Genomic DNA, 72089 nt, shown 5'->3' with positions numbered 1-72089 from the left:
AGTGTTAGGGTGCTGTGTGAGTGTTAGGGTGCTGGGTGAGTGTTAGGGTGCTGGGTGAGTATGTTAGGGTACTGGGTGAGTATGTTAGGGTGCTGGGTGAGTATGTTAGGGTGCTGGATGAGTATGTTAGGGTACTGGGGGCTGGGTGAGTATGTTAGGGTGCTGGGTGAGTATGTTAGGGTGCTGTGTGAGTGATAGGGTGCTGGGTGAGTGATAGGGTGCTGTGTGAGCATGTTAAGGTGCTGTGTAAGTGATAGGGTGCTGTGTGAGCATGTTAGGGTGCTGTGTGAGTGATAGGGTGCTGGGTGAGTGATAGGGTGCTGTGTGAGCATGTTAGGGTGCGGTGTAAGTGATAGGGTGCTGTGTGAGTGATAGGGTGCTGTGTGAGCATGTTAGGGTGCTGTGTAAGTGATAGGGTGCTGGGTGAGTGATAGGGTGCTGGGTGAGTGATAGGGTGCTGGGTGAGTGATAGGGTGCTGGGTGAGCATGTTAGGGTGCTGTGTAAGTGATAGGGTGCTGTGTAAGTGATAGGGTGCTGGGTGAGTGTTAGGGTGCTGGGTGAGTGTGATGTGTGTGATTGCAAGGATTGTGTATTGGGGGGAGGCAGGTAAATGCCAATATTGAGTTTTTTTTTTTTTTTTTATTATTATAAAAATAAATATCCCCCCCCTTCCCTTCTTACCTGTAGCCTGGAAGGGGGGGGGGGGGGCGCTGACATCCATCCCTGGTGGTCCTCGTGGTAAGTGAACTCTAGCCTTCGGGCTAGAGTTCACTCTCGCGAGACCGGGCCGGTTGCCATGGTAACGGCCCGGATCTTGCGAGAGAAACCCGGCGGAGCTGCAAGTTAGAGCTCCGCCGGGTCCGCCTCTCCAGGCTGGCTCCCTCCCTCTCTCTCCCAGCCGGCGGCCGCATTTGATTGCATGTGGGCTGGTGAGGGAGATCTTCTATCTCCCCACCGGCCCTTCATGCAACACAGCGGGGCCGGCGCTCGGATAGCGCCGGCCCTGCATAGACCGGCTGGATCTCCCCGGCCTCGGCCCGTGGCCATCGCGGCCCACCGGGCATTTGCCCGGTTTGCCCGATGGCCAGTCCGGGCCTGCATATTACCTTGGAAAAAAAGACACCAACACATTTAATTAAAATTTAAGATAAAACAATTATTAGGAAATTAACATCAACATCAGTTTTAATTACCGTGTATTATCTTTGTAGCCTGTATTGCCATCTGACAGAGTTTAAAAACAGGACATATCAAAGGAATTATTTGTGTTGTATTTGCACTGCTGAGTGTGATTTACTCAGGTGTAATTTGTTCATATACACCTGTGTTTCCCTTCAATAAAGTTAATAGTTGAAAGCACATTGTTTCAATGTTTGTTTTTATTCTTAAGAGCTGCTGGAGACAAAAAGGTTTAGCTTACTAATCCTTAATACTGTTGCACTCTGAGATCTGCCACTTACTATTGCTTTCACCACATTCAAATGAAGGAATGTATAACGTATGTTAGCACTAAACTAAAATCCATGTTTGAATAGGCTAATGAATAAAAAAAAAATATTTTTCACTAGAAAATCTTGCATATTAATAATGGTATCATTGAAGTCAGAACTTAAATAATAAATGATAAAAACTCTGCATATTTGATCATGAACAGGACCAGATATTGCTATGTAAATGCTTACATATACTTCAATGTATTTTTTCTATTATATGTAGGTACATATATGCATTATCTACATATAAAAACAGAACTATTTTTAATGAGCACCATGTGCTTGTCTTTTGACAGAAAAACTAATTAAATTAAAATATTATTGTTTTATAATGTAAATGAAAACAGAAAAAAAAGCTTGAGCAAATATACAGACATAGTAATTTATACTACCAAATAATTGTAGTCAGTCTACAGTTTGGTACTACTGCCATCTTGTGTTTAGTGTGTGTAAGATACAAAAACAAAAAATCATACTTGCAAATTCCAATAACTGACTGTAGCAAAGTTAGTGTCATCTTCTCTGTCTTCCTGACCTTGTCTTGTCTTGTACTACTCTGTTTGCGTTAATGATTAGTCTACAGTCATCAATTCTAATACTCTTTTATCCCATAACGTATATTTATGATTGTCTATGTAAGTTCTGCATGTCAGGTTATAGTGAACAGTGACAATACCACAGTGACAATATTATACATTTAGTGTGGGAGTCTCCTAGCAGAGTAAGGGTTTACTCTTCCTAATGATTCCCAGATGTTAATTTGAATATTTCTATGCAGTAGGGAGTTTATAGTGTTTAGAAGAATCAAAGAAGAAATTGTTCTGATCCATTCCAGCATTCAAATTAATTGCTGTAACATATATGGAGCAATCTAAATGTATATTCTCTAAATGTGACCAAAGTGGCTCTAAGTGTAGTGAGATAATAAATCTGAAGATCAGGTAAAGCCAGTCCAACTAATTTAGAGGGCAATCATAATGTGTTCTGTGTCATTTTAAGAGTTTTTCTCCCTCATATATTGATGAATCATAACTTGGATCTGAAACTTAACATGGATTTAAAGAGTTAGATAAATATATAGAATATTTGGCAATATATGTATATTGGAATTCATTCTAGTCAGCCATCATTCCTCCAACCTTCTCCATATATATTTTCTTCTTTAGATTACAGGGCCTCCCATTCTTAAAATTAAAAAAAAGGTTAAAACAACATATTTTTATTTTAGAGCTGGGTCAGTCTTCTCACTGCACCCTTATTAGTCTCCAGTCATCAATTCTGATTACTTTGACACATTAAATGCTTTTCATAGAGAAGATTTGCATGGCAGTTACTGTGTTCCATCAATTTAATTGGCATATTCTGCAGGCTACACAATAAAGTGGTAATAGTGCAAATCATAATACAAGATAAAATAACATACCAATCTTACAGCATGACAGAAGGCTTTGTATATTGAATTAACTTTCTTTACTAAACTCCATGGCAGCAAAGAAAACATAAAGAAAACAAAGAACTAATCATGAAAAAGTACAGGGTATAAGAAGTACATGGAACCCAAGCACTTTCTCTTTGTCCTGCAACATCACAAGTCCGTATAGACCAATGTAAACATTCAATAAATAACATGTCCAAATCAGCATCCTGTAGAATTAAGAGCCTCATCAAAACACCAGAAATCCATCTTCCAGGACAGCCATGTTCTGTTGCCCTCGTGTTCCATTGCGCTGCGATCGTGGGAAGGATTCTTCTCCCATATAGCCTGCATTTCATCGTGTTTTGCCTACTGCAGCCTGCCATACGAAGCTGTTATCTCTGGGGGATCAGGTCAGGTTGGTGCTATGCACATTGGGAGGTCATATTCTAGGTTAGGCTTATCTCATCACACTGGTTTTTGTGGGTGAGCTCCCTCTGAAAATATTTGTCTACTAGTGCTACTGAAGTGTGTGCTGACTCCTTGTCCCTGGGTGAGCCCAAATGGGTGAACTGCCATATATATTTTGATTTTGGGCCAATCTTTGCCATTGCACTAATTCCTCCAGGCAGGTTTCACACACCTGGATACTTACTTCACACCTATACACACTGCATTCACTACACACACTACATCCACTACACAAACACACACTCTGCAGTCACTATAACACACTACATCCACTACACAAACACACACTTTGCATCTAATACACACAAACACTACATACATTAAACACTATACACACTGCAACCTCACATGCACACCGTGTCCACTTAGGATGGGACCTGTGGTCGGACTCAGGGGCGGGCACTGGGGGAGCCAGAACTTGAGCTGTGTCAGGGGCCCCACAATTTCTGATGGCAGTCCTGCATGCTAAGATACAGTTAGCACTAGTTTAGTTTTGCTTCCTGCCTCCTCACTTTCTGTTGTATTTTATTTTTCACTTCAAATACTGCTAGAAGTACATGATGTCACTATATTAGTTTCTGGAAGCTCAAATGTTAGTATTCTAAATCAGAAAGCTGACAATTGAACTACAGAGCCTAGAAACATAAAGTGTTGTTGATGGGAATGTCTCTGCATTGCTATACAAAATATAATATTCATCATCTTTATGTTACATATTAACTTTCTTGTCATGCTCTTCCTTCAAAAATCTGTTACCTTGCCAGCTGTTTCAATGTACTGCTCTGAAAATGATTTCTTTTGTTGAAAATACACTATAGAAAGTGCCAAGTTTTAAAATGACTTCCTGATCTTGTTCTATAAAAATATAAAGTAGCTGATTCATCAGACAAATCCTGTACAGTCTGGAATTTGAGTTTGAATATTTGTCCTATTTTTAATTCGTTATTTTTACATATTTGAATGCATTCTCTAGATAATACATTAAGAAAAAATGGTAAGAATCCATCATAAACATATCTTTAATGTATGGAATTATCATAATGTGTCATGTAAATTGCACAATAGAGGCTATTATACTTAAATAAATGTAATAGAAACACAACATTGAGAAATGACATACAGGATAAACATTTTTTATTATTATTATTTTATTTATATAGCGCCAACAAATTCCGCAGCGCTTTACAGTGGGTGGACGAACAAACATGTAGTTGTAACCAGACAAGTTAGACACACAGGAGCAGAGGGCTTGAGGGCCCTGCTCAATGAGCTTACATTGAATAGCACAGGTAAGGACAGAATGGAAAAAAACACTGTGGATGGCAGAGGGATCAGAATTTGTCAAAGGTGTGGACATACAAAGGAGAAAAGGTATGGAAACCAGAGTGGAATCATGTGGTAAGGTTGTTATTGACAATGGGTAATAGCTTGAAACCCTCAGGAGAGTTGTCAATGTAACTAACAGTGAAATACACAGGCACATGAGGGTTATCTGATATGGAAATACATTGAGGGATAAGGCATTGAGATACACAGGAATAGCAAGCATGGAACACAGAGACAAGCATTACATTTAAAATCTAAGTTGTTAGAGAATGCATTAAATGTAAATACAGCGATGAGGCTAGCATGGAAACACATTATACATTGGCAAAGACAATGGTAGATAGCATAGGAATGAATACTATTTATTATATTCACACATGGAATTATACAAGACTACTGCATATCAGTCTCTGTATGTTTGTGCATGGAAGTTTTTAATGAGGCCAGTCTTTATCTCCATTCAGAGCTACAGTCTGTGTGCAGATCAGTTTTGTGAGGACAGATGTTTCTGAAATGCTACAATCACTACATTTGGCAACATGAATCACACCACGCTTAAGATTCTTAAAATCATGTCTTTCTCATATTAACACATGGTTGAACAGTATCTAAGCATGTTGACTATGTTTGCATAGTTTATATTTGGGTTACATCCAGGTGATTAGCTGTTTGACTATTGGCATTAATGGAAAGAAAAACCTTTAGTTTGATTTAAGGTACTGTTGCGCATTTTTCAAATTTCGATGTATAATATTTAGAGTCAGTATACAATCAGTAAAGTTTTCTGAGTTTCCAGTGGAATTACAAGACAATTTACAAAGCCATCACAATTCACAATTTTCTAAAGCTGAAATCGGATCAAATTATTTACTTCTTAATTTCACAAAGTCGAGTCTTTATTAGTGAAAAAATAATAATTTATGGGCTTTTTAGAAGATTGTGTATTTATAGGTTGTTGATCTGAACAGAAATAAACAATCACTTGGTACTTAAAAGAAAAATAACAAAGTAAACCATTAAAAAAAGAGATTTTGTTTTTTGCTGAGACTTGAATTTTACAGTGTAAATTTTTGTATTTTTGTTATGCACTTTGTGTATAATTATTCACCCCTTGTGTAATATGAGTTTTTTTCTGGGCAATGTATCTGTTTAAGTGTATGTCTAGTGGCTGCCCAGTTATAATCCATTGTCTCATACCATTTTGTGATGAATTAAATCAGTCATGGCAGGTATATTCCCAAGCTGACAAAAATACCATCTTCTTAAGAAATGTAATTCAAACTAAAATCCTTGTCCCAAAGAATATGTGATGGTTACTTGACAAGTTGAACGTGCTTGACAATGTGAGGAAGCAAGTCAATATAAACTTTAATGTGTCTTTCAATTAATGCAGTAGTTGAAGCGGACAAATACTTCAAGGTTAGTAAAGATTCAACAAGCAAGCTACTTTTAAAGTGCTTTTTAACTTTACTTCTCTTATGGAAGCACAAGTAGATGTGTATTTAGAACGGGAAAAAAGCATACTACACTTTAGAAGATACGTCATTTTATTTGTTTGATTGAAGGAGCATGTTATATTAGGATGTTTGCTAACCTTAACCTTTTTACAAGATAAAATATTTATATAAAGTTGTAATAAACTAAAAACAAATGAAAATACTCCCTCAAATAGATTTAAGTAAATTCGCATATACACTACTATATATTTAAACAGCAATAAAAAAAAAAGTTGCATCAGTGAATGTTTGCAATGCACACTATGCACATGCTAGACATGTGCAATTGCTTTCTGATTGAATCAAATTTCATCAAAATTTAGCTGGATTCAGCAATTTGAACATGTCTGAATTTCTGAATTGCTACAACAATAAAATGGAATGAAACCAAATGGACCCATAATAAATTGAGCAGAATAATTTCAGATTCATTCTTTTTCATTCTGATGGTTGAAAGTAGTAAACAATTGGGTGGAAGGGTAAGGGAATGAATAATGGATGGTTGCCTGGGCCAATCAGCTCATTATTTTTGTGTGATGTAATACTTGCTTGCTAATCAGGTTTCTCTATTCCTTGTCCAATAAGATGAGCTCATTCTTAGATTGATGTTTGAAGACAGCCAATAACTAGTGATTTTGTCACAGACACATGGGCAATGGAGGCAAGCAGAGGTGAGGGGTGGGTTTGTATAAATTAGGCTGACAGGGTGTTTGCTGTTCACTATAGATACATTTGATTTCTGCCTTGTGGTTGCCATCTTTGGAATCTTTGCCTGCCTTTATCTTCTAATATTTTAGTGTGTGTGCTCTAGGGAAAGAGATAGAGTTTTACCTTTGTTTTTTTGGTTTGTTTTCCTGCTGTTTTGTTTTCTTTTTTTGGTGAGAAACAATGGGTTTTACTCTTCGTTTATTTATGCGAATGTGTGCAGGCCAGGCATCCTGAGTAAAAGCAAAAAAAGGGGATGATCTGCTGAACCAATCACAAATAAAGCAACATAGCGTATAACTGTGTATATAAACAGATTACAAGAATTGCGTTCACAAGTGGCCACTCACACGTTTACTGAAGTTTGCAAGCCTTGAATATTTTTCTTTTCAGGATGAGAATTCCAAATCTTCTATCTGGGTTGGAATCTCCATAGATGCATTTAATTATATGTGCTCAAGAAAATATATATTTATTTCATGTTCATTTGTATTTGTTGATCACAAATTTGTATTTGTTGACACACCACACAAGTCCCTGAGGAAGTCCTATTTTGCTGGATGAAACGCGTAGGACCCCTGATGGTGACATAGAGGGACTACACTGATGATTTTATATCTTGATATAAGTTATTAAAAACCCAATTTTGTACTTCACTCTGAATGTGCATCTCATTTTTATTATATTTCCTTTCTTGAGCACATATTTTTAAATGCATCTATGGAGATTCCAACCCAGATAGAAGATTTGGAATTCTCATCCTGAAAAGAAAAATATTCAAGGCTTGCAAACTTCAGTAAAAGTGCGAGTGGCCACTTGTGAACGCAATTCTTATAATCTGTTTATATACACAGTTATACGCTATGTTGCTTTATTTGTGATTGGTTCAGCAGATCATCCCCCTTTTTTGTTTATACTGTGTGGAAGACAAGAGGAAGTCTTTGGGGATATTGTTGGAAACCTTATCCTATACAGGGAAGTTTCTTTCTGCTGATATAAATTGAGCACTTATTACACTCTGGTGGGTGCACACACACATTGTTTCTTTTTGTACTCAGGCATCCTGAGTGTCTGTCACTCTATGCTAGATCTTTTTTTTTTTTTTTTTGTCTGTCATTATTTAATCTGAAACAGGGAACAGAGGAAAGCAAAAATTTAGCACCACTGTCTCAAACAAAATGTAGGGTCTGGGTGGAACTCTGCTTTGGAGATGCACAATATGGAGCAGCAAAAGACAATCCACACAATGACGAATGATCATTTGATTGGGATCCTTAGGCTCAAATTCAGGGATGTCACTGAGAATTTGAGCCATGAATGATACTACAAGAAAATAAAGTAGTGCTATAAAGATGATAAAGGCTTACCTTGGTGAACCTCCTTTGCCCCCTACTACAGATCCTTTGAGCTCTGGGATGACACAAAATGAGTGTTGCCTGCTTTCTCCCTGGTAGTCCAGGAGCTCCTTTACTTTCCCCTAACCACTGTCCAGAGTGAGTGAGTGAGTTGGCGAGCAAGTTTTTTTTGTTACCAGCAATATATTGTGCTCTCAGCACAATTTGTGCTAAGTATTAGGTAATAAAATATATTCATACACACAACGATTAAGCTCTAACTCCCACTACTCTCACAAACAAAGTGTTTTTTGTTTCTCCCCTCTGACTGTACCTGTGGTGCGGTAATCTGCTGGCACAACAATGACAAGATTAATCACTAGTTTACTGCATGATCACTAGAGTTAATCACTAGAGCATTGCATTTGCACTCTGGATGTCCTCTGCCAGCTAAGAACTATAGGAGATCAAAAGATTTTCCCTGTGAGTTGGTCGATTGTCAACTTGCCCTTCCACTTTCATCACCTCACATTTATCTTTATCGTGCTTTCATTTATCTTTTTAACCCCTTGATTTCCAATCGTCCTGCAAACAAAGTAGTTCTGGTTTCTCCCTCTCTGATTGCACCTGCGGTGTGGCCATCTGCAAGAGCAGCCAGTTAGTGGCTAACAATTTACCTTGCTGCTTGCATCTAAGACAGGGATGTGCAAACCTGAACCTCTTGTAATGTACCCCAGTTTCAGTCTATGCTGCCGGGCACTGAGGGAGACCATTACTTTCTGTGCCCTTTCTGCAGTGCTCCCTCACATGCCCTGCTATTAATTGCTGGGTGGACATTTTAATTACTAAATGTGTATGTCAGTAATTATAGGTGTATGTGATTGTGTGTCTGTGATTGTGCTTGTGTGTCTGTGATCATGTGTGAATATGTATGTGTGTATGTCTGTATGTTATTATGTGTTTAGGTCTGTATGTGTGTATGTCTGGATGTGTTTGTGTGTATAGGTCTGTGATTGTATGTGTGTGGGTCTGTGAATGTGTTTGAGTATGTCTGTGATTATGTTTGTGTGTATATATCTGTGTGTATGTATGCAATTGTGTGCATAGGTCTGTGATTGTGGATCTGTTTGTGTATATCTGTGATTCTGTATATAGGTCTGTGATTGTGTGTGTTTGTGTGTGTATGTGGTTGTATGTGTGCATGTATGGGTCTGTGATTGTGCTTGTGAATGTCTGTCATTATGTGTATGTGTTTATATCTGTGATTGTGTGTGTGTGTGTGTGTGTGTGTATATAGGTCTGTGATTATGTGTGTGTGTGTGTGTATATATATATATATATATATATATATATATATATATATGATATGTGTGTGTGTGCATATCTGTGGTTATGTGTATATGTATATACATGTGTATGTGATTAGTAGATAGTTTCTTAATTTGGTATTCTTAAATATGGCAATCCCAGATCAGGATAACAAATAGGGGAATTATCTACTAAACAAATTAAATATCAAAATTAAAAAGAAAGCTTTAGAAGTTTTATCATATCAATGAATTACATTATATATTTCATGTGCAGCCAAAAACAATTCCTGTTCAATAAGGCCTGGGGAAGCAAACGGTTGGACACCCAAGATCTAAAAGGTCAAATCTCTAATGTCACTCACACTGACACTCTGCTAAATTTTATATTAAGTAAAATACTTTTTTTTCTGCAATTTGCAAACATTAAAACATTTATTTATTTCATAATTACATTATTAAGAAGTGGGCATGGGTCATGTTATGTCACACCATGTGTGTAGCATTAGGGGGCAGCAAAATATTATTAAATAAATAATATTAATTTACATGTTTTTTTACTCATATTATATTGAAAAATAAAGTGGAATTTTGAATGAATACCTACCCTAAATACTGGAGATAATCCTTGGTGAGGAGTCCATAATCAGGAGCAGGAGAAATATTGGATAGTCCCCAGCCATCCAAGTGAACAGGGTGGAGGGGGGTGACACAGGGTTGATGCAATTATTATTTGTTGCATTTCTATCTGCACAGTGTATTGTTCAACTTTAACTGTATAACACTAGGTTAGTGTATTTTTTGTTGTACATTAACATCTGTATCCCCTATGTTTTCTATGCCTTGGTTACTTTCACAATGTGTTAGACAGTTTTATATGACTTTGATTATTTTTTATTGATACTATCCATCAATTGAGATTTCAAAGATTATGGTTTTACTGTAACCACCTTTACCTGGTATTTGCACTTTCACAAAGCCCTGGTGTTCATAACACATATTTTTATGGCAAGGCACAGCTATGGACAATTATTTTGGCTCAATGTTAAAAGCTTCCCTGACAGCATGAAGCTAACAGTTGTATCATATATATCTAGTATAATGTGTGTGTGTTAGTTAACACTTATTAAAATTGGTATGGAAACATAAGAACTATTAAATTTTTTTTATAAAAATAACTATATTAAATATTAAATTGCAGTAAAACACCATTAAAACCATCTGCTTAATATTATGTAGGTCCCCCTTGTGCTGCCAAAACCGCTTTGATGCATTGAGGCATGGACTACACACGTCCTCTAAATGTGTCCTGTGGTATCTGGCACAAAGTCATAAGCAGTAGATCCTTTCAGTACTTCAAGTTGCAAGGTGGGGTATCCGTGGATCATACTTTTTGTTTCAGCACATCTCACATATGTTCAATTGGATTGAGAGCTGGGGAATCTAAAAGGGTGGTACTCCACACTCCTTTCATAACATTTGACTCCCCCGGTCCATCTGGAAACCCCACCTCCTAACATATCCTCATCAAATATTTCAGTATTTTATACTTTTGAATGCAGTAGATAGGACCAGCAACTTGCAAAGAAATGTGAGTGGCGCAGCCTGGCATTAAACTGGTTAAAATATATGATTATGTAATAATTAGTGTGCAAGAAATTGCTTAGATTAATGAGTTATGCTATTCCTTCTCTGTCACAGTAAATTATGATATAATATGAAATTATTAAAACTGTCAGCACAGAAAAACTCAATTAAAAAAAAGAAGACTTGCGATAAGGGAAACCTGGTATAGTCTGGCAATATGGTTCAACAGGCTAACGCAGTCAAGTGGGTCTGGAGGAATCATTTCCAGAAGGCACATAGTACTGAGGTTGTGTAATCCATTTTTATTAGGCACACACAGAGTTGACATGAGGTAGACTTATTAGAAGGCCCACAATCCCCCCCTCCCCACCTATAAAAAAAGGAAAACCAAACAGAAAATTCAAATAGCAGGTATTGAACTCACAACCTTTACATTAAAAGCTCAGTGTAATAACTGTTACCTTGTAGATAATAGTTCCTAATTAAATATCACAACTAAAATATCATGCACCCTGCATTAGTTTCAAAACCTGCTGGAGATTAAATTCACCTCTAGAGGCATACTACACATGCCTCAGATGCTCTCTGATTGGACATATTTCAATAAAGGCGTACAGAGTAGTTTGAGTGAGAGAAAAGCTATCACATCAGAAAACCCAGTGGAGCACTATATTTAATGAACTTGCACTTAAAATAAGGGATACAAAATATATAGTATAAAAAATATCTTGAAAAAGAGATAAATAGGGAGATAATGGTGCAGTATATCTAAAACTTGCAAATGGTGAATAGAAAACCAAATGTAGCAAACTCACATGGCTTAGAGCCTGGGAGGATAGGCTCAAGTCACACACGCAGGGGTATTTAAAGACAAAACCAGGCTTCTTCTATAGTAGTGTCCAGGTGCTCAGAAAAAAGAGACAACAATGGAACAGACTCCTATTGTATTACCCTTTCAAATGTATATCTCAAATCAAATAGGTGCAAATAATTGCTCACCTTGTTGAGAGCCAAAGGGAACTGGGCTCTCAGTATAATAGAGGGCACAACTTTTCTTTTAAAGCAGGAAGAAGATGCTGCAGCACATAGGACTCAATTAAAAAAAATAAAGACACTTTATTATAAACAAACATAAAATATAATAAAATACCATCTAGTAATGGTTCTTATCAAAGTCCTTGCTGTCCAAGACGCGTTTCGCCTTATCTCAAAAAAGGCTTTCTCAATCGGTATCCTGCTGCTCGTTTTCTTCCTAACTTATACCCGGAAATCCACTCTGATTGAAGATTGGAGGAACCAATCAGAGTGGATTTCCGGGTATAAGTTAGGAAGATAACGAGCAGCAGGATACCGATTGAGAGCCTTTTGGAGATAAGGCGAAACGCGTCTCGGACAGCAAGGACTTTGATAAGAACCATTACTAGATGGTATTGTATTATATTTTATGTTTGTTTATAATAAAGTGTCTAGATTTTTTTTAAATTGAGTCCTATGTGCTGCAGCATCTTCTTCCTGCTTTAAAAAAAGAGTTGTGCCCTCTTAAAGGCACAGTGTCTATTATACTGAGAGCCCAGTTCCCTTTGGTTTTCAACTTTGATTTGAGATATACATTTGAAAGAGTAATACACTAGGAGTCTGTTCCATTTTTGTCTCTTTTTTCTGAGCACCTGGACACTACTATAGAAGAAGCCTGGTATTGTCTTTAAATACCCCTGCGTGTGTGACTTGAGCCTATCCTCCTTGGCTCTAAGCCATGTGAGTTTGCTACATTTGGTTTTCTATTCACCATTTGCAAGTTTTAGATCTACTGCACCATTATCTCCCCATTTCTCTCTTTTTCCAGATATTTGTTATACTATATATTTTGTATCCCTTATTTTAAGGGTAAGTTCATTTAATATAGTGCTCCACTGGGTTTTCTGATGTGATAGCTTTTCTCTCACTAAAACTACTCTGTACGCCTGCATGTTTTTGTGCTAAATTTAGGAGTATTGGCACGTGGGTTCAGCTGCTTATTTTAATTGGGTTCTGTATTCTATGTCAATTTATAAGCGCCTATTTCTCACAGTCTTTTTGTATTTAAATTTCAATAAAGACCTGAATTCTACACATTCTCATTTGTCCTCAATAGCTTATCCTAACATCCATCATTCATTATTAGTTAGTCAGTTTGTTGCAACTCTTGTCTTTTGTTGCAACTCCATTTAGGTTTTTCGCACAGGATTTGTTCTGTGAAAGAAAGAACTACGATTCATCCAAGCCTATCTGCTTTGAATATTACTTATGTTTAGAATTAGATGTATGGTACAATCACACTAGTCATGACAATTTATCATTGTTCTTAGTGTATAATTCACTAGAGTTATATCATAGTTTATGTTTAAAATTTGAGTCAAGGCATCATGCAGTCATTTCATAGTACTTTATATGTACATTTTGCTCAATTAATCATATGAAATATAGCAATTATTATAATGCTTTGCTTTAGTCTATTAAAACTGGATGTTAATGTGATGACATTAGTTTTTCCAATCTGCAATTAAAAGCACAGTAACATAAGCACAAGTGTGAACATTTGATTTGCTACAAAAATCTGAAAATTTACTTTTTTTTTGTACTTTTCACTATTTTTGATTATCAATAATCTTATCCATTTCTTGGTTTTGCTATTGTAATTATAATATATCCCTTGTATTGTATTTGTTGGATACAATAATAAAAATCTAATCTATAAAAAACCAAAAACAAAACATGTAGTTGTAACTAGACATATTGGACACACAAGAACAGAGGGGTTGAGGGCCCTGCTTAATGAGCTTACATGCTAGAGGGAGCTATTAACAGTTTAATTGATATGCTTTTCTGAAGAAGTGGGTTTTTATAGATTTTTTTGAAGGAGTGGAGACTGGGTGAGCATCTAACGGAGGAGGGAAGTGATGGTGAATTGGTCCAGCCCTCGAGAAAAGGCGAGCATCAGAGGTGGAAATATGGACAGAAGACAGACGTAAGTCTTCAGCAGAGTGTAAGGGTTTAGATGGGACATACTTGTGTATTAGGGAGGATAGATAGGTGAGTGCCGTATTATATAGAGATTTGAAAGCAAGAACCAAAATTTTAAATTGAGCCCTATATCTTACAGGAAGCCAATGTAGGGACTGACAGAAGGGTGAGGCATGGGAGGTGCGGGCGGAGAGGAAGATGTGCCTCGCTGCCGTATTCATTATGGAATGGTAATTGCGCAAGTTGGGAGCACGTAAGACCACTGAGAAGTAGATTACAGTAGTCAAGCCAAGAAAGGACAGTGGAATGGACCAGCACCTTAGTCGCATCTGGCGTTTATGTTTATGTAGATGGAAATGTTTATGGGATGGAAGAGGCAGGATTTGGCGATAGACTGAACATGAGGTGTGAAAGAGAGGTCGGAGTCAAAGAGAACACCCAGGCAGTGAGCCTGCGTGTTGGAGCTGATGGTAGCACCGTTGACTTGGAGGGAGACAGACACAGGAGTAGCAACACTTGAGGGAGGAAGGACCAGAATTTCAGTTTTGGTCAAGTTGAGTTTAAGAAAGCTGGCAGCCATCCAGTTAGAAATAGCAGAGAGGCAGTCAGAGACACTAGTCAAGAGGGACGGGGAGAGATCAGGAGAGGATAAATAGATTTGCGTGTCATCCGCATAGAAATTATGTTGGAAGCCAAAGGAGCTAATGAGTTTACCAAAGGGAGGCAGTATATATAGAGAATAGTAGGGGACCAAGGACTGAACCTTGGGGGACACCAACAGAGAGGAGTTGGGGAGAAGAAGTAGAGCCTGGGAAAGAAACACTGAAAGTGCGCTGGGAGTGGTAGGAGGAGCACCAGGAGAGAGCAATATCTTGTAGACCGATACTGCGGAGGATGAGAAGAAGCTGTCAATGATCAACAGTGTCAAAAGCCGCAGAAAGGTCAAGGTGAATTAGGATAGAGTAGTCACCCCGAGATTTTGCAGCGAGCAGATCATTGGATACTTTGGTCAGTGCCGTTTCCACAGAGTGCTTAGCGCGGAAACCAGACTTAAACGGGTCTAGCAGAGAGTTGGACTCGAGGAAGTCTGTCAATCTTGCATACACAACTCTTTCAAGGATCTTGGATGCAAAAGGCAGTAGCAAGATAGGACAGTAGTTGGACGGGAAGTTAGGGTCAAGGTTGGGGTTCTTTAGAATTGGGGATACAGTTGCATGTTTGAAGGGCGATGGAACTATGCCAGAGGAGAGAAAGAGATTGAGAATTTTTTTGAGAGGTAGAGAAAGAGAAGAAGACCGAAAACGGGTGAGATGCAAGGGAATTGGATCAAGGGAGCAGGTGGTGGAGCGGGAGGACTGGAGCAGAGCATAAACCTCTTCCACTGTAGCACGTGCAAATGAACATAGAACAGACGAGGGAGTGGGGTTAGGGGAAGTCTTGTAAGGGGAAGAAGAAAGATGAGAGATCTCTTTCCTTATTGTAGAGATCTTGTCAGTGAAGTGAGTTGCAAAGCCTGAGGCTGTCAAGTTAGTTGGTGGAGGAGGAACAATAGGGTAAAGAAGAGAGTTAAATGTGTGAAATAGTCATTTGGATTCGTGGGAGAGTGTGGTTATGAGGGTATTGAACTAATTTGCTTTTGCAGAGGAAAGAGTCAAGCTGTATGAGCACAGCATAAATTTATAGTGGAGAAAGTCAGATGCACAGTGAGACTTTCTCCAACAGAGTTCAGCAGTTCAGGAGCATTTTTGGAGGTATTGGGTCAATTTGGTGTGCCAAGGATGTTGTTGGGGCGCTTGCTGCGTTTAAATGTAGGAGGTGCCATGATGTCTAGTTGAGAGGAGAGGGTGGAATTGTAGAAGGAGGTTGCAGAGCTAGAACAGGTGAGGTTTAAGATAGGTAAACGGAGAGTTTGGAGATTAGTGGTGAAATGCTCTAGGTCAAGACATTGGTGGTTGCTGTGAGATTGATGTTCAGATGGTGGTGTCAATTGGGTCTGCCAATGTCAAAAGTCAGCAGATGGTGGTCAGATAGAGGAAAAGGAATATTGTAGAGATTAGAGGTGGTGTTTCTCGCTGTATGGGTTGCTAAATTGGACCATTGCATGAGGCCAAAGGAGGAGGTTACAGAGAGCAGACGAGAGGCATCAGTGCATTATCTTTAGGGACACAGCAGACAAGCAGAGTGTAGCACAATGTGCTATTCTTTTCTGTTGTGTCAAAAGGCTTCTCCATTTTTGCTTTATTTTTGTTAAATAAATCATGACAGAGTAATGACAATTAATAGGGGCACTTTGGAGGTATTCTGATATCAAAAGTGTAAGTGACATTAATGGCAGATACAGTAAATAGAGATTCCTGTTAAAAACATACACCCTCAAAAAGGTGTAAATTCCACATTTATATTTGTTGCTCTTCAACCAGTATGGTGTACATTTACTTTCATATTTTGGGTCATGCTACATAGTCCAGCTTCACTTCAGGACAGCTTGGTAAGTTCCTATGCTTCTCTGACACAAAGATGAGTCAATGGTTCCTTCCAATATATTTCCAATGTGCAAAGTATTAAATTGGAGCTTCGACCCGTTTGTGTCTTTATCAAGTCTTTATCACAGTGTTACATAAAATATGTGAATATATAAGAAAAGAACAAAGAACTTACCAATCCAGTGTTAGGGCAGTACAAAGACTGATTGAACCCGGAAGTGTCGATCACCCACGTGGGTGAGGTGCGTGTGACTTGCTCTGCATGGTTGCTAAGCAAACAACCAGCACTCAGTGGCTGTGGCTGCTAAGCAAGAAAGGAAACAGCGATACTAAGTACCGGGAAATTGACATGGAGGATAAATTGTAAAGTAGTTAGTGTAAAGACACCTATGAGAAATGAGGAGGGGAAGTGAGAAGAGACAGACAAAGAGGTAGTGAATCGTGTGTATGAAAAAACATACTTAAACCGTGACAAAATCTACCTGTGCAGCTAGTGACTATTGTGACAAACTTGGAAAAACACATTAAAGTGAAAGTAACAAGGAGTGACAGGGATAGAAAACCATCCACCTCAATCACAAAGGTGTCAAGAAATAAAATATAACTAGCATATTACATGTATTTAAGAACAACCAAAGCAAAGTAATCTGCACTGTACATGCTTAAAGGGACACTATAGTCACCTGAACAACTTTAGCTTAATGAAGCAGTTTTGGTGTATAGAACATACCCCTGCAGCCTCACTGCTCAATCCTGTGCCATTTAGGAGTTAAATCCCTTTGTTTATGAACCCTAGTTACACCTCCCTGCATGTGACTTGCACAGCCTTCCATAAACACTTCCTGTAAAGAGAGCCCTATTTAGGCTTTCTTTATTGCAAGTTCTGTTTAGACTTTCTTATCCCCTGCTATGTTAATAGCTTGCTAGACCCTGCAAGAGCCTCCTGCATGTGATTAAAGTTCAATTTAGAGATTGAGATACAATTATTTAAGGTAAATTACTTCTGTTTGAAAGTGAAACCAGTTTTTTTTTTCATGCAGGCTCTGTCAATCATAGCCAGGGGAGGTGTGGCTAGGGCTGCATAAACAGAAACAAAGTGATTTAACTCCTAAATGACAGTGAATTGAGCAGTGAAATTGCAGGGTAATGATCTATACACTAAAACTGCTTTATTTAGCTAAAGTAATTTAGGTGACTATAGTGTTCCTTTAATATACAAAGTAACTCAAATATCATACTTGTAATAAACAGATCCAACCATTTTCCTGTCTCGTATGAATAAACTATGATCCCGGTTGATAAAGCAAGGATACAATTCAACAGGCTTCATGTAAAATGCCTATCTGTTGTGCATATATATTTTATATATACGTGTGCAATTAAGTGTATTTTTATATTGATATCTGTATATATTAATTAAAAAAATACACTTAGTATGACATGCTATATAAGATATATATATACATATTGTATATAGATATATGTATATATATATATATATATATAAATCTTAAATATATATAATATATTTATATATATATTTTATTAACATTAATATATTTATTTTAAAACGTTAACTTTTTAAAACTTTTTTAACCAGCAGGGGGACGGCCTGTCAGTTCAGTCAGTCCCCCTGCTGGCAGCACTATTGACACCTATTGCGGCCATGTAACCGCTCTTTTAGACACAGGTCACATGGCCCCTGGGGGTCCTAATTTGCAGAGGGGGGACTGTCTGGGCTGTCCCCAGTCCCCCCATTAAAGAACACCGATCGCCGGCGGGGGAACGGCAGCGATCAGGCAAGTATATATGGAGGCAGAGGAAGGGAGAGAAAGGGAGAGGTTACATTTTTTTTTTCATATAACTTTTTATTATTTTGCAAAATATGGGGTACAGAATAGAAAGGGGGGGTACGGGGGTATCAATCCCAGCATGTCACACAATATATGAACTCGTTATACAGAAGTTTTAATACAATTTATGGATTGTTATACAAGGTGGGTTAACACAGTGGGGTGGTAATAGGTTAAGCCAAGATATAAAAGGGGGAGGAAGGGTAGTGGGGTAAGCAGGGTTAAGCAGTGGCGAGTCATTGCCACTACATCTCTTTGGCAAGGCCATATACATTGGTGATAAGCTGACAAGTTATTTACAGGAACTGTCACTCCCAACATCCTGGACAATACATCGGTTCAATTTTTGTGATGGGGTCATCCCCGTCGACAGTTGGGGTCTGTCGGTATTGTCACATACCTTGCGTCTGAACACTTTGTAGGGGTTTTTGTTTGGTCAGTACTCTAGTATACATTGTCTGCCATGGTTGCCATGTGGTTTTGAACTGTTGTGTTTCTACACTCTGGTGCATTGTCATGCTTTCATAGATCTGATACTGTTGGATCTTGTCCCACAACTGAGACTTGGATGGGCAGGCCTGTGATTTCCAGTTTATTGCCAGAAGGTTCCTAGCAGCTAGTAGTACGAGAGCGCTTATTTGTTTGTGTTCCTTAGGAATCTTGGTGGGGAACATGAGCAGGAGATACATTTGAGGATTCGGTGTTAGGCTGGACTTCGGTCCAGAGGGGCTGAATCACTGGGCATGTCCACCATATGTGGAAAAATGATCCAATCTCCTTGGAGCACCTCCAGCATGTCGGCAGCACAGTAAGGTAAATTTTGTGTAGTCGTAGTGGCATCATATACCATCTATACAGCAGTTTTCTATGTGCTTCAATGTGTGTGTAGCATCTAGTGAGTTTAGAGAGACCATTGAGAGCCTGTACCCAATCCTCGTTGGATAAGTTGAGGGAGCAATCTTCCTCCCATTTCTTTTTACACGGGGGGGGGGGGGGGGGGGGTTTGTTGAGGGACCACTCCTTCCCACATTTTATAGCAGAGGGAGATAGTCTTGGGTTTGCCTGGTGCGGCCCAACATCTTTCTATGATTCCCTCAGCTGAGAGGATTTTCTCTTGGGTATTGTCGTGCTTATGTACATGAGTCAGTATGGTACCTTTGAGTCTGAGGAATGTAAATAATTCCTCCGGTGGCAGGTGCCATTTGGCCTGTATGTCAGTGAACTGCATAACCTCCCCGTCCTCCAACAAATGTTGTATGTTGGTGATACCTGCTTTAACCCACCTAGATAGAGGTAGGTGCAGTGTTGTGGCTCTTAAAGCTGATAGTGGAGCTCTGTTGTGGTACAAGGTTTTACATCCTAGCGAGGACATGAACATGTCCCAGATGTTGAGTGTGAGAGTGGTGGTTGGGAACAGGACTAGTCCAGGGGTCCTCAAGTGTTTGGGTCTCCACAGGGTGTCAATCATGTTCCCTCCCTGAACCTGTTTGTTCTCCATATCCACCCAGCTCAACTCTCCTTTGGGGGAGTGTAGTAGGATCCCGGCTGTTAGCACTGACGCTTTGTAGTATTGGGCAATATTCGGTAACCCCACACCCCCTTGTTTGACTTGTGTGTACAGGAGTTTGTTAGGGATTCTAGGTCTTTTATTGTCCCATATAAAGGCATTACACGTGCTCTGTAGGGTCTTGAGGAGGGGTTGTGCTATCTTTAGGGGGAGCATGCGAAAGATGTATAGGATTTTGGGCAATATGGCCATTTTGAAGGCGTTAATCCTTCCCAGCCAGGAGATGTGTGTATGTTTCCATTTCAGTGTCTCCGTTTTGCACATGTGGGGGAGAGGCGAAAAATTTAAGCGGGCAGTTTTGTCAATAGATGGTGCAATTTTAACCCCTAAATATGTAAGAGAGGATGACCTCCAATCAAATTGGTGCCTATTTTTTAGAGCTGCTATGCAGCCTGAGGACAGGTTAACTGGCAATGCTTGGGTCTTGTCCTGGTTCAATTTATAGTGGGAAACCAGGCCAAAATCTCTAAGGGTATGTACGAGGTGGGGCAGGGATCGCTCCGGGTCTGCCAGTGTTACGAGAACGTCATCGGCGAACAACGCCAATTTATGTTCCTGGCCTAAGACATGTATTCCTTTGATGTTTTGGTGACTGCGGATCTTTTGAGCCAAAGGTTCTAGTGACAGGATATATAGGAGAGGGGACAGAGGGCAGCCCTGACGTGTCCCATTGGTGATATGGAATTCGTCCGAGATGAAGCCTCCATTTGAAACTTTGGCGGCTGGCGTGCTATACAGTGCATTGATACTTGTGATCATTTCTGGTGGGAACCCATATGCCTCCAAGACCCTTGACATATATGTCCAATTAAGGCGATCAAAGGCCTTCTCCGCGTCCAGCGCAAGGAGAAGGCCCTCGGTATTGTTCCTATCCATACATGCCAACGTGTTAAGAATGCGTCGGGTGTTATCCGAGCCTTGCCGGCCGCGGACAAATCCCGATTGGTCATTATGCACCAGTTGTTTGAGGAAGGGAGCTATTCTATTGCTAAGTATCTTGGCGTATATTTTGGCATCGCCATTCAGTAACGATATGGGTCTGAAATTTTCACACTGTGTTGGTGGCTTCCCGGGTTTGGGGAGTGTGGAGATGTGGGCCAGGAGAATTTATGCTGGTAAGGCTCCCCGGCTACTACTCTGCCTATATAGGTGTAGCAGGTGAGGCGAGAGGACAGCTGCAAACAGCTTATAGTATGTATTTGTGAGCCCATCAGGTCCTGGTGATTTGCCCGTGGGCAACGCCTTAATCACTGCCGAGATTTCGTCCAGTGATATAGGCTGTTGCAAGGACTTTATTGCGGTTGGAGTCAGGGAGGGTAGGTTCAGGTCCGCTAGGAAGCTGTCTATGTCCGTTTTTGTCGGGACTATAGTTGTTCCGTCATGTTGAAGGTTATACAGTTTACCATAGTACTTTGCGAAGGCATTTACTATCCCCTCTGGGTCAATGATTTTGTGGCTGTTGCTATCTTGGAGGTAGGCAATCCTGGAGGCGACAGTTTTTTGTTTCAGTTGTGCTGCTAATTTAGCTCCCGCCTTATTCCCTGCTGCGAAGAATTTGTGTTTGGATTTTTGTAAAAGGTAGGTAGTTTTAGCCAGTTCTATATCTCTCAACTGAGATTGGAGAGCTAATAGTTGTCTCTGTAGTGCGCTATTGGGCGATTGTTTGTTCTTGTGAGTGAGAGTTTTAATCTCTTTGACTATAGTCAAGTATTGTGCTTGGTGTGTTCTCTTGGTGTGGCTAGCGTGCTTGATAAAGCTGCCTCTAATGACCGCTTTGTGAGCTAGCCAGACGTAGTCTGGGTTAATGTCTTGCCGATCATTGTCTGCAAAATAGTTCTTTAGGTCTGATGTTACTTGTTCGACTATGTGTGGCTGTGTTAGCAATTTGTTGTCTAGCCTCCAAGACGTTTGACCGGTATTAGGGAATCTCTCTTTGAGTGTTAGTGTGATAGGAGCGTGGTCTGACCACGTAATGTCTCCGATTTCTGTGTCCAGTATTTTTGTAAGGGAGGTGGTCTTAATCAAGAACCTGTCTATCCTGGAGTAACTGTTGTGCACCGCTGTATAGCAGGTGTAATCAGTTTCAGTAGGGTGTGTGATTCGCCAGGGGTCCACAAAATCATGTGATGCTAAGACATCTCGAATGTTACGCGACTGTGTGAGCCGCCTCTTTGAGGTGGCCGTTGCTACTGTTTTCGAGGCAGATGAATCTTTAAAGCTATCTAGAAGAAAATTGGTGTCGCCTCCAAGTATTACCTCCCCAAAACTATACAAATTCAATAATGCAAACACTCTGCACATAAACTCCTCTTGGTTGTCGTTAGGCCCATATATGTTCATTAAGGTGAAGGGGTTGTTGTTTAGGTGGCATTGTATTATCAGGTATCTACCTTTTTTGTCAGTGATTTTTCGGATCAATTCAAAGGTGACTTGTTTGCTAATTAAAATGGACACTCCCCTCTTTTTCGTGGAATAGCAAGAGTGATGGTCTATAGGAAACCAGGGTGAATTAAATCTGGGACGAGATCCCCATTTAAAATGGGTTTCTTGGAAGAAAGCGACTTGCGCCTTCTGGTTTTTGGCCTCTAATAATGCCAGTCTCCTCTTATTGGGTGTGTTTAACCCTTTTACATTAAGAGAAAGTACCTTGAGGGACATGTCACCAGCAGTAACTTGAGTCGGTGTATTAAGCGTGGTCTCGTCTCGTTGTCTACCTTTGTCTTTTGTCAGTGCTGTCGGGATTTGTGGAAGGCACTGGGGCGGGGGGGGGGGATGGGGGAGGGTTAGGTAGCACTATATTACAGAAAGCGTAAACTATATACAAACCCGATAGCCGAGTGGCTTAGTGCAGAAATCTGCTGACGGGTAGTAAAGTGGCTTAGTAACTAAGCCTGTTTGGGTACCGTGGGCGCTGTCGGTGTGTTACCTATGTGGTATGCACATGTGGGGAAATACTATAATAAAGATAACCCAAATTAGTGGATGTGCTCCACTGGTAACACTCTGCACCGGTAATATTAATAACATAAAGAAAGCAAAATATTCAATACTATAACAATAGATAACAAATAGTTGTAACAATCATATATGGTCAGCCGCCTCGTGTGGACTCTCGGCTGTACGACACCATGAAAGTGAAGACAGGTATGAGGGTGCACAGGGGGATTTACGTGTGTAGTCTCTGTTAACATATACATATCTGCGGTTGATCAGCGATGGGCAGGAACGGTTCGGCCCGATGTGTCGTCGGGTTGTGGGTGTGTTTCTGGAATGTTCATGTTGTGCCAAGGAAGCGAGTTGTAGCCCTTTGTTTGCTTTCGGGGTGGCGAAGTTGTCGGGGATCTTGGGTTGCTCGGTGGTGGTACAGGAATGTTCCATTCTTTGAGCAGTCTCGCGCCGTCACGTGGCGTGGAGAATATCTTGTCGACTCCATTCCTCTTAAGTATTAATTTAGTAGGGAATCCCCATTTGTATGGGATATTGGCCGACCGTAATGCAAAGGTTATGGGTGCAAATGCCCTTCTCTTGAACATAGTCGCTGCTGATAGATCAATGAATAACTTGATGTCGGTAAACGGTTTAGGCAGGGGTGGGTGTTTTCTGGAGGCTTGCATGAGCTGGTCCTTCACTGTAAAGTAGTGGACTTTAGTGATTACATCCCTCGGTGTGGAGGGAGGCAGGTGTTTAGGCTTGGGCAATCTGTGCGTGCGTCTAGCCGGAGGTCTGAGGCCTCTAACTCTGGGATGAGTGCCTTAAACATATCCTGTACAAATTTAGTCAGGTCTTGTGGGCCTACCTCTTCAGGGACCCCCCGCAATCTTATGTTGTTTCTTCTGTCTCTATCCTCATTGTCTGCTATTTTCCCTTCCAGGTATTGTACCTTTTGCTGCAGTGCAGTGTGTGCTTCTGCTAATTCGTTGTGGGCTTCCCTTAGCCCTTCTGTCGCCTCCTCTAAGTGCGCTGTCCTATCTCCCAGGGCCTGTATGTCCGCCCTGATGTCCGCCGCCATTTTAGAAAAATCTGAGCGGAGGTTGGACTGCAGTGATTGCAGCATGCAGCTCACGGAGGCATCCGTGGCCGGTTGGGTACAGGGGGGGTCTGGGGATTCTTGACTCTCACCCAGTTCGCGGTCCGAAGCTGTGGGGCTCTGTTCTCCGGCGCCATCTTGGCTATCACTGCGACCCATCGTAAGGTGTGAGTGAAGAGTTTTCTGCTTTAGTTTTTTCGCCGATTTAGTAGCCATGACTTCCCCTGAGCTCTCCTTAGCGTTTCAGTCGTGGTTCTGGTGGTGTAATGCTGCGTTACATGCTGTATAAGTCCACAGAATGGCGGAGCTTCCAGATTATGCATCTGCTTCCATGCGGAGTTAGGCCTAAATTTTTTTTAAGGGGGCAGTAAGGGGGGGTATTGCATGCTAGAAGTGCTCTAATTAGCTGCGGACATATCCGATACGTCCACGGTCCTTTAGGACCGTTTTTGTTTCTTGGACGTACCTGATACGTCCAAGGTCACTAAGGGGTTAAAGAAACATGGAGTAAATAAGCTTTTTTATTCAGTTATTTGCCCCTCCCTCCCCTCCTCTTTTCTCATAGGTGTCTGTACACTATATTCTTTACAATTTATCCTCCATGTCAGATTCCCGGTACTTATTATCGCTGCTTCCTTTGTTGCTTAGCAGCCACGGCCACAGATTGCCAGTTGGTTGCATCAAGCCATGCAGAGCACGTCACATTCATCTTACCCACGTGGGTGATCGACACTTCCGGGTTCAATCGGTCCTCGTACTGCCCTAACACTGGATTGGCAAGTTCTTTAGTATTTTCTTATATATTCACATATTTTATGTAACACTGTGATCTTGACAAAGACCCGAACGGGTCGAAATGTTGATTTATTATTTTGCACAACCATTTGTTGGAAATACAATAAACACCATTATTGCACAGATTTCAGACCTGAAGTGCTCCCTTTACTATATATATATATATATATAGGAAACCAAGGGTCTGGCTGCACTCACCTGAACATGCTTTCATTGTCACTATATATATATATATATGTATATATATATATATATAAATATATAAAAGTGAAAAGCCCTTGCACTCCAGCTAAGAAATTATGGTACCTGGTGCTCTGGTAGCTAAGCAATATATATAGAGGGAATACCGGCACATGGATTTTCAAGTTATTTTCTTCTTTATTCAAAATGACATCAACGTTTCAGCTCCATTATGGAGCTTTCATCAGGACATGGCCTAATATATATTAGTGTAGATTGCATTAGCCGCTTTAGTCCATTTTTTTAATTCTCACTTACGCCGCAACTTTATGTCACTAGCTAGCTACAATACAATGCATATGTTTGCGTGTCTAGTGTAGAGAAATAAATAACAAATCAAGTTTAGAATTTGATAGATTGGGCTATTAACTTTGTCACGTATCTCCTTTGAAGTCTGTCTACTCATATTTCCCAATTCCCTTTCAACTTGGTCTTGATACAAGGAGCTTAAGAGCTGAGAGCTCAACAATAATATTTTAGTTTAAAAAAATTATAGAAATGTCATTGTTTGATCTATCAGCAGTGCTGATGTTTGTCTCTGTAGATTTGATTGAAAAAGACTGGACACATTTTATGTCTCAATATATTTTCTTATCTTATTGTCTAAATAATATTAAAAAAATTTGGAGAAAGATAAATGCAGAATGCTCTTCAAATATGAACTGAATTCTCTCTCAAAGAAAACTATTTTTTTGTAGTTTCAATGTCAATGCTCACCCCACACATAGGTTTACATTTTTAGTTGCCAAGACATTTATCGCATCTAAGAATTGGTAACTTCATAAATAAATCCCTCTGTTTTAGATACCAAGGTATATACTTAAGATGCAGCATGATTTAGGGCTGCTTGGATTTCAACATTAGTGATCTTGACTCATATGTGTAGTGTAGACATATGGTTGGGAACTTTAATTTCAAATGGAAATTTTAAATGTTTGTCCTTCATATATAAGCAATCACTATACTTGGAGATTTTTTTTTAACAATTGGGTTGAATTTGGGCCAATCAGGTGATTGGAACACATTTGAATTTCTGACCTGCCAGGTGGCAGAATCTTAGTGGAACCAAGTCACATTAGCCCAAACATGTTCACTATGGATCTTGATTCTGATAGTCATTCCTGACACTAGAAAAATGGTGGTGTAATGGAGTAGAGGCTTATGTTAGGGGTTGGGGTCAAATAAGTAAATAAGTAGGCAATAGGCCTTTCCAATCATGTGGTCTTAAGCTCCTGTTTAATCAAGCGGTAGCAAAAAAAGATTATTGATGGTTAGTGTACAGCCACTAAATTATGTTTTAGAGTCTGAGATAGTCTACATAATTGATTCTAGTACAAAACTAGGTTTAGCTTTATATAGCTAACAACGGATACTAAGAGCACTGGGAATAACCTTTAGTGGGGGGTAGGAGATTTGTAATTGATCCTAATGTGAGACCTAGCATGGACTATTGATTCTTGTGTGAGACTAGGTTTAGCAGTTTCTGCTGTTTTCTAGCTTGCAGCTACTCAGATACTTGAAACAACCTTGAGTGGGAGATACTAGATTAGCAGGCATTTTGTCATTAATCCTAGTGTAAGAGTACCTTACCAATGTACCATTGATTAAAGTTTGTTTTTAACTGTTTGTAGGAAAGAAAATTATGTTTTAATTTTCTATACAAGTGTTTTCAGTCCATTGTGTGCTGTGCAAATTTGCCACCAGTGTAGCAATGTGTGTTTGTTTTCAAGATAAACATAATAATTGTTCAGGAATAAATCAACCAAGCACCAATCCTTGTTATAACATAACAACCTATTTATCCTGAATAAAGTTATGTTAGCTTATACAATATACAATAATGTATAGTCCAAATTTATTCTAGTAAGAAACACAAAACCACCATCATCAATATTGTGTCCTGTTATGAATACATTTTAACACTATATTTGTCAGGAGACAGGTTGATGGGTTGAAAATAGGCTAGAAAGAGGTACATGCTAATATGGTTATTGGGGAAGCTGTTTTATGAAGGTTTTGACAGTTGTTTTTTGGAGTTCTTTGGGGAAAGAAGCATGTAGCAGACAGGGCACAGAGGCCTTCAGAAATCCTTGCAGACCATTTCATTTTTAGGCTGCTAGTGTATGCTCTAGGAAATGGAGTTTGAACTAGCAAGAGCAGCAGAAACTTGTATCTCCATTTCATCTAAGATCTTGGGACTTTAGATATAAAACTGTATAATATATTTATATTTTTAATACTTGTATTTAGATAAAATTGATGGATCGCCTTTGATATGTTTTAACTGTGAATATTGTGAAATATACAATTAGTACTGCAAGAGATAATTGTGTAGTTAGTATTACAATGGTTTAGCTAGAATATGTTATTCTAATGTTATGTATTAAACATTATCTTTTGCTGCACCCTGAGTGAATGTCATTTGGGCATTAAGTGTTAGGATATACCTCTGCCAAAATACCTTATACAGCTAATAATCTAAGTTATAGCTGCATAAAATAAGGGTTGGTTTTGAATGCTTGCAATATATGTGGGCTTCCATTAACTCTATTGTTGATGTAACTAGGTGATGTCTATTGTTAGTTTGACTAGGTTACCCCAGGACACACCACTGGTGGCCATCTTGATGCTCTTTTTATTATTTTTATTATTGCCATTTATATAGCACCAACAGAATCCATAGCGCTTTACAATATTATTTGAGGGGGGATTCAACTATAAATAGGACAATTACAAAACTTACAGGAACAATAGGTTGAAGAGGACCCTGCTCAAACGAGCTTACATTCTATAGGAGGTGTGATTTAAAACACAATAGGACAGGAATTTGGGGAAAGAAGCATGTAGCAGACAGGGCACATAGGAGTCTTTGATGCAGTCATCTTGGTGCTCATAAAATTTTAACCCAGTAGTTATTGTGAATACATTTGAATTGCACAAACTAATTAATCCAAAATCATGAAACACAACATGTCCTTATCCCAAGCAGAAGCCAAGGAAAGGTAGGGAAAGGGGTTGTGCTCCTCAGTTCACTATCGGCAGCAGTAGTGTCATGACCTCTAAGAGCCTGAATACTTTTTCATTCGCCATGAGGACTGGTGACTTACCACTGCCTCAATTTTCACAATTGCTAACACCACTATTAGTATTATCCAACCTCAAGATAGAGTGATTAGCAATATGAATGTTAACTCTGATTTCCTAGGAGGCAATTGGATCCTTCTCAGTCTTTTAATTCTTTAATAGCTTCAAATATATATATCACATATAAGAGGGATCTACAGCTGGAGATCTACAAGAAAATGAGCAACAATTAGTGCTATATTATTAAGGAAATACCATCAGTGATACTTGTAATACACTCAGAAAAAAAGATGATGAAGTGCTTCAGGATGTCTCCCCCAATATTTATGGGGGCAGAACTACTCATGCCCTTTTTGGTCCATGATATCTGCAGATTGCACCAATTCATCAGGACTCCTGGAAGTTATTAAAGCAAATGTATTAAAATGTTAATATACAATAATAATCATATAAAATTACATTTAATGGGCCAACATGCTTCTTCCAGTTACTGGACTTTCTCAAGGACCAAATTTACTGTAAAAAACATTTTAAAAAAATGTATATGGAGGATGGTGACACACTTCAGACCAATATAACATCAATGTTTAGGAAGCTGATAGATCAGCTCAAAGCTTTCTTTCAGGAACAAATTAATAATTGCCCTAAACTATTACTAGCTTCCCTGTGTGATGCTGGGATTAAGGAAAGTGGCATTCAGATCCAACAGCCTGATATACCGGAGGGACAGATGTATTAAAACAGTCCATTATTTCAGACAAAGAGGGGCATGGTTGAAGAAGATTAGTGATGTCGCGAACACAAAATTTTCGGTTCACGAATGGCGGATGCAAACTTCCGCAAACGTTTGCGAACCGGCAAACAGGGCGAACCGCCATAGACTTCAATGGGCAGGCGAATTTTAAAACCCACAGGGACTCTTTCTGGCCACAATAGTGATGGAAAAGTTGTTTCAAGGGGACTATCACCTGGACTGTGGCATGCCGGAGGGGGATCCATAGCAAAACTCCCATGGAAAATTACACAGTTGATGCAGAGTCTGGTTTTAATCCATAAAGGGCATAAATCACCTAACATTCCTAAATGACAATGGATATGGAATGATACCTGACATATGACATATTGACACCTTGACATATGGATTGACACCTGTCTTCAGAGACCCTGATACACACTGACACAGAGCAGAATAGGGACTGTTCCCCCTACATAGGGTCACTTGGCAGATATGGATTGACACCTGTCCTCAGAGACCCTGATACACACTGACACAGAGCAGAATAGGGACTGTTCCCCCTACATAGGGTCACTTGGCAGATATGGATTGACACCTATCCTAAGGATCCCTGATACACACTGACACAGAGCAGAATATGGACCGTTCCCCCTATATAGGGTCACTTGGCAGATATGGATTGACACCTGTCCTCAGGGACCCTGATACACACTGACACAGAGCAGAATAGGGACTGTTCCCCCTACATAGGGTCACTTGACAGATATGGATTGACACCTGTCCTCAGAGACACTGATACACACTGACACAGAGCAGAATAGGGAATATTCACTAAATGCCAAACATTGTTATACAGGGAAATATTCAGTAAATAAGGATAAGGGGAGGGGACCTACTGTCCTCCCCCCCGGCCCCCACCCCTGCGCGGTGGGTGGGGGCCATAAATCACAATGGGGGGACCTACTGTCCTCCTGCCCGCCCCCACCTGTAAGCGGTGGGTGGGGGCCATAACAATAATGAGGGGGGGACCTACTGTATGATGTTGTATCGATCAGGTAGTGTAAGGGTTACGCCCGCTTCACAGTGACAGACCAAACTCCCCATTTATCGCACCGCAAACAACCGCAAACAGTCCATTTGCACAACCGCAAACTCCCCATTTGCACAAGGTTGGATACCAAGCTAGCCATGTCCGTTTCTTGTCCTCACTGATGTCATTGAAGGTCTCTTCCTCCACCCAGCCACGTACAACACCAAGGGTCCCTGAAAGTATGCTAATAAACTGAAAAAAGAAAAAATCTCCCAAGAAGGAGATCTAAAACTGGCATAGGAAAAGGTTAGACAACTATAATAAAGTGATACCTACAAATCCTAGTGAGCATAGGTGTATAACAGATGGAGAAAGGGAAAGCAGAGTAATGCTTCCTAATACCGTGGTTAGTACCCTTAAATTGAGTAATGGACAAAAGTATTTATTGTATCATTTATAAATAACAAAGGGATACTATACCGATTCCCCTATAGTGGCTAATTGTGTAATAATGGTAATACTATTACCTATTATATAATATTGGCAGGGGCAAGGAAATTCCCTCTAAATAGATGGGTATAGGCAGACAGGGCTGCCATCAGAAATTTTAGGGCCCCTGACACAGCTCAAGATCTGGGCCCCCGGGGCCAGCCCCGAGTCCGCCCACAAGGATGAAGTGTGTGTGTGTGTGTATAGTGGATGCAGTATGTGTGTCATGGATGCAGTGTGTATAGTGGATGTAGAATGCGTATAGTGGAAGGGGTATGTGTGTGATGGATGCAGTGTGTATAGTGGATGCAGTATGTTTGTCATGGATGCAGAGTGTATAGTGGATGCAGATTGTACGTTTTGTGTAATGTATGTAATGTTTGTATGCATGCATTAGATGCAGAGTGTGTGTGTGTGTGTGTGTAGTGAATGTAGGTGTGTGTATAGTGAATGCAGAGTGTGTGTTTTTGTAGTGGATGTAGTGTGTATAGTGAATGTAGTGTGGTAGTAGTGAGTGCAAAGAGTGTTTAGTGAATGTAGTGTGTGTGTGTGTGTAGTGCCGTGCGTGTTTAGTAAATGTAGTGTGTAGTGAGTGAAACGTGTGTATAGTGAATGTAGTGTGTGTGTAGTGCAAAGTGTGTTTAGTGAATGTAGAGTGTGTGTAGTGCAAAGTGTGTTTAGTGAATGTAGTGTGTGTGTAGTGCAGAGTGTGTTTAGTGAATGTAGTGTTTGTAGTGAGTGCAGAGAGTGTATAGTAAATGTAGTGTATGTGTAGTGCAGAGTGTGTTTAGTGAATGTAGTGTGTTTAGTGCAAAATGTGTATAGTGAATGTAGTGTGTGTGTGTGCAGAAAAAATGTGTTTAGTGAATGTAGTGTGTGTGTAGAGCAAAGTGTGTTTAGTGAATGTAGTGTGTGTAGTGCATAGTGTGTTTAGTAAATGTAGTGTATGTGTAGTGCAGAGTGTGTTTAGTGAATGTAGTGCAGAGTGTGTTTAGTGAATGTAGTGTGTGTGTGTGTAGTGCAGAGTGTGTTTAGTGAACGTAGTGTGTGTGTGTGTGTAGTGCAGAGTGTGCTTGTAAGGATTCAGTGTCTGTGTAAAATAGGGGGGAGGGGAGTATTTTTTTTTTTAATTTATTTGTGTATATTTCAATTTTATTCCCCCCTCCCTGGTTCTTACCGTGCCAGGGAGAGGGGAGATCACATTTCCTGTTGATCCAGTGGCATGGTGAGGGAGCCAGCCGTGGTACATTGAAGAGGGGGCCCAGCAGCACACATTGTCTTCCTTTCCAGCTCCTCTCTGACTAAATCTCACGAGACAGGCCTGCATGCTGTGCGGAGCGTTGCCATAGTAACCCGTGGCAACGCTCTGGCGGCCGCAGGGTGCAGGAAAGTTAGACAGAGAGCAGCTGGAAAGGAGGACAGAGTGTGCTGCTGGGCCTCCTCTTCATTGTACAGGTAGCAGGGGGCCCTCTGTGCACATATATATAGCGATTTTCGCTATATATATATATATATATATATATATATATATATATGTGCACATAATGAATGTGGGGCTCGGGGCCCCCCAGGACCGCCGGGCCCATGACAACCGTTATGGTTGTCATGCCCTGATGGCGGCCCTGTAGGCAGAGAGTATGGAGACCGGAGTGATAAAGTGTCAATAAGGTGATATAAAGTTAAATGTATCACAGACACACAGACACCCTTTCTCTTAGCTAGTTTCCAGAAATGCTGGATAGGTAGAAGGGCTATAAAGACTCAGAGAGGTCTAAGAAGAATCCTCTAAACTAGCCCTAATCTCCTTAAACACCTTCAAGGGTGTTCTAAGCTAAAGCTCAATCTAAACGTTTAGATGACTGCCGGATTTCCCATCACAGATGCTGGCTAGGAATAACACTGTGTAAGACAAAGAGTGGGTCTAAGTGCCCATAGTGCAGTAAAGTGTCCCTAGTGAAGGGAAAAAGAGAATAACGAGCTGGCGCCCAAGAGAATAACGATCTGGCGCCCTATCAGGGGACGTGTATATGGCATCAATTTTAGGAACCGGGAGATGGAAAAAGATGCTTGGTCGGTCCTCCTACTTCAAATTTGGGGCACTGTGCATGCAATCTAATGTGCCACCAGATAGGAGTGGTGTGTTAAGTAGTACTATTCCTATCAGTTTAATCCCTGTTATGTGCCTTTTTTTTTTGTTTGGTTTTTGAAGCCACAGTGCAGCACCAGAGGGCCGAAAAATTAGGCATGTACACATGCCTGAAAAATTAGGTATTGTTGCAGCCGCTGCTGTAGCAGCGGCCATAAAAATTAATGTTTGTTTCCCAGGCAGAAAGTGCCCTAAAACATTGCGGCTTGAACCCTAGTTGGTGGCGGATAAGTCACGCAAGTCAACCGGCATTCAGAGCTAAAATACAGCAGCGTGTGGACCATTTTTAGCCCAAGGCAGCTCATCTCATCAGGCCTTTTTTAGTCGAATGTATCACCCACTGTCAGTCCCTTCGGGATCCATCCCTCATTCATCTTAATAAAGGTGAGGTAATCTAGACTTTTTTGACCTAGGCGACTTCTCTTCTCAGTGACAATACCTTCTGCGGCACTGAAGGTCCTTTCTGACAGGACACTTGAAGCGGGGCAGGCCAGAAGTTCTATCGCAAATTGGGATAGGTCAGGCCACAGGTCAAACCTGCACACCCAGTAGTCAAGGGGTTCATCGCTCCTCAGAGTGTCGATATCTGCAGTTAAGGCGAGGTAGTCTGCTACCGGTCGGTCGAGTCGTTCTCTGAGGGTGGATCCCGAAGGGCTGTGGCGACGCATAGGACTTAAAAAGCTCCGCATGTCCTCCATCAACAACACGTCTTTAAAGCGTCCTGTCCTTCCCGGCGTGGTCGTGGGATGAGGAGGATGACATTCACCTCTTCCCCTGTTAGATTACCGTTGTGCTGTGACATCACCCTTATACGCTGTGTAAAGCATACTTTTTAATTTATTTTGCAAATGCTGCATCCTTTCTGACTTGTTGTAATTTGGTAACATTTCAGGCACTTTCTGCTTATACCGGGGGTCTAGTAGCGTGGACACCCAGTACAGGTCGTTCTCCTTCAGCCTTTTTATACGAGGGTCACTCAACAGGCACGACAGCAAGAAAGACCCCATTTGCACAAGGTTGGATGCCGAGCTACTCATTTCCCGTTCCTCCTCCTCAGTGATCTTAATGAAGGTATGTTCTTCCCCCCAGCCACGTACAACACCACGGGTACCAGATAGGTGACAACGCGCACCCTCGGATGCCTGTTGTGGTTGGTCTTCCTCCTCCTCCTCAAAGCCACATTCCTCCTCTGACTCCTCTTCCTCACAATCCTCTTCCAGCGTTGCCGCAGGTCCAGCAAGCGATGCTGATAAGGCTGTTTCTGGTGGTGATGGTGACAAAACTCTTCCTCTTCCTCTTCATGCTCATCTACGGCCTGATCCAGCACTCTTTGCAGGGCACGCTCCAGGAAGAAAACAAATGGTATGATGTCGCTGATGGTGCCTTCGGTGCGACTGACTAGGTTTGTCACCTCCTCAAAAGGACGCATGAGCCTACAGGTATTGCGCATGAGTGTCCAGTAACGTGGCAAAAAAAATCCCAGCTCCCCAGAGGCTGTCCTAGCACCCCGGTCATACAAATATTCATTAACGGCTTTTTCTTGTTGGAGCAGGCGTTCGAACATTAGGACTGTTGAATTCCAACGTGTCGGGCTGTCGCAAATCAAGCGCCTCACTGGCATGTTGTTTCGCCACTGGATATCTGCAAAGTGCGCCATGGCCATGTAGGAATGCCTGAAATGGCCACACACCTTCCTGGCCTGCTTCAGGACGTCCTGTAAGCCTGTGTACTTTTGCACAAAGCGTTGTACAATCAGATTACACACATGTGCCATGCACGGCACATGTGTCAACTTGCCCAACTTCAATGCCACCAACAAATTTGTTCCATTGTCACAAACCACTTTGCCGATATCCAGTTGCTGCGGAGTCAGCCACTTTTCCACCTGTGCATTCAGGGCGGACAGGAGTGCTTGTCCGGTGTGACTCTCTGCTTTCAAGCAAGTCAAACCCAAGACGGCGTGACACTGCCATATCCGGGATGTGGAATAGTACCTGGGGAGCTGGGGGGGTGCCGTTGATGTGGAGCAAGACGCAGCAGCAGAAGAAGACTCAGCTGAGGAGGTTATGGAAGAGGATGGAGTAGGAGGAGTAGAGGAGGTGGCTGCAGGCCTGCCTGCAAGTCGTGGCGGTGTCACCAACTCCTCTGCAGAGCCACGCATCCCATGCTTGGCAGCTGTCAGCAGGTTTACCCAATGCGCAGTGTAGGTGATATACCTGCCCTGACCTTGCTTTGCAGACCAGGTATCAGTGGTCAGATGGACCCTTGCCCCAACACTGTGTGCCAGACATGCCATTACTTCCTTTTGCACAATCGAGTACAGGTTGGGGATTGCCTTTTGTGCAAAGAAATTTCATCCTGGTACCTTCCACTGCGGTATCCCAATAGCCACAAATTTTTTGAACGCCTTAGACTCCACCAGCATGTATGTTAAAAGCTGGTGGGCTAATAGTCCAGACAAGCCAGCTGTCAGACGCTGGGCAAGGGGGTGACTTTCTGACATTGGCTTCTTACACTCAAACATGTCCTTGACAGACACCTGACTATGGGCACATGAGCGGGAACTGCTCAAGGCGAGAGACGGAGTGGCGAATGGTTGAGAGGGGGCAAGGAGGACAGCAGTGGTTGACGTGGCTGAAGATGCTGGACCAGGAGGAGGATGGCGGCTTTGAGTTTGTGTGCTGCTTGTACTCATGTGTTGATCCCATAGGCGTTTGTGATGTGTGAAGATCATGTGCCTTTGCAAAGCAGTTGTACCTAGGTGGGTGTTGGACTTCCCACGACTCAGTTTCTTTTGGCACAGTTTGCAAATGGCATTGCTGTTGTCAGAGGCAGACACACAAAAAGAATGCCACACTGCTGAGCTCTGCAATGACGGCATTCTGGTGTTGGACACAGCATGCGTTGATTGGCTTGCTGTCGGGCTGACCCTGGGTGCCGATGCATGCTGTCTGACTGTGCCACTAGCTCCTTGTGACGACCTCCCCATGCTTCCAAATCATCTCCTCCTCCTCTGTCTCCCCATCTGAACTTTCACCCTGTTCTTCTTCCTGCCGAGCGGGGACACACGTGACATTCATGGACGCATCGTCATCATCAACCGCTTCACTTGTATCTGACAACTCAGCAAAGGAAGCAGCAGCGGGTACAACATCATCATCATCACACCGTACGTCCATGTGTGTAATGCTGCCTGACTGAGACATATCCCTGTTATCTACATCCTCTGGCAATAATGGTTGCGCATCACTCATTTCTTCAAACTGATGTGTAAATAACTCCTCTGACATACCAAGTGAAGCGGCTGTGGTGCTAGTGTTGGTGGTGGCGGCAGGCGGTGAGTGGTATCTTGAGAGGTGCCCGAAGCTAAGCTAGAGGAGGATGGTGCGTCAAGGTTCCGAGCGGAAGCTGTAGAAGATTGGGTGTCCTGTGTTAACCAGTCAACTATGTCCTCAGAACTTTTCAAGTTCAGTGTACGTGGCCTCTGAAAATTGGGCATTATTCTAGGGCAAAAGGGAATAACATCACCACGACCACAACGGCCCCTGCGGGGTGACCTGCCTCTGCCTGTCATTTTTTTGGAATAGTGGTACTATGCGTGCAAGCTACTGTGAGACCAGATATGAGTGGCAATGTGCACTGGCAGAGGTTGGCAGAGTACACGCTGTAGGCCTGACACCCGCTTGAAGACATGTAACTGCTATTCAATCTATAACAGTGAAAAAAGTTTTTGGGTTTTAAATGCACGCTATAGTGACACCAGATATGAGTGGCAATGTGCACTTGCAGAGGTTGTCATAGTACACGCTGAAGGCCTGACACCCGCTTGAAGGACACTGACTGCTATTAGCTTACAGTGAAAACCTGTTTTTCTTTTTAAAGGCACGCTATTGTGACACCAGATATGTATGGCAAAATACACTGGCAGAGGTTGGCAGAGTACACGCTGAAGGCCTGACACCCGCTTGAAGGACACTGACTGCTATTAGCTTACAGTGAAAACCTGTTTTTCTTTTTAAAGGCACGCTATTGTGACACCAGATATGTATGGCAAAGTACAGTGGCAGAGGTTGGCAGAGTACACGCTGAAGGCCTGACACCCGCTTGAAGGACTGCAAAAAACGTCACTTTTACTGGCGATATCATCGTTGTAATACATTTTACTGTTTTGAAACACTAATATTTGTGTTCAGCGAAGTCTCCCGAGTAAAACAGTACCCCCCATGTACAGATTGTATGGTGTCTTGGAAAGTTATAGGGTTAAATATAGTGCTAGCAAATGAAATTCCCTATACTTTCGGCATGGGTTGTCAGGCAGGTCCCGCTAATTGTAATTAATTAGGATACCTAATTATGGAAAAATATTGCATAAATATATGTGTAGAATTAATATATGTATATATATATACATATGTATATATATATATATATATATATATATATAATTTTTGTAAAATATTTTTATTTATATATAGGTATATATATAGTGATATATACGTATATATTTATGTATATAGATATATATATTATTTTGTTCTACATATATTTTGATATAAATATATATATATATATTAATATCAAAATACAGTTAGAACGAAATAAGACACATCTATATATTTTTGTAATAATTTATTTTTAATTATTTTATTAATTTTATTTTATAACGTATTTACATATTTTTTTATTATATATAAATATATATATAACAATAATTATATATATATTCAATCAGTATCAGTCTACGTGTAATTTGATAATAATATATATATATATATATATAATTATATATATATTAATAATAAAATACACCTAGACAGTGTATGTGTGTGTATGTATATGTGTATATATATATATACTTAGATCATGTATATATATAATATATATATACAGCGAAAAACGAGTGCACTCAAGAGGACTTAGTAGAAAATAATGTGTTTATTCACAAACGTGCCAGTGATAGGTTCAACGTTTCAGTCCTCGCAGGACTTTTATCAAGACAATCAAAAGGCGGGTAAACAATGTTTAAATATGGTGAAAGCAGATTTCAATTGGAGAGTGAAGACGAGGTTGTGATGTCACCAGTGACGAGTCAAAGTCAAAGTTCAACAAGCATACCTAGACAGATTTAACCCATTGCGGTATAATAACTAAAATTATAGAAAAAAGCTATAAAGAAATCTATCGACATTATAGTCCTAAGTGTTGTGAAGTGATTAGACCGTACACTCGGTCCAAATCTGGAGTGTCTGTGCTCATAAATGCATGTGAACAGAACAGAGTAATACAAAATTTAAAAAACAAGGAAAATAAACCCGAAGGGCCTCGCAGAGTGGTTAGTCTACTAAAGATCTGTTTTATGGAAAACCCAATAGCAAAGAACCGTGTGGCACATCATCAAAGAGCATATTGAAAAGCATATTAAAGACAAGCTTAGCTAGTCCACAGAATGGATATCCACAGTATCATACAGATTTATAACTTTCTTAGTATACAGATACAAATGTGACTATCTGGGATAACCTCTGCTCCAATGTAGCAAATTTTAATACTATATTGATAAAAATAAAAATAAAAATAACTGCATCGTTCTATCTTTTAGGGATGAAACAGTTCAGAGGGTTAATCTCATTAAGCCCCCCTGGGGACAGTGTTCCCAATGTAAAAATCCAGTAGGCTTCTCTCTAGAGAAGTAAATTATCCCAGTCACCTCCCCGTTTTGGAGCCGGGACTTGTTCAATACCCATAAATTTAAGGGTTGGTAATGTATGTCCCGCTGCAAGGAAATGTCTAGCTATAGGCGTAGTTGCTGTGCCGCTGGACAATGCAATCCTAATGGATGATCTGTGACCCCTCATGCGTTCTCGAAGGTCATTTGAGGTCTTGCCGATGTACATAAGACCGCAAGGGCATGTAATGCGGTATACAACATGTGTGGTAGTACATAAAATACGTTGACGTATTTTAAATTCTTTGCCAGAGTGGGGATGAAAAAAAGATTTCCCTGGAGTCATGTTGTTGCAAGCTGTACATTTTAAACATCGGTAGCAACCAACATTGTAGTGTTCAAATTGTTTCAGCTCCTGTATATCAGTATGTACAAGGTAATCCTTTAGATTTTTATTCCTCCTATAGCTCATGATCGGAGCTTGCTTGAATATAGCCGGCAATGTGCTATCTTTTTGGAGTATCTCACAATTTTTCCGAATCATTTTTGAGAAACGTAAGGATTGTGAATGGAAAGTTTGTGGAAAAGTTAATCTGGGTGATTTAATGCTTGTCGATGGCCCATCCGTGTAGCGCTGCAATGCTTTCAAATATGCTCGATCCAGTGTGTATTTAGAATAACCCCTCTGGATAAATTTCTCAAACATTTCTTGGATTTGAATAGCAGTTCTATTGGGATCCAAGTTGTTCCTCATCACTCTAATGAACTGTGATACTGGGAGTGATTTAATCAAATTGGGTGGATGATGACTAGTTGCGTGTAGTAACGTATTACGGTCAGATGTTTTGGCAAACAATGTATAACCCAATTTGTTGTCTTCAATGAAAATGCGTAAATCCAGGAAATCCATTTGGTTGTCACTGATCTGATATGTGAGTCTAACCGGAGAGTCCAAAGTGTTGAGTGAATGTAGCATGTCCAGAAATAATGATTCCTCTCCGACCCAAATAATAAACACATCGTCGATGTATCTGAGATATTTCAGGATATGGTTACTGTATTTTTGTAAAATGTACTTCTGTTCATATACATGCATGTATGCATTCGCATACATGGGTGCCATAGGGGCACCCATGGATGTCCCCGAGACTTGAATGTAGAATGAATTTTCGAATCTAAAATAATTCAACGTTAAACATAATTCCAGCAATTCCAAAATATATTCAATTGGGGGTTCAATCTTCTCGCGACATTGTAAAAGTACCTGTCGCATGGATTGTATTCCCTCGTAGTGAGGGATGATGGTGTACAAACTGCACACATCTATGGCTGCCAGCAAGACCCCTTGTGAAGGGAGTTCAATGGACCTCAGAGAAGTGATAACTTGGGCAGTGTCCTTGACATATGTAGGTAATGTCATAACTGGTGTTTTAAATTTAGTGTCGAGCCATCTTCCAATAGGTTCAAGGAGACCCCCTATAGCCGAAACAATTGGGCGACCCGGTGGTAATTCTAAGTTTTTGTGAACTTTCGGGAGTGTGTAAATGATAGGACATCTTGGATGGGTTTCAAACAGATATTCATATTCCGATGTAGTCAAAAAACCAGCTTCCAACCCCCTCTGTAGAGTCTGTTGTATAATTCTACTAAATTCCTTAGAGGGGTCGGTGTCGGAATATTTGTAAACCGTAGTGTCGGACAGTTGTTTAAGGATTTCATCCCTATAATTTTCAAACTTTTGAAGGACAATAGCACCACCCTTATCCGCCGATCGTATAACGATTGACTTATCGTTAGCTAGACTGTGTAAAGCTTCTCTCTCCATATTGGTAATGTTGGATCTGACAATACTTTCACTAGTTGTCATCTGCATCGTTTCTGTTTTTAGACAATGAGAAAATGTTTTCAATGTTGCATTAACAGCCGGGGGGTCAAACACACTGCGTAATCTGAACCGTTCCGAATTTATCTTGTTCAACTGGTCATCACCTTGTTGTTGTTTGAAGAAATCTACTAAGCAGAGTTTCCTATTAAATTTAAATTGATCGATTTCCCACTGAAATTTATCAACCCTAGAAGTGGGGACAAATGATAAGCCCCTCTGTAGTAACATAATCTCCGTGTCAGTAAGAACTCTATCAGATAAGTTGATGATGGGATTGTCTAGTGTCTCCGCGGTGGTCGTCCTCTGTGACCAGTGCCTCTTCCCTTTCTGCCCCCTCCTGGTGTAGTAGCGATGTTTGGGGGGTGCTCTGTTCTGGATTGACTCCTGGTAGTTGGTTCTCGTGTGAGTCCAAGGCCTGGTTCTAAAAAAGGTGAGGATGAGGACGAATCAATTTGCGATCTCTCCCTCTGAACAATCCTTGGTTCAGAGTCAGACGCCGATTCTCCTGATGTAAAGTCAACTGTAGGAGCAAACGGTTTTCTAATGCGGGCTCTATATGGCCTGTATGTAGTTTTAGTGTTGTCTCCTGACAACCACCGGTATACTCTATGCTCTGAGTAATCCGCTTGAACTTTAACCAATTTCTCTCTTTTAAATCTAATGAGATCGTTCTTGTACAGCTGCAAATCTTCAGTGAGTTTCTGAATTAACGCATCACAATTAGGTGCTGCTATGGTAGTAGAATGTTATACTTCATAATCAGAAATTTTAAATGTAATGATTTTTAATTCACGACCTACCTCCTCGATGACGACTAACATCAGATCCAGAGAACACTTATTGAGAATGCCAATCCACTTGCGACAGACTTCAGGGTTATTTCTTCCTATGGTTGGAACGTTTTTGATCCTGAAGCCTCTTGGAATTTTTTTCATACGGTAATAGTCCGATAGATAGGTAGCATGAAGTTCTAGATCGATTTGTCTTTGTTTAAGTTTCTTTAGATCTCTTACGATGTCTCGTGGTTCCGAGGAGATAGGTAAGTCCGAGTCAGATTAAGGCCAAAGAACGGTTCAGATTACGCAGTGTGTTTGACCCCCCGGCTGTTAATGCAACATTGAAAACATTTTCTCATTGTCTAAAAACAGAAACGATGCAGATGACAACTAGTGAAAGTATTGTCAGATCCAACATTACCAATATGGAGAGAGAAGCTTTACACAGTCTAGCTAACGATAAGTCAATCGTTATACGATCGGCGGATAAGGGTGGTGCTATTGTCCTTCAAAAGTTTGAAAATTATAGGGATGAAATCCTTAAACAACTGTCCGACACTACGGTTTACAAATATTCCGACACCGACCCCTCTAAGGAATTTAGTAGAATTATACAACAGACTCTACAGAGGGGGTTGGAAGCTGGTTTTTTGACTACATCGGAATATGAATATCTGTTTGAAACCCATCCAAGATGTCCTATCATTTACACACTCCCGAAAGTTCACAAAAACTTAGAATTACCACCGGGTCGCCCAATTGTTTCGGCTATAGGGGGTCTCCTTGAACCTATTGGAAGATGGCTCGACACTAAATTTAAAACACCAGTTATGACATTACCTACATATGTCAAGGACACTGCCCAAGTTATCACTTCTCTGAGGTCCATTGAACTCCCTTCACAAGGGGTCTTGCTGGCAGCCATAGATGTGTGCAGTTTGTACACCATCATCCCTCACTACGAGGGAATACAATCCATGCGACAGGTACTTTTACAATGTCGCGAGAAGATTGAACCCCCAATTGAATATATTTTGGAATTGCTGGAATTATGTTTAACGTTGAATTATTTTAGATTCGAAAATTCATTCTACATTCAAGTCTCGGGGACATCCATGGGTGCCCCTATGGCACCCATGTATGCGAATGCATACATGCATGTATATGAACAGAAGTACATTTTACAAAAATACAGTAACCATATCCTGAAATATCTCAGATACATCGACGATGTGTTTATTATTTGGGTCGGAGAGGAATCATTATTTCTGGACATGCTACATTCACTCAACACTTTGGACTCTCCGGTTAGACTCACATATCAGATCAGTGACAACCAAATGGATTTCCTGGATTTACGCATTTTCATTGAAGACAACAAATTGGGTTATACATTGTTTGCCAAAACATCTGACCGTAATACGTTACTACACGCAACTAGTCATCATCCACCCAATTTGATTAAATCACTCCCAGTATCACAGTTCATTAGAGTGATGAGGAACAACTTGGATCCCAATAGAACTGCTATTCAAATCCAAGAAATGTTTGAGAAATTTATCCAGAGGGGTTATTCTAAATACACACTGGATCGAGCATATTTGAAAGCATTGCAGCGCTACACGGATGGGCCATCGACAAGCATTAAATCACCCAGATTAACTTTTCCACAAACTTTCCATTCACAATCCTTAAGTTTCTCAAAAATGATTCGGAAAAATTGTGAGATACTCCAAAAAGATAGCACATTGCCGGCTATATTCAAGCAAGCTCCGATCATGAGCTATAGGAGGAATAAAAATCTAAAGGATTACCTTGTACATACTGATATACAGGAGCTGAAACAATTTGAACACTACAATGTTGGTTGCTACCGATGTTTAAAATGTACAGCTTGCAACAACATGACTCCAGGGAAATCTTTTTTTCATCCCCACTCTGGCAAAGAATTTAAAATACGTCAACGTATTTTATGTACTACCACACATGTTGTATACCGCATTACATGCCCTTGCGGTCTTATGTACATCGGCAAGACCTCAAATGACCTTCGAGAACGCATGAGGGGTCACAGATCAACCATTAGGATTGCATTGTCCAGCGGCACAGCAACTACGCCTATAGCTAGACATTTCCTTGCAGCGGGACATACATTACCAACCCTTAAATTTATGGGTATTGAACAAGTCCCGGCTCCAAAACGGGGAGGTGACTGGGATAATTTACTTCTCCAGAGAGAAGCCTACTGGATTTTTACATTGGGAACACTGTCCCCAGGGGGGCTTAATGAGATTAACCCTCTGAACTGTTTCATCCCTAAAAGATAGAACGATGCAGTTATTTTTATTTTTATTTTTATCAATATAGTATTACAATTTGCTACATTGGAGCAGAGGTTATCCCAGATAGTCACATTTGTATCTGTATACTAAGAAAGTTATAAATCTGTATGATACTGTGGATATCCATTCTGTGGACTAGCTAAGCTTGTCTTTAATATGCTTTTCAATATGCTCTTTGATGATGTGCCACACGGTTCTTTGCTATTGGGTTTTCCATAAAACAGATCTTTAGTAGACTAACCACTCTGCGAGGCCCTTCGGGTTTATTTTCCTTGTTTTTAAATTTTGTATTACTCTGTTCTGTTCACATGCATTTATGAGCACAGACACTCCAGATTTGGACCGAGTGTACGGTCTAATCACTTCACAACACTTAGGACTATAATGTCGATAGATTTCTTTATAGCTTTTTTCTATAATTTTAGTTATTATACCGCAATGGGTTAAATCTGTCTAGGTATGCTTGTTGAACTTTGACTTTGACTCGTCACTGGTGACATCACAACCTCGTCTTCACTCTCCAATTGAAATCTGCTTTCACCATATTTAAACATTGTTTACCCGCCTTTTGATTGTCTTGATAAAAGTCCTGCGAGGACTGAAACGTTGAACCTATCACTGGCACGTTTGTGAATAAACACATTATTTTCTACTAAGTCCTCTTGAGTGCACTCGTTTTTCGCTGTACATACTGTCGGCTGAGGCAGCACCGAGGCGAGCACAAGACCGGTACATTGAGTGCGGAGTTCTCGATATTTATATATAATATATATATATATATATATATATATGATCTAAGTATATATATTTTTTTTACACTTATTTTAATTTAATTTAATCTGATTTCCAGCCAGCAGGGGGACTGTCTTTACAGTTAGTCCCCCTGCTGGCAATGCCTCAGCCAGCTATCCCGGCTGGTAATTGGACCTCACTCTCACATGGCCAGGGGGGCCCCCAGGAGGACGGACGTGCCGCGGGGGGCTCCCTGGGAGTCCCCCCAACCGCGATCGCCGGCGTGGGATCGCCGCGACCTGGTAAGTAAGAAAAGACCGGAGGGTACATACTGCACTATCTGGATTTCTCTGTCTCTTCACATATTATCTACCTGAGGCTGCCAAGATATCTACTGTTTCATACATATCCTTAGACTGGGATTGTTCTGTCCACGCGTATTAACCCTTTAAGACTGGAGGGCGTACAATTACCCCTATATTAAGCGGCTTTAAACGCCTCTGGGCGTAATTGTACGCCCTCCGGTCTTTTCTTACTTACCCAGTCGCCGGCGATCCCACACCGGCGATCGCGGTTGGGGGGGACTCCCAGGGAGCCCCCTGCGGCACGTCCGTCCTCCTGGGGGCCCCCCGGCCATGTGAGAGTGAGGTCCAATCACCAGCCGGGATAGCTGGCTGAGGCATTGCCAGCAGGGGGACTAACTGTCACCGCCATTTCTGCAGTTAGAATACCAGTTTGGCATGTGTTATGTCACCTGCACCATATGTTAAATTAGTACTCTGGCAGAGACTCCTTCCTAGCAATGGAATATTGCAGCAGTTAGATATTCCCAATGAGCACTGACAATGTAAAAAGGAATGGAGTGCAGGGAGGAGGAAATAATTAGATGAAAGGGAGAATAGGGTCGAAAGAAGAAGCAAAGCCAAAGATGGAAGGAGAGAGATTAAATGAAGCAAAGGAGGGTAGGGGAGAAGGAAAGAAAGGATGGAAGTATTTATTACTTTTCTTTATGGTAGCATTCAACAACTATTGCAATCAGAACGATTTCACAATGTTGCCTTTCTTAACTGTTGCTGACAATGCCTGAAGATCACATTCAATATTTTAACAACTATTCAAGACATTAGTCAGGTGTTCGAAATCAAGAACAGGTTCATAGACAAAGGAAATGAAAAAGAGAATAGCAGATTAACCAATTTACTTTGAAAGGAATTGTATGGTCAACTTTTCCTTACAGAAGGAAAAAACATTAGTGCATAAATAATACGCATTATAAAAATTCAAACGCAATTATTAGAAGCAGAGCACCACGAAATCCAAAAATTTAGAAATTCTATACGGACACTGTTTAAGCTCACTGAGCTGATTCTTATCATCTAGACTTTGATAATTGGTTAAGTCATATCAAATAAACTTTCTGGAGAATTCAGAAGTAAGCAGGTATGACATATATTGGGCATTTTTCAATACTGTTATATATTAGCTATCACAATGACACATTCTGCTCTAAGGTATTTCAGCCTCTCATTTTTGCACATGCTAGGTAATAGATGTATTCCAGGCAGATTTGTAATCCAGCACTCTCCTCTGTATTGCCTGCAGTAGCAGGCAGTTTAGAATTAATGAATAGTGACATGCACATCATGTAGAAAAATACAATGTACTCTTCATCTATGAATAGTGACATGTACATCATGTAGCAAAATACAATGTACTCTTCATCTCTAAATAGCTAGAGTGCTCTACTCTTATTTACTTTTATTCTGCCATGATATTAATAACCATCCTGTGGAATTCAGGGAATAAATGCATTTAATGAGACACTAGCAAAATTCACCTTCATTAAAAAAAAAAAAAAATCAATTTATTAAGGTGTACCAAACATATCCTTGGTAGGAACAGGAAAAAAATATAAATATTGACTGCAATACTCAATCAGTTAGTGTATATATTCTATCTATTCCGGGCTAGTGGACAGTGACTTCAATGCTTGTTCGTAACCCCTTAAGGACACATGACGTGTGACATATCATGATTCCCTTTTATTCCAGAAGTTTGGTCCTTAAGGGGTTACGGCATGTATAGTTTGAATTAATTTACTGAATTTACATTTAGGTTGTCTATTTCATACATATTTGTTATATATCCAGCTTTTTCTTTAAAGTGTTATTTTTCAAAATTTCAAGCTGTTATATCAATTTTGTATTATTATTTAATGCTCTTAAAATCTAATGTTATCCACCTCTTTTATTGATTATAAGTGCATATTAGTATTATAATCATTTTAATACTTTTCAACCTTGCAGAATCCAGTAGTCTCAATAAAACCCACTTATGCTATTTTCAAACAAAATGTGTGAACACAACCCCAGTGAAAAATAGTGATAATTGAAAACAAACCGGAACTTCCCTGTGTTAGGTGAAGTATCCAGAAAAGGTCCCCAAAGACTTCCTCTTGTCTTCAGCATAAATACAAATAGAGTAGAGGATATTCTGCTAAATACAGATCAAATGGAAAAACATAGCGTTTAACTGTGTGAGAGTAAGTGAAGATGTATGATATACAATTGGCCACTCACAAATTGTTAGATGTAAAACAGCCTTGAGTGAAATCCTTTTCTTCAAAATTTTCTATATTCATCTTCATACTCCCATCAGTGAATTGGAATATTTACTCCAAAGAGAAAATATATGGAGAAATAAAGTGCAATTCCAGAGTAAAGTAAAAAATAAATTTAATAAATTACATATAAGTTAAAAGCAATTAGCATATAACCACTGGGCGTCCTACGCGTTTCGTCCTAAGATGGGACTTCCTCAGGGACTTGGTGCATCAATGACAGATGTTTTTGCTGTCATTGATGCACCAAGTCCCTGAGGAAGTCCCATCTTAGGTCGAAACGCGTAGGACGCCCAGTGGTGATATGCTAATTGCTTTTAACATATGTAAGTTATTAAATTTCTTTTTCACTTTACTCTGGAATTGCACTTTATTTCTCCATATATTTTCTCTTTGGAGTAAATATTCCAATTCACTGATGGGAGTATGAAGATGAATATAGAAAATTTTGAAGAAAAGGATTTTACGCAAGGCTGTTTTACATCTAACAATTTGTGAGTGGCCAATTGTATATCATACATCTTCACTTATGCTATTTTCATACTGCACATTAGACTCATTTTATGTTTAATTATGTCACTGTGACTGCTGCGTGAAACTACATTTCAAGACAATATTTCAGCTATATGGCACATGACAGATGTATGAGGTCTGTCTGGAAAGTATCCAGCTATGTAATATGAAAAATAGAGACATTTAAGATACATATAAGAAATATTGTACAATGATGCCCTAGTCCCCTTCAAAGTAGGCACCATGGGGCCTCACACAGTTCTTCCAGCATCTTTTCCACTGTTCAAAACACTGCAAAATCCTTTGTTTAAATCGCCATCAGCTGTCTTGTCATATTTACGTGAATTTACCTGAAATCTCTTCTCTTTCAAGTCCTTTCAGTTTTGGGAAAGCTAGAAGCAGCAGGGTGCCAAATCTGGGCAGTATGAGGGCTGAGTCACTTGGGTGATTTTATTTGCGCTGCACTAATTGCATCATCCATCGAAAGCCTTCTAAATTATCTGAATAGTTTCCACTGAGGAACTTTCAAGCTTAAGGAAAAATTTGATGTAGATTTGTTGCTCTACTGGCACAGTCACATGCTCACTTAACAGCGCCTAGCACCCACACTAACTAGTACATTGAAGTTGTCATTGTTCATACATGCAAATTCCAGTCCACTCTCCTTGGCTGCCATAATACATCGATGTTGCGTAAACCGTTCTCATTATATTAACAACGGCTGGATACTCTCCAGACAGACTTCATATGTTCTAAGTAAATCAGTATTTATGTACTCTCTTTTGGTCTGATGCAATATAAATAGAGTAATTTTCCCATATAAAACTACACATCAGATATACTCATGTAAATAAACAGAATATAATCTAAAATGTTAAAAATCTTAAAAAGCAAAAGATAATAAAACCTAGATTTGGGGAATTTTTTTGAAAAGTTAAACTTAACCCCTTAAAGACCAAACTTCTGGAATAAAAGGGAATCATGACATGTCACACAAGGCATGTGTCCTTAAGGGGTTAAAGCTTGTGATATATACCTTAACTATCAAGGAAGTACAAAGAAGATCGACTAAAAAAAAAAAAGCCAGTGATAGCCCAAATAGTGATAATAGGCAACACAATGTAAAACCATATGAATGTCATGATCTGAAAAGTTGTTAAAAGTTGTAGGAAAAGTAATCACCAGTTGAATGTGCCTGCTGATTTCACTGGTATCCATGGTGCACCTGCAACTGTTTCCAATTATGACACTATTAGAAATCTCTGCAATAAGTCATATAAAAATCTGATATGGAATACTCATTCCAAAGTAGCTCCATGATAGCAAAATGAAAAAGAAATTACAAAACCATATATATATATATATATATATATATATATATATATATATATATATATATATATATATACACACACAGTTTCAAGAAAAAGTATGTGAACCCTTTGGAATGATATGGATTTCTGCAGAAATTGGTCATAAAATGTGATCTGATCATCATCTAAGTCACAACAACAAGACTGTGGTCTGCTTAAACTAATAACACACAAAGAATGAAATGTTGCCATGTTTTTATTGAACACACCATGTCAACTATATATATTTTAGAATGCATTTGAAAGGAGTTATTGGATGGAAATCCATTCAGTGCCTGAGAATTAGTCAATTGACAGCATTAAAGAAGCAATATAGGCATCATACCCTCTACTTAGTAATACAGTGGATACAGTGCCATTAGGCAGTAGGCACCATATCCTAGTTCAGAGATAGGGAATCTTTGGCACTCCAGATGTTGTGGACTGCATCTCCCAGAATGCTTTTACAGCCATAATGCTGACTAAGCATCATGGGAGGTGTAGTACAGAACATCTGGAGTGCTGAAGGTTGCCTATCCCAGTTCCTAGCACTACTGTTTTTTTTTATCAGCTTGACAAAAAAAAGGGGGATCTGAAGCTTCCATGTCCTGACCCTTTGTTCAGCAGAATTGTTTAAACTTCTCCATTAGCAGTATCAATTTTATCTAAATCTTAACATAATTCATTGGCTAAGTCTGACCTGCTCGCCAAATGAATGGAAATAAAATATGGATGACATTGATATTGGTAATGCAGAAATTGAGTCAGGGGGCAAGATCACTACGGCTTTAGTGTTCCAGAAGAATGAAATGGTTCTCAAAGCTTACGGAAACTATGATCACTATATTTGCACTTAGTGGTTAAGTGCCTAGACTAACAATCTAGACTAATGATTGAATTTAATGATATAATATATTTTTATTCACCACCAGATTTTACAACACTTTTACAAATTTAGAAACAACAAGGGATAGCTGAGTAGCCAGTTGGGTCTGAGCTAGCAAATTATGATGCCTTAAGTATCCAATTTATTGAAAAATATTTTCTTGATCAGTTGCAGGGTCGTTTGTGAGAGTTGGAAATTCATTGTGTTTCCTGTAAAAGAAAACACTTGCTTATGTTGAACAGTAGTCAGTGGATAAGACAATATTTGCTGAGCAGCTAGACACAGAGCAGGCCACACACTCATCCCAGTAGCTCAGTGGCTCATCAGTTGGAGGCAGATAAGCTTCTGACAGATACACTCTGGCTATTCTAAAGGCTCCTTCACTTAAATCCACCAAACTGTCAATATTATCAAGCCAAAAAGTGGACATCTTCCTCAACCAGCATGCTTCTCTTTCACTGCAAATAATGGACTGCATTACACTGGTCTGGAGTGTACTGCTGGGAGCTATTTCCCTTTTTTGCTGGAAATCATTTATTATGTTTATTAGGTGGGAGAACAAGGGATGACTTGTCCCAAACTATCTATTATTTTAGTTCAAACTTTATAGCATGTCCCCAATTATTGTCCAATCTTCACACCCCAGTGGGAAGTCAATGCCAATAGAATGGTGGGAAGTTAAACTATAGATTGCCTTGCTGTTCCAAAATTCTTTCCAGCAAGAATAAAGTAGAGTTCCACCACATTATTATTATTATTATTATTATTTTATTATTTATATAGCGCCAACAAATTCCGTAGCGCTGTACAATGGGTGGACTAACAGACACATAATTGAGATCAGACCACTGGACGTACAGGAACAGAGGGGGTTGAGGGCCCTGCTCAATGAGCTTACATGCTAGAGGGAGTGGGGTATAGTGACACAAACGGGTTAAAGTAGGGGAATTAAATAGTTTGTTAGAGAAGGGTTTATTGAGTGCTTGGTAGGTCATTTTTGACAGTTGCAGGAAGGAGTCATGGGGTGGGGGATGAGAAGCCTGCTGACAGTTTAATTGATACGCTTTAACGAAGAAGTGAGTTTTCAAAGATTTTTTGAAGGAGTGGAGGCTGGGTGAAAGTCTGATTGAGGAGGGAAGGGAGTTCCACAGAATAGGTGCAGCCCTAGAGAAGTCTTGAAGGAGAGCGTCAGAGGTGGGGATCCGGGAAGAGGATAGGCGTAGGTCTTGGGATGAGCGCAGGGGTCTCGACGGGACATACTTGTGTATTGTAGCGGTACTTACCCTCTCCAGGGGCCGGCCGGGGTCCTCCCTTCTCGCCGCGCGCGGTCCTGCTCCTGCACGAGCCGCGCGCGGCTCAGCCAACGATGGGATCAGTCAGGCGGGCAGTGACCGCGAGAAGCGGTCACATGTCCCGCCCGACACTAAGAGCGCGCCGCGCGTCTCGGGCGCGCTCTTAAAGGGACAGTGGGAGACTAAATTAGAATCAGTCTCCCATTGGCCCCTGTCAGGCCACATTCCCCATTCACTCACGTTTTGGGGGCGTGGATATGACAGGAGCCAATCAAAGTGAACCTTAGGGTTTTTATACTCACCTGTTTCCCCTTGCTCCTTGCCCTATCGTGGTTTCTGTCCAGTTCCCATTAGTGCTTGTATCGTTCAGTTGGTTTTTTGGTGCTTGACCTTGGCTTTGTTCCTGACTCCGCTCTCTCCTTATCCTTGCTTGCTTATCCGCTGTTTTGTCCTCTGTGTACCAGTCCTCGGCTTGTTCTACGTTACGCTGTCTCTCAGTTCCCTTGACCTCGGCTTGTTCTGACTCTGTCTTTCTCTCGTCCTAGTCCGGCCATTCTAAGGTCCGGTAGACGAACTCTGTTTCTTGTCTCTTGACTGTGAACTATTCCTGCGTGTTGGGGTATATTACCGTGACATGTATGAGGTAGGATAGGTATGTTGGAGCAGCATTATGTAGGGATTTGTAAGCAAGTGACAGAATTTTGAATTGGGCCCTATATCTAACTGCATGCTGACATCCTGTCATAGACTACTATTTAACTACAGTTAAATCATTAATATAAGCTTAAAGTGCAGTATCTTAGCTTTAATTTGAAGGTGTTCACATCCAAACTTGAGGAAGAGTTTAGGAATTATAGCTCTTTAATATGTAGCCCCCTCTTTTTCAAGGGATCAAAGGTAAATGGGTAATTAACTCCAATGCTGTTTCGCAGACAGGTGTGGTCTATTGCTTTGTTAACTCTTAATCAATTAAGCAGGTAAATGGTCTGGAGCTGATTCCAGGTGTGGCATTTGCATTTGGAAGCAGTTGCTGTAAACCCACAACATGGAATCAAAGGTTCAAAAGAGTCAAAGGAGCTCTTAATGCAAGCGAGACAGGCCATTCTTAGGATGCAAAAAAAAAAAAATACTTCCTAGTTATAGCAGGAATATTACAAGTGTCCAAATCAATAAAATAAAAGGACTCACTGGTGCTCTGCAACACAAAAAGACCACAGGGCAGCCTATCCCACTATAAAAAAAAGTGTTCCTCTACAACCCAGAAGTACACCCACCATGTAAAAAAAGCTGTGCAGGCAATCTGCCGAGTTATATTGTCATACCAAAGTTATGTTATTATGCTGTATCAACTGTTAATAACACCCCTACACTGTGACATGATAAGAAATAATTGATGTACTTTGCACCACTTGTAGGTGAGTATAATATAAACTCGTTGAACAAAATAAAAATTAAAAAATTCAAATTAAAAACGAAGACCTGAACTTCCATGGAAAACAACAGTGGTGGATGATTGTAGGACCATTTCCATGTTAAAGAAAAGCTCATTCAAAACATCCAGCCAAGTAAAGAACACTCTTCAGGAGGTAGACATATCATTATCCAAGACTACCACAAAGAAGACTTTACAAGAGCAAATACATAGGGTTCACACCAAGGTGCAATCTATTCGTAAGTCTCAAGAATATAAAGGCCAGGTAAGACTTTGAAAAAAAACATCTAAACAAGCTAGTTCTGGAACAGTACCCATTGGACAGATTACACCAAGATTAACCTGTACAAGAATGATGGGAAGAAAAACACGTGGAGAAGGCTTGGGACGGCTCATGATCAGAAGCTTACCACATCATCTGTAAAACAAGGTGGAGGCAGTGTAATGGCATGGTCATGCATGACTTCCAATGGCACTGTTGCTAGTGTTTATTTAGAAAAGACAGAAGCAGCCAGATTAATTCTAAAGTGTAAAGGAATATATTGTTTGTTCAGATTCAGCCAAATTCAGCAAAATTGATTAGATGGTGCTTCACATTACAGATGAGCAATGACGGAAAACAGAAAGCAACTCAGGATTTTTTAGAACAAAAAAGTGGAATATTGTGTAATATTGTGCAATGGCCGAGTCATTCACCAGATGCATTCTATCCTAATTTTGTAGAGAAGACCGACTAGCCGCAGTTACACATTAACTACTTATTCTTCAGCTATTGGGCTACTATCGCATTCTCTGTGCTGCGTATTTGAGATTCATTGCAGTAGCTTGACAGATTGAGTTATTTTGTAGCGATATATAATTTTTCCCAGACAGCTGGTGTTTTTTGAAACCTGTTTAATTAGCAACATTGTATGCTATTGGTTTGCTACTATATTATTTTGATTGTGTAGCGACTAGTCTCTGGGGGGGCTTAACTTCCTTACTCCCCCAGTTTGGGTTTAATGCCCGCTTTTTTCTATATTTTTTGTATGTTTTGTGCACTCCCCTCCCGTTTGTAAATATTCCTCACGGAGTACATTGTATCAGTTACACCTTCTGCCTCAGTTATTGTTTCTTGAGACATTAGAGCTTAGTGACTTACCATTTGTTTGTGTGAGTTTTTAGTTTATCAATAAAGTATTTAATTGATCCCTTTCAGTATTACATTGGGACAGATTTCTTTCGTTTTTCTCTTTCTATCTATCCTAATTTTGCTTACAATCAATGCTTGGTATGTGTCCAGTTTGACGAAAGCAACTTCACAACTGGCTCTTGGAGGGGACTACTTGCCAGCCTTTTACAAAAAACACGGATATTGAACCAGACATTGAATGCATCTGTCATTTTAGCCAGGTGAAGGGTTGGTAAGGACTGAAAAAAAGCTTTAGTAAATGTGAGATTTTCCATCCAGTTGGAATCTTCTTGCATTTCCATACAATTAAGTCGATTTAGGCAAAATTCCATGTTCAGTTAAAGACCCCATTATTGATGTTTTGATTGATTTGCATATGTGTAAACATATGCCTTCTAAACATTGAAGAAACTGTGATGTCAATATTTATTTTAAATAAAGCATTGCCATTTTTGTATAGCATTTCCAGGGTCATACTATAATAACTGTTACTTGTTGTAACACACATTAACCATTTGCCAAATATAATATTTATACATGTTCACAAAGCTATAACAAGAGTAATTCTTTTAAAAAAATCTTACAACTATCAACATGTTAAACTTGTTATTCTTTACACCTTCTTTGCTACTAATGGAAATAATGTTAGTCAGTAGTGTTGTCGCGAACCCGAAATTTTGACTTCAATGGGCAGGCGAATTTTAAAACCAACAGGGACTCTTTCTGGCCACAAAAGTGATGGAAAAGTTGTTTCAAGGGGACTAACACCTGGACTGTGGCATGCCGGAGGGGGATCCATGGCAAAACTCCCATGGAAAATTACACAGTTGATGCAGAGTCTGCTTTTAATCCATAATGGGCAGAAATCACCTAACATTGACACCTGTCCTCAAAGCCCCTGATACACACTGACACAGAGCAGAATAGAGACTGTTCCCCGTCCTCAGAGACCATGATACACACTGACACAGAGCAGAATAGAGACTGTTCCCCCTACATAGGGTCACTTGGCAGATATGGATTGACACCTGTCCTCAAAACCCCTGATACACACTGACACAGAGCAGAATAGAGACTGTTCCCCCTACATAGGGTCACTTGGCAGATATGGATTGACACCTGTCCTCAGAGACCATGATACACACTGACACAGAGCAGAATAGAGACTGTTCCCCATCCACAGAGACCATGATACACACTGACACAGAGCAGAATAGAGACTGTCCCCCCCTACATAGGGTCACTTGGCAGGTATGGATTGACACCTGTCCTCAAAGCCCCTGATACACACTGACACAAAGCAGAATAGAGACTGTTCCCTGTCCACAGAGACCATGATACACACTGACACAGAGCAGAATAGAGACTGTTCACCGTCCACAGAGACCATGATACACACTGACACAGAGCAGAATAGAGACTGTTCCCCGTCCACAGAGACCATGATACACACTGACACAGAGCAGAATAGAGACTGTTCCCCGTCCACAGAGACCATGATACACACTGACAAAGAGCAGAATAGGGACTGTTACCCCTACATAGGGTCACTTGGCAGGTATGGATTGACACCTGTCCTCAAAGCCCCTGATACACACTGACACAGAGCAGAATAGAGACTGTTCACCGTCCACAGAGACCATGATACACACTGACACAGAGCAGAATAGAGACTGTTCCCCGTCCACAGAGACCATGATACACACTGACACAGAGCAGAATAGGGACTGTTCCCCCTACATAGGGTCACTTGGCAGGTATGGATTGACACCTGTCCTCAAAGCCCATGATACACACTGGGGGGAGCTACTGTCCTCCCCAACCACTGCGCGGCTCAGCCGGCTCAGCCGGCTCAGCCAACGATGGGATCAGTCAGGCGGGCAGTGACCGCGAGAAGCGGTCACATGTCCCGCCCGACACTAAGAGCGCGCCGCGCGTCTCGGGCGCGCTCTTAAAGGGACAGTGGGAGACTAAATTAGAATCAGTCTCCCATTGGCCCCTGTCAGGCCACATTCCCCATTCACTCACGTTTTGGGGGCGTGGATATGACAGGAGCCAATCAAAGTGAACCTTAGGGTTTTTATACTCACCTGTTTCCCCTTGCTCCTTGCCCTATCGTGGTTTCTGTCCAGTTCCCTTTAGTGCTTGTATCGTTCAGTTGGTTTTTTGGTGCTTGACCTTGGCTTTGTTCCTGACTCCGCTCTCTCCTTATCCTTGCTTGCTTATCCGCTGTTTTGTCCTCTGTGTACCAGTCCTCGGCTTGTTCTACGTTACGCTGTCTCTCAGTTCCCTTGACCTCGGCTTGTTCTGACTCTGTCTTTCTCTCGTCCTAGTCCGGCCATTCTAAGGTCCGGTAGACGAACTCTGTTTCTTGTCTCTTGACTGTGAACTATTCCTGCGTGTTGGGGTATATTACCGTGACATGTATGAGGTAGGATAGGTATGTTGGAGCAGCATTATGTAGGGATTTGTAAGCAAGTGACAGAATTTTGAATTGGGCCCTATATCTAACTGCATGCTGACATCCTGTCATAGACTACTATTTAACTACAGTTAAATCATTAATATAAGCTTAAAGTGCAGTATCTTAGCTTTAATTTGAAGGTGTTCACATCCAAACTTGAGGAAGAGTTTAGGAATTATAGCTCTTTAATATGTAGCCCCCTCTTTTTCAAGGGATCAAAGGTAAATGGGTAATTAACTCCAATGCTGTTTCGCAGACAGGTGTGGTCTATTGCTTTGTTAACTCTTAATCAATTAAGCAGGTAAATGGTCTGGAGCTGATTCCAGGTGTGGCATTTGCATTTGGAAGCAGTTGCTGTAAACCCACAACATGGAATCAAAGGTTCAAAAGAGTCAAAGGAGCTCTTAATGCAAGCGAGACAGGCCATTCTTAGGATGCAAAAAAAAAAAATACTTCCTAGTTATAGCAGGAATATTACAAGTGTCCAAATCAATAAAATAAAAGGACTCACTGGTGCTCTGCAACACAAAAAGACCACAGGGCAGCCTATCCCACTATAAAAAAAAGTGTTCCTCTACAACCCAGAAGTACACCCACCATGTAAAAAAAGCTGTGCAGGCAATCTGCCGAGTTATATTGTCATACCAAAGTTATGTTATTATGCTGTATCAACTGTTAATAACACCCCTACACTGTGACATGATAAGAAATAATTGATGTACTTTGCACCACTTGTAGGTGAGTATAATATAAACTCGTTGAACAAAATAAAAATTAAAAAATTCAAATTAAAAACGAAGACCTGAACTTCCATGGAAAACAACAGTGGTGGATGATTGTAGGACCATTTCCATGTTAAAGAAAAGCTCATTCAAAACATCCAGCCAAGTAAAGAACACTCTTCAGGAGGTAGACATATCATTATCCAAGACTACCACAAAGAAGACTTTACAAGAGCAAATACATAGGGTTCACACCAAGGTGCAATCTATTCGTAAGTCTCAAGAATATAAAGGCCAGGTAAGACTTTGAAAAAAAACATCTAAACAAGCTAGTTCTGGAACAGTACCCATTGGACAGATTACACCAAGATTAACCTGTACAAGAATGATGGGAAGAAAAACACGTGGAGAAGGCTTGGGACGGCTCATGATCAGAAGCTTACCACATCATCTGTAAAACAAGGTGGAGGCAGTGTAATGGCATGGTCATGCATGACTTCCAATGGCACTGTTGCTAGTGTTTATTTAGAAAAGACAGAAGCAGCCAGATTAATTCTAAAGTGTAAAGGAATATATTGTTTGTTCAGATTCAGCCAAATTCAGCAAAATTGATTAGATGGTGCTTCACATTACAGATGAGCAATGACGGAAAACAGAAAGCAACTCAGGATTTTTTAGAACAAAAAAGTGGAATATTGTGTAATATTGTGCAATGGCCGAGTCATTCACCAGATGCATTCTATCCTAATTTTGTAGAGAAGACCGACTAGCCGCAGTTACACATTAACTACTTATTCTTCAGCTATTGGGCTACTATCGCATTCTCTGTGCTGCGTATTTGAGATTCATTGCAGTAGCTTGACAGATTGAGTTATTTTGTAGCGATATATAATTTTTCCCAGACAGCTGGTGTTTTTTGAAACCTGTTTAATTAGCAACATTGTATGCTATTGGTTTGCTACTATATTATTTTGATTGTGTAGCGACTAGTCTCTGGGGGGGCTTAACTTCCTTACTCCCCCAGTTTGGGTTTAATGCCCGCTTTTTTCTATATTTTTTGTATGTTTTGTGCACTCCCCTCCCGTTTGTAAATATTCCTCACGGAGTACATTGTATCAGTTACACCTTCTGCCTCAGTTATTGTTTCTTGAGACATTAGAGCTTAGTGACTTACCATTTGTTTGTGTGAGTTTTTAGTTTATCAATAAAGTATTTAATTGATCCCTTTCAGTATTACATTGGGACAGATTTCTTTCGTTTTTCTCTTTCTATCTATCCTAATTTTGCTTACAATCAATGCTTGGTATGTGTCCAGTTTGACGAAAGCAACTTCACAACTGGCTCTTGGAGGGGACTACTTGCCAGCCTTTTACAAAAAACACGGATATTGAACCAGACATTGAATGCATCTGTCATTTTAGCCAGGTGAAGGGTTGGTAAGGACTGAAAAAAAGCTTTAGTAAATGTGAGATTTTCCATCCAGTTGGAATCTTCTTGCATTTCCATACGATTATGTCGATTTAGGCAAAATTCCATGTTCAGTTAAAGACCCCATTATTGATGTTTTGATTGATTTGCATATGTGTAAACATATGCCTTCTAAACATTGAAGAAACTGTGATGTCAATATTTATTTTAAATAAAGCATTGCCATTTTTGTATAGCATTTCCAGGGTCATACTATAATAACTGTTACTTGTTGTAACACACATTAACCATTTGCCAAATATAATATTTATACATGTTCACAAAGCTATAACAAGAGTAATTCTTTTAAAAAAATCTTACAACTATCAACATGTTAAACTTGTTATTCTTTACACCTTCTTTGCTACTAATGGAAATAATGTTAGTCCCAACAGGGACTCTTTCTGGCCACAAAAGTGATGGAAAAGTTGTTTCAAGGGGACTAACACCTGGACTGTGGCATGCCGGAGGGGGATCCATGGCAAAACTCCCATGGAAAATTACACAGTTGATGCAGAGTCTGCTTTTAATCCATAATGGGCAGAAATCACCTAACATTGACACCTGTCCTCAAAGCCCCTGATACACACTGACACAGAGCAGAATAGAGACTGTTCCCCGTCCTCAGAGACCATGATACACACTGACACAGAGCAGAATAGAGACTGTTCCCCCTACATAGGGTCACTTGGCAGATATGGATTGACACCTGTCCTCAAAACCCCTGATACACACTGACACAGAGCAGAATAGAGACTGTTCCCCCTACATAGGGTCACTTGGCAGATATGGATTGACACCTGTCCTCAGAGACCATGATACACACTGACACAGAGCAGAATAGAGACTGTCCCCCCCTACATAGGGTCACTTGGCAGGTATGGATTGACACCTGTCCTCAAAGCCCCTGATACACACTGACACAAAGCAGAATAGAGACTGTTCCCTGTCCACAGAGACCATGATACACACTGACACAGAGCAGAATAGAGACTGTTCACCGTCCACAGAGACCATGATACACACTGACACAGAGCAGAATAGAGACTGTTCCCCGTCCACAGAGACCATGATACACACTGACACAGAGCAGAATAGAGACTGTTCCCCGTCCACAGAGACCATGATACACACTGACAAAGAGCAGAATAGGGACTGTTACCCCTACATAGGGTCACTTGGCAGGTATGGATTGACACCTGTCCTCAAAGCCCCTGATACACACTGACACAGAGCAGAATAGAGACTGTTCACCGTCCACAGAGACCATGATACACACTGACACAGAGCAGAATAGAGACTGTTCCCCGTCCACAGAGACCATGATACACACTGACACAGAGCAGAATAGGGACTGTTCCCCCTACATAGGGGGCAGGTATGGATTGACACCTGTCCTCAAAGCCCATGATACACACTGGGGGGAGCTACTGTCCTCCCCAACCACTGCGCGGTGGGTGGGGGCCATAAATCACAATGGGGGGCCTACTTTCCTCCCCCCCGGCCCCCATCCCTGCGCGGTGGGTGGGGGCATAAATCACAATGGGACGGACCTACAGATAGGAGTGGAGTATTGTTCATATCAGTTTAATACCTTCCGCGTCTCCTATCAGTGGACGTGTATATGGCAGCCATTTTAGGAACCGCACACCTGGGACCCGAGCAAGGTCACCTCGTTCAAGCTGCTCTGGTTCCTTGATGAGCCAGCTGCCCGTGAGTTAACATGTCCCATGGAGAAGCACTCTGTCCTGTAAAGCCTCACCACAAAAAAATTAAATAAATAACAGCACTCGGAGTGGTGAGTTTATTAAATGTTCATATCAGTTTAATACCTTCCGCGTCTCCTATCAGTGGACGTGTATATGGCAGCCATTTTAGGAACCGCACACCTGGGACCCGAGCAAGGTCAGCTCTTTCAACAGGCGACAAGATATGGCCCTGTAAAACTCTCCTGGATATTATGTACAAATTCTATGGATATGGCATTGATTTATGTAAAAGGGAGATGGAAGAAGATGCTTGGTCGGTCCTCTTACTTGAAATTTGTGGCACTGCGTGGGCAAGCTAATGTGCCACCAGATAGGAGTGGTGAGTTTAGTATTGTTCATATCAGTTTAATACCTTCCGCGTCTCCTATCAGAGGACATGTATATGGCAGCCATTTTAGGAACCGCACACCTGGGACCCGAGCAAGGTCACCTCTTTCAACAGGCGACAAGATATGGTCCTGTAAAACTATCCTGGATATTATGTACAATTTCTATGGATATGGCATTGATTTATGTAACAGGGAGATGGAAGAAGATGCTTGGTCGGTCCTCTTACTCGAAATTTGTGGCACTGCGCGGGCAAGCTAATGTGCCACCAGATAGGAGTGGTGAGTTTAGTATTGTTCATATCAGTTTAATACCTTCCACGTCTCCTATCAGTGGACGTGTAAATGGCCGAGATTTTTAATTGTTGAATCACCTCCCCTTTTTAGGCCAAGGTGGGAAGATGCTTAGACCACTGGTATATTGGTGCCATCTTGGAGGATTTTTTTTTGGTTTGGTTTTTGAAGCCACAGTGCTGCACCAGTGGGCCTAAAAATTAGGCATGTACACATGCCTGAAACATTTGGTATTGTTGCAGCCGCAAATTGATGTTTGTTTCACAGGCAGAAAGTGCCCTAAAACATGGCGGCTTGAACCCTAGTTGGTGGCGGATAAGTCACGCAAGTCAAACGTCATTCAGAGCTAAAATACAGCAGCGTGTGGACCATTTTTAGCCCAAGGCAGCTCATCTCATCAGGCCTTTTTTAATCGAATGTATCGCCCAGTGTCAGTCCCTTCGGGATCCATCCCTCATTCATCTTAATAAAGGTGAGGTAATCTAGACTTTTTTGACCTAGGCGACTTCTCTTCTCAGTGACAATACCTCCTGCTGCACTGAAGGTCCTTTCTGACAGGACACTTGAAACGGGGCAGGCCAGAAGTTCTATCGCAAATTAGGATAGCTCAGGCCACAGGTCAAGCCTGCACACCCAGTAGTCAAGGGGTTCATCGCTCCTCAGAGTGTCGATATCTGCAGTTAAGGCGAGGTAGTCTGCTACCTGTCGGTCGAGTCGCTCTCTGAGGGTGGATCCCGAAGGGCTGTGGCGATGCATAGGACTTAAAAAGGTCCGCATGTCCTCCATCAACAACACGTCTTTAAAGCGTCCTGTCCTTGCCGGCGTGGTCGTGGGAGGAGGAGGAGGATGACTTCCACCTCTCCCCCTGTTAGATTCCCGTTGTGCTGTGACATCACCCTTATACGCTGTGTAAAGCATACTTTTTAATTTATTTTGCAAATGCTGCATCCTTTCCGACTTGTTGTAATTCGGTAACATTTCTGCCACTTTCTGCTTATACCGGGGGTCTAGTAGCGTGGACACCCAGTACAGGTCGTTCTCCTTCAGCCTTTTTATACGAGGGTCCCTCAACAGGCAGGACAGCATGAAAGACCCCATTTGCACAAGGTTGGATGCCGAGCTACTCATTTCCCGTTCCTCCTCCTCACTGATGTCATTGAAGGTATGTTCTTCCCCCCAGCCACGTACAACACCACGGGTACCAGATAGGTGACAACGAGCACCCTGGGATGCATGTTGTGTTTGGTTTTGCTCCTCCTCCTCCTCCTCCTCAAAGCTACATTCCTCCTCTGACTCCTCTTCCTCACAATCCGCTTCCAGCGTTGCCGCAGGTCCAGCAAGCGATGCTAATAAGGCTGTTTCTGGTGGTGATGGTGACCACAACTCTTCCTCTTCCTCTTCACGCTCATCTACAGCCTGATCCAGCACTCTTCGCAGGGCACGCTCCAGGAAGAAAACAAATGGTATGATGTCGCTGATGGTGCCTTCGTTGCGACTGACTAGGTTTGTCACCTCCTCAAAAGGATGCATGAGCCTACAGGCATTGCGCATGAGCGTCCAGTAACGTGGCAAAAAAATTCCCAGCTCCCCAGAGGCTGTCCTAGCACCCCGGTCATACAAATATTCATTAACGGCTTTTTCTTGTTGGAGCAGGCGGTCGAACATTAGGAGTGTGGAATTCCAACGTGTAGGGCTGTCGCAAATCAAGCGCCTCAATGGCATATTGTTTTGCCGCTGGATATCGGCAAAGTGAGCCATGGCCGTGTAGGAACGCCTGAAATGGCCACACACCTTCCTGGCCTGCTTCAGGACATCCTGTAAGCCTGTGTACTTATGCACAAAGCGTTGTACGATCAGATTACACACATGTGCCATGCACGGCACATGTGTCAACTTGCCCAACTTCAATGCCGCTATCAAATTCTTTCCGTTGTCACACACCACTTTGCCGATATCCAGTTGCTGCGGAGTCAGCCACTTTTCCACCTGTGCGTTCAGGGCGGACAGGAGTGCTTGTCCGGTGTGACTCTCTGCTTTCAAGCAAGTCAAACCCAAGACGGCGTGACACTGCCGTATCCGGGAAGTGGAATAGTACCTGGGGAGCTGGGAGGGTGCCGTTGATGTGGAGCAAGACGCAGCAGCACAAGAGGACTCAGCCGAGGAGGTTATGGAAGAGGATGGAGTAGGAGGAGTAGAGGAGGTGGCAGCAGGACTGCCTGCAATTCGTGGTGGTGTCACCAACTCCTCTGCAATGCCACGCATTCCTTGCTTGTCAGCCGTCAGCAGGTTTACCCAATGCGCAGTGTAGGTGATATACCTGCCCTGACCATGCTTTGCAGACCAGGTATCAGTGGTCAGATGGACCCTTGCCCCAACACTGTGTGCCAGACATGCCATGACTTCCTTTTGCACAATCGAGTACAAGTTGGGGATTGCCTTTTGTGAAAAGAAATTCCGGCCGGGTACCTTCCACTGCGATGTCCCAATAGCTACAAATTTTTTGAACGCCTCAGACTCAACCAGATTGTATGGTAAAAGCTGGCGGGCTAATAGTTCGGACAAGCCAGCTGTCAGACGCTGGGCAAGGGGGTGACTTGGTGACATTGGCTTCTTACGCTCAAACATGTCCTTAACAGACACATGACTGTGGGCAGATGAGCGGGAACTGCTCAAGGCGGGAGACGGAGTGGCGGATGGTTGAGAGGGGGCAAGAAGGACAGCAGTGGTTGACGTGGCTGAAGATGCTGGACCAGGAGGAGGATGGCGGCTTAGAGTAGGCGTGCTGCTTGTACTCATGTGTTGATCCCATAGGCGTTTGTGATGTGAGATCATGTGCCTACGCAAAGCAGTTGTACCTAGGTGGGTGTTGGACCTCCCACGACTCAGTTTCCTTTGGCACAGGTTGCAAATGGCATCGCTGTTGTCCTAGGCAGACACACAAAAAAAATGCCACACTGCTGAGCTCTGCAAATACGGCATTCTGGTGGTGGACACAGCATGCGTTGATTGGCGTGCTGTCGGGCTGACCCCGGGTGCCAATGCATGCTGTCTGACTGTGCCACTAGCTCCTTGCGACGACCCCCCCCTGCTTCCAACTCGTCTCCTCCTCCTCTCTGTCTCCCCATCTGAACTTTCGCCCTGTTCTTCTTCTTGCCGAGCGGGCACCCACGTGACATCCATGGATGCATCGTCATCAACCGCTTCGCTTGTATCTGACAACTCAGAAAAGGAAGCAGCAGCGGGTACAACATCATCATCATCACACCGTACCTCCATGTGTTTAATGCTGCCTGCCTGATACATATCCCTGTTATCTACATCCTCTAGCAATAATGGTTGCGCATCACTCATTTCTTCAAACAGGTGTGTGAATAACTCCTCTGACATACCAAGTAAAGCGGCTGTGGTGCTAGTTTTGGTGGTGGCGGCAGGTGGGTGAGTGGTATCTTGAGAGGTGCCTGAAGCTAAGCTGGAGGAGGATGGTGCGTCAAGGTTCCGAGCGGAGGCTGTACAAGATTGGGTGTCCTGTGTTAGCCAGTCAACTATGTCCTCAAAACTTTTCAAGTTCAGGGTACGTGGCTTCTGAAAACTGGGCATTATTCTAGGGCAAAAGGGAATCACAGTACCACGACCACGACGGCCCCTGCGGGGTGGCCTGCCTCTGCCTGTCATTTTTTGGGGGATTAGTGGTACTATAAGTGCAAGCTACTGTGAGACCAGATATGATTGGCAATGTGAACTGTAAGAGTTCTGCAGAGCACACACTGTAGGCCTGAGACACCCGCTTGAAGACAAGTAACTGCTATTCAATCTATAACAGTGAAAAACAAATTTTGGTTTTAAAAGCACGCTATAGAGACACCAGATATGATTGGCAATGTGCACTGATACAGTTCTGCAGAGCACACACTGTAGGCCTGAGACACCCGCTTGAAGACAAGTAACTGCTATTCAATCTATAACAGTGAAAAACTAATTTTGGTTTTAAAAGCATGCTATAAAGACACCAGATATGATTGGCAATGTGCACTGGAACAGTTCTGCAGAGCACACACTGTAGGCCTGAGACACCCGCTTGAAGACAAGTAACTGCTATTCAATCTATAACAGTGAAAAAAAAATTTTGGTTTTAAAAGCATGCTATAGAGACACCAGATATGATTGGCAATGTGCACTGGAACAGTTCTGGAGAGCACACGCTGAAGGAAGGACTGACAGAGCCGCTTGAAGGACACTGACTGGCTGCTATTAGCTTACACTAGAAACCTTTTTTCTTTGTAAAAGCACGCTAAAGAGACACCAAATATGATTGGCAACTGTCAAAGCACGCTGGAACAGGTCTACAGAGCACACGCTGAAGTAGGCCTGACACCCAGACGCTTGCAGACAACTAACTGCTCTTCTATTACAGTGAAAAAAAATTATTTCTTTTAAATCTAAAGCTTAAGCTATTGTAAAAACAGATATGAGTGGTGGCACTGGGCAAGAGGGCACAGTATCCACTGTGAACCTCACACAGAAGCTGGCAGGCAGGCAACTGCTCTTCTATTACAGTGGAAACAAAATTTTGGTTGTAAAAGCACGCTATAGAGACACCAGATATGAGTGGCAACTGTCAAAGTACGCTGGCAGGGTTGTGCAGGGCACACGCTGAAGGAAGGCCTGACAGAGCCGCTTGAAGGACACTGACTGGCTGCTATTAGCTTACACTGGAAACCTTATTTCTTTGTAAAAGCATGCTATAGAGACACCAGATATGAGTGGCAATTGTCAAAGTACGCTGGCAGGGTTGTGCAGGGCACACGCTGAAGGAAGGCCTGACAGAGCCTCTTGAAGGACACTGACTGGCTGCTATTAGCTTACACTGGAAACCTTTTTTCTTTGTAAAAGCACGCTAAAGAGATACCAGATATGATTGGCAACTGTCAAAGCACGCTGGCACAGGTCTGCAGAGCACACGCTGAAGTAGGCCTGACACCCAGACGCTTGCAGACAACTAACTGATCTTCTATTACAGTGAAAAAAAATGATTTCTTTAAAATCTAAAGCTTAAGCTATTGTTAAAACAGATATGAGTGGTGGCACTGACTGTGCAAATGGGCAAGGCATCCAACCTGACACAGAAGCTGGCAGGCAGGCAACTGCTCTTCTATTACAGTGAAAAAAAATGATTTCTTTAAAATCTAAAGCTTAAGCTATTGTTAAAACAGATATGAGTGGTGGCACTGACTGTGCAAATGGGCAAGGCATCCAACCTGACACAGAAGCTGGCAGGCAGGCAACTGCTCTTCTATTACAGTGAAAACAAATTATTTATTTTAAATCTAAAGCTTAACCAATTGTTAAAACAGATATGAGTGGTGGCACTGGGCAAGTGGGCACAGTATCCAATGTGAACCTCACACAGAAGCTGGCAGGCAGGCACCTGCAATTACATTACACAGAAAAAAAAAAGCAGACTGATGTTCTAGCCCTAAAAAGGGCTTTTTGGGGTGCTGTCCTTACAGCAGAGATCAGATGAGTCCTTCAGGATTGTAGTGGACACTGAATACCCTAGCCTAGCTATCAATTTCCCTATCTAATCAGCAGCAGCTAAACTTTCCCTCCTCTCACTAAGCATGCAGCTTCAGAATAAATCGAAAATGGATGCTGGGAGGGAGGTTGGAGGGTGTGGAAGGGAGGGAGTGCTGCTGATTGGCTGGAATGTGTCTGCTGACCGAGAGGCACAGGGTCAAAGTTTGCCCAATGATGACGAATAGGGGGCGGATCGAACCGCCCATGTGTTCGCCCGCGGCGGCGAACGCGAACACGCTAAGTTCGTCGGGAACTGTTCGCCGGCAGACAGTTCGGTACATCACTATTAGTCAGCCATAGCTGAATACAATACTTAAGGCAGAAAGACCCACGAACAAGCAACAACTGAAGATAGTTACAATAAATGCCTAGCAAAGCATCACAAAGGAAGAAACCACGTTTGGTGATGTCCATGTGTTCCAGACTTCAAGCAGTCATTGCCTGCAAAGGATTCTCGAAAAAGAATAAAACAAGTTATGATTGATTTATGAATTTTATGATTGTGTTAATTTGTCCAATTACATTTGAGCCCCTGAAATAAGGTAACATTTTTTAAAATTCTTGCAATTCTCAAATGTTTCATACAATATTTTTGCTCAACCCCTTGAATTAAAACTGAAAGTCTGCACTTCAATTGAATCTCGATTTTAAATTCATTGTGTACCGAGCCATAGTTATAAAAATTGTGTCAGCGTCCAATTATTTCCAGACCTAACTGTATAATAATTTTCACTAAGATCTGCAAATTAATATTTTTGGCAACACAATGGTGTCACTGCAGGGGGCATAATTCAATGTCGCACAATAGGATATTGCCATTTAATGTAATTTGTGTAGTGCATATATGAATTGGCCACTTGGTTGTAAGGTCAGATGACAGAAGAGGTAATGTAAATTGCATATGAATGTGAAAGGGATCAGATGGTTTATGATATGGATGGATCCTTTGATTTCCAAACTGCCAACTGAGCAACAGTCGACCGGAGCAGAGGTTTTGCCAAGGGAGCATCCAGTTGGAAGACCACACCACCACGACTCCCCATCACCAGGCCTAGTGCCATTTCTGTACAAGGAGATAGTCGCATATGTTTTATTTGCTACCCAGTGGGGCCCATCACTTTTAATAGCCATGGGAAATGGCAGCCAGCATCATCAGCTGGGGAGGGATGCTCCTCAGAACCAATGTCCTCTGTGTTGTTTGTAACCAGATCAGAGGACAGCAACAATATGAATCTGCAACCTATGACAGTTGTAAAGGAGGTAACTGTGGGACTCAGGAACACTGGGGCAGATGTGACTCTTGTGCGTCCAGAGCTAGTGTCAGGGGAGGATACATTGGTAGGTTCACCTGTGCCTCAGCCAGGAGTGGGTCAGAGGCCAGATTTAGGAGAGTTTGAGAGGCAATGTGAGATTGTGAGAAGATGGCCTGGCTGGGAGAGAAAAGTAGGTGACTGCAACATTTTGTGCCTAACCAAGGGATGTCAAAGGTGTCACGTGAAAATGAGAGTCTTCTAGAGAGAGGGGGCTGAATGAATATATGTGCCAAGATGTGCTTGGAGCAAATGTATCTGATGTGCTGTGTGAAAATGTGGCAGGAGAGCATGGCTGGGAGGGAGAGCAGAGTCTGTGTGAGCCTTACTATGCGCCAGACACAGCCCGTTCCCAAGGTTCTGTTTTTGTGAGGACATGGAGTTAGGGAGAGACAGAGGTTTCATCAGTAGAAAGGGGGACCCATCCACAGTCTGCCCAAAGTGCAGGGCAAGAACAGACTCAGCTTGTGGGTCCAGGGAGGATGTCCGCAGGGGAGCGTACTGAGAAGGGAACCAGGAACCTTGCCAGCTTATCACAATCACACCTTACACAAACACCTAAGCCATCACAGGAGCAGGAGTCTGTCGCTAAGCATCTCTCTGATTCTGAACCAAAGGTTCAGAGTCAGATAGTGCAACGAACCCAGCAGATATACACCAAAATAAAAGAGATGAAGGGTGTGGATACAGCGCAAGTACCTTGGGAGTGTTCTCTGTCACATAATTTGTGTGTTTACAAGGAAGTACTGCATACATATGTTGGTTTCTTCCCCTCAGAGCTACTACATGGGCGCAGTGGGTGTGGCCTGATAGATGTGACCAGAGAGCAGTACAAAATGGAAACAGACAAATCAGACATGTGTTGTGGATATGGCTTAGGTACTAAAGGCAAGCCTTTTTGGGGGAGGTGTGCGAACACATAAGGGCTACCCCTTTCATGCATAAACAGTGTTATAAAAAGATGAGTGTATGATGTGGAGGCAAAAAGGAACAAGTGTTGATACGCAAGGTAGAGGCATATGAGCCTCCTCCCGCTGTGTCTCTTATTTGGGGGAGGTGTCATGCCAGTGGGGCATAATTCAATGTTGCACAATAGACTTTTCCATTTAATGTAATTTGTGTAGAGCATAAAGGAATTGGCCACTTAGTTGCAAGGTCAGATGACAGAAGGGTTAATGCAAATTGCATAAGAATGTGAAAGGGGTCAGATGGTTAAGCATATGGATGGATCATTTGATAAATCAAAGGCTCTGGAAGGTGTCACACATAATTGGCCTGGAAGTTTGGGTCCAATGTAAACTAGCTGACTTCAGCAATATGGCCTTTACCTTTTAATTGATAAGTAGATTTCTTTGATATGTTAATGATCAAAGAAATCTTTGATATTAATATTAACATTAATATTTAACCAAAGAATAATAATTAAGCCTCATTTTTGTTATATTTGGAATGTGACCAGCACAATCTTATAATCAAGCCCAAACATGAATTGTGTAACTTAACCATAGGGGAAGGGATTGTGATGTCCACTATATTGTGTCACAAGGAAGAAGTGTGTCATATCTATGGATTGGAACAATTTTAATAAATTCCTAGATGCAATTATTATTACTGTGGCATGTACATAGTATAGGAGATATGATCAAATGTTTCCATTTGGATTGATGTTGGTCTGGAACACAAGAGCCTTTTAGCCCTGCTTTTTCTATTCAGACTGCATTCTACACTTATAGTTTTTACTTTCATGGTATCCATAGTTTGGAAATGTAAAGTGCTTTGATTTGCTTTGTAGCAAGAGTTCTGTATAAAATTATGAACACAAGAAAGAAAATTACCAAGCCTTTGATGTTTTGCATGGATGTATAATTTGTAGATCACACAGGGCCATCTGGACCTCAAGAGGTTAAGTTCATACAGAGTGAAAGCATAGTAGAGTACATTAGAGCAGCTTGATAATATCAACAGGATGTGCATGTGCAATTTGTAGTCAAAGTTGGTGATTGACTTGCAAACAAATAATCTCACTGTCAATGTACCAGATCTGCTTTTCTGGTGCTATTCAAAATATTAATGTAATCCATTATTGTGTTTGCTTCTTGTGTTTGATGTATGTGTGTTTGATGTATGCAAATTTCTCAGTTTTGTTTTGTATGGTATTTTTGCATGCAATAATTTAAATTGACAAGCATTATGCAATACATGCTATATTAGTACAATGACTGTTTTATACTTTTGGTTTCTGCCTAGCAATAGAACCAAATTCTATACTGGGAATACTCAACATGTAAGAACTGACGTTTTGTCTTGGTAATGTGCAAAGTACTAAAAATAACCTTGCTATGCCCGCATTCAGTGTACCACTGAGTCATAATGCACTGCAGGTAGTTTATAGATAACTCTACAGAATGTTTTTTTCTTTTCCTAATATCTCACAATTCTGGGTTCCTAAAGTTATGTTTTTGGCAGAAAAAGCTGTAGATAGTTTAATTGTTTTAGTTCATGTGAAAGACTAGCTGTCTATAAAATGGACATTGGTAAAGAAATGTCAAAATGATAAAATAATGTTAAGTCTGACTAAAGCAGAATTACAATTACATACAAATAATGTTGTTTAACATAATTACATAAACTTTGATTTAGTTTTCAAACCCTTCTCTTTGATTTTTGCTTTTACTTATTTTTTTGTATGGCTGCCTTATCTGCATATATAAAATTATTTTACACATCATAACATTTGAATGGAGCCTACAGACTTTAATCTAGAAACATTGTTTGCTTGAATGTATAACATAACTATGCATTTGAGCATGATGATTAAGCAATTTTGTATATGAAAGTATTTAATTTATGTATACACTTCTAATATCTGAAATTCACTGTGACAGTTTTGTACCTTTTAATTTGTGTGTATGTTTATAAACAATTTATAATTATGAAAGATTGTTAAACTTGCTATGGCTAATGAATGCAGAGCTACTCTGGTATATTATATATATATATATATATATATATATATATATATATATATATATATATATATATATATATATATATATATATATATATATATATATCTTTACCTTTACCTTGCTGGGGATATGGTCAACTGAACCCCACATCAGGGAACAAAATTAGGGAAGCTATCTACCAAATGTCCCCCTAATATGGTATTCCAGGTAGAGGAACCCCACATCACTGCCCCATATTAGGGAAAACATCTACTAAACAGTGCCCTAACTTGGTATCCTAAATAGGTGAAATCCTTTCATGGCACCTTATTAGTGGAGACATATAACAGCTGAAAGAGGAAAAATAAGAAATGCCCTTTTTTAAATTTGCTCTTTTAGTTGCTTAATAAATAAATTCCTAATTTGATACCATTGAAATTACAAGCCCATGTAAGGATATCACATTAAGGAGCTAAAAGGCTGAAAGATCAAAATTAAGAGAAAAAAAAAACCTTTTCTTAATTTTGCTGTTTTAGTTGCTTAATAAATAAGTCTATAATTTGCTATCCTTATTAAAACAAATGGAACTGAACAGGTTTGGAAATAAATAACATAGAAACATAGAATGTGACGGCAGATAAGAACCATTCGGCCCATCTAGTCTGCCCAGTTTTCTAAATACTTTCATTAGTCTCTGGCCTTATCTTATAGTTAGGATAGCCTTATGCCTTCCCCACGCATGCTTAAACTCCTTTACTGTGTTAACCTCTACCACTTCAGCTGGAAGGCTATTCATGCATCCACTACCCTCTCAGTAAAGTAATACTTCCTGATATTATTTTTAAACCTTTGTCCCTCTAATTTAAGACTATGTCCTCTTGTTGTGGTAAATTTGAGTGCCATGCTCAAGTTCAACCACCTTAGACATGCTGGTGCACCCCAGATGGGACTGGAACCCACACTCCCTGGCTTAGGAGGCCAGTGCCTTATCCAATTTGTTCATAACATTTTTGTTTGTAGTAATTTCGGATGCTGCTGAGTTAAAACAATTGTAAAATTAAATTACATTTGTCCTATAATGATGAATACATATGTCTAACGTCAAATCACATAATTATGAGCTATCCAGACTCTAGGTTACAGCATATTTATGGTACCGTTCCCACCATGGTAATACACGTGGACTCAGACTTGCTTGTAAAGCAGGATAAAAATATGATGATTCAAAAAATCCAAACAATTTATTAAAAATGGCATATTTAAAAACTAAGCTAAAGTGAGAATTGTTGAGTATTTGAGGTGAATTCAAAGTAAATTTCAAATGTAATGTCATAATACGTAAACTGGAAAAATTATCCAAGTCAGCTATGCTTCCAGTTCAGTTACTTTGTCCTTAAATTTGAAATTTTATTTAGAATACAGATGGCATTAATGCATCTTACTTTTAAAGCTTTATCAATTTGCCCTGGGCAGATCTACTTCTCTGTCCTTTTATTTAGCGTTTTTCTCAGGTCAGATTGCCTGAAATTGTTAGATGTTTTTTGGCAGACGAAGAGCGCCATTTTAAATTGTAAAGATTATATTTTCTCAAAAGTTCTCAATATACATTATTAAACATCGGAAATAAACTAATTAGTTTAACCCCTTAAAACCGGAGATCATACTATTATGCCCTATTCTAAGCGGCTCTAAACGCCGCAGGGCGGAATAGTACGCCCTCCTTTTTTTTTTACTTACCCGGTTGCCGCCGATCGCGGTTTGGGGGACTCCCAGGGAGTCTCCCGTGGCAGACCCTGCTTCCTGCAGCCCCCCCGGCCATGTGAGAGTGAGGTCCTTGCAAGGACCTCACAATCACATGGCCGGGTTAGCTGCCTGCTGCATTGCCAGCAGGGGGACTGGAAATCAAATAAAATAATGTTAAAATAAGTGTAAAAATATATATATATATACTTAGATCATATATAT

The sequence above is a fragment of the Pelobates fuscus genome, chromosome 5 (genome assembly GCF_036172605.1).
Source record: "Pelobates fuscus isolate aPelFus1 chromosome 5, aPelFus1.pri, whole genome shotgun sequence".
Classification (NCBI taxonomy): Eukaryota; Metazoa; Chordata; class Amphibia; order Anura; family Pelobatidae; genus Pelobates; species Pelobates fuscus.
Note: the sequence above shows the minus strand (reverse complement) of the source record.